We start from the raw sequence: 72089 nt of genomic DNA, 5'->3' as shown, positions 1-72089 counted from the left end.
CCTGAGTACTCCAATCTGCTCTTCACAACTCCTCGGTGTCACTCCCAATACTGCTGATGCTGTCACTGCTGGTAAATTGGGTTGAGGGCTAGCAGGCCTTTTAAAAAGGCTTGGTGAGTTGGATGACGCCTGCAGGCCAGCATTTCCCTATGGCTGATGTATATTGTGTATACTCACAATATACACTGGGTGAGACATTAGTATGGAATACATTTTTATCAGATGCACCTGGTGAGAAAACTGCGACCACTCCTGGACTGGGACAGTTTGGCCACGTAGTTCAGGTGCTGATGACTTCAAGACTGGATGACTGCAATGCACTCTATGTGGGGCTTCCCTTGCATTTGACCTGGAAACTGCAGTTAGTGGAGCCAGATTGCTGACAGGAATGAGACCATGTCAGCATATAACACCTCTGCTCAGAAATCTGCACTGGTTGCCAATTTGTTACCAGGCCAAGTTCAAGGTGTTATTACTAGTATATAAAGCCCTTAACAGCTCGGGACCAGTTTACTTGTGAGACCACTTTACGTCGTATGTGCCCACTCAAGCATTTCACTCTGCGGAACAGGGACTGTTACAAGTGCCACATAATACTCATTCCACACTTGTAAGAAATTGTTCTTTTAGTGTGGCAGCACCTACTCTTTGAATCTCTCTGCCTATTGACATTAGGCAGGAGTCTATATTCCTTTCGGCTCCTGCTTAAAACTTTCCTGTTTAGGTAAGCCTTTCCAGACACATAGGTGTTGATCTGTTTTAATCTTTTTAGTTAGTAGTTGTTTTAATTGTTTTAAATATGTTTTTCATTACTTGTTTTTAACTGTTTTATAGATAATTTCAATGGTTTTTGTAAATTGCTTGGAGGTCTTTACCTTCAAGCAACATATAAATTTTGTTAAATAAAATAAATATTGAAGAATAGAAAAAATGGGGGAAATGGACTATAATTTAGTGCGGGAGCACATACATATACATTTTGTTAAAAAATAAACAAAACAATAAAACTTCAACTTCTGTCTACTCATATGTTATTTATGGCACTTGCTCAGAGACTAGAGAGGAAATATTTCCCACTATAACCTTCTCAGAGCTGATTTTATGCAAGACTTGGCCATGTCTCTAGATGACCCTCTACATCACCAATGGGAAACCTGTTGCCCTGCAAATGTTGTTGGACTATAACACTGATGGTCCCTGATCATTGCCATCCTGGCTGGGGCTGCTGGGAATTAGAGTCCGACAGCATCTGGGGGAGGGCACATGCTCCTCATCCCTGCATTACCTGGCCCTTGATTCTAGTAGACATGAAGCTATTTGAATACTCCATCATGGGCAGAAACTGTAATTCACCACAAAACAAAAATAGACTAATTAAACTGCACTTGCCTGTGCCTGTGAACAAATATTTGCAGAATTGCCTTCCCATGGGCATGACTGAATGGGGCAAACTCTGGGAATACACCTATTTGAGGAGCGGGTAGCAATCCTGAAGTGTCACTGTTTTAGTCAGCATCACGGCCCAAAGAAAAATGCAAGAGACAAATTGGGTTATTGAAGCACCAGATTTCCTAGGCACCCAATAAAGTAAGCTGATGCCTTCCAAATCTTATGGCTCAAGTGAAGCATAATGCTCTAAAATGCTGTGATTTGGGGAGCATGTTGAAAGCATGGCAACATTTTATAGATTTGTTTGATTGGAAAGGGGGATCCTCCATTGTTAAGGCTGATGCTAAGGGAACATTCCTGTGGGGATGAATACTACCTGGGAAGTGGTAGTTGGGACTGTGATGGGGCTGGGATCCCTTGCTGGGATCCTGATCTGATGGCTGCTGCTGCTATTTTTTAAACATAGACACACACACCCATCACAGATAGTGGAAATGCAATCACACATTTCCCACATTTTGGTCCTAACCAGAGCAGGATTCACTCACTCTAAGACTCAAGAGATTGCTATCCATAATCAAAACTCCTCTACATAAGCCAGACTAAAACTGCAAGTCTTAGTAGGCTTGCTTAGAAGTTAATCCCACTGAAAGTTAAGGGGGTTCATCTCCTGATAAATGTGTTTAGCACTGAAGCCGGGGTCAGCTTGTTTCTTACAGTTTCTCAGTTATGCGGAACAGCCGCTGCTGTTCCCTTTTAAGAACTGTGTTGTTTATCCTGTTCATCTCCACACACACACACCCGCCCGGCACTTGCCACCTCCCCAGCTCACCCCCCCCCAGCTCATCCCACCCCGTTGTTCTTTTCTGCAACTCTTGTTCCGCAATTCTGGCGCATCGGGGGCTTGGTTGTCCAAAACAGGCGCGACTTCGGACAGTTTATTCTTTTTCCTCTAATGCTTTCTAGGCTATTCCTTCAGAGAAGAAACAGTCCTCCTCTGTAGACGGAGATGCCCTCTTCCTCCCCGACTTCGCCCGCGTTTAAGTTACTCACCGACCTCGTATTGCGGCGAAGAAAATTGACGCGAAAGTTTTCCTCGCCGTGAGAAATGACTGGGCGCCCAAAACTTTCAGAACCTCCGAGCGGGTTCTGAAGCAGGAGCGCGGACCGAAGAGGGACGCAAGCGTAACGCCAGCTGGAGGGGGGGGCAAGCCGCAGAGAGAGCTACCGCTACTTGTTTGCTGATCCTGTTCAGGCGGGGTCGTACCAAAGAGACAGAGGGTGTGAATGTGTGTGTGTGAGAGAGAGAGAGACAAAGAGCGCCCTGCTACTCTGAGAGCCCTGGCCTCCCCCCCCCCGCGGTATTTGTTATGTCTGGACGCTTCTTCTCAGCCGCCTACGAGGCTCTGTCAGACCGGCTCCGAGTTGCGCGCCCCCCGGTGGAATTTTGTACGGGTGGGGAGTTTTCCTAGAACTGCAAAAGAGTCTCGGGTGGCTCTTAGGCTTGGGATTGTGCCAGCTCTGGGCTTCGATCACAGGTCCGACTTCCTACTCGCACGCCACCGCCACTTCCCACTTTGCTTGAGGTCGAAGAGCCGGTCTTTAACTGCTTACAGTGGCCGTCTCGGGGAGAGAAGGCTGCACATTTGTTATCGGCAGCAGTGGCCTTTGCTCAACTATACACTCCCACGCTCGGGGGATCATTTCTCCGTGCCCGACCACCCCGAGCCTCACAGCCCCTCCTTCCCTTTTTCATCCACCCCCCTCCCGCAACCCACTTTTCTCCTGCATGAGCTCATCACTCACTCTCTCGCTCACACACACGTTTCTTATCAACCGGTGAGTGGTGCGAATCGGTGCCCCTCACTGCACCTGTTGAGTCGTCTAGCATGAGTTGTATTTTACCATTGGGGAAACTGTGCCATAGGGACATCTGCACAGCTTCGTAAGTAACGGAGTAGAAAGCTTACACCTTCCTCTGCGTTATCGCGGATTGATGCAAAGGAAAGACAGACAGGACTTTTAAACATCCATGAAACGTGGTAAGGATACCTGGGCCAAAATGCACCACGTTCACAGAGAAGACGTGGACGTTTCATTTTACATTTCACACATGTAGAAAATTCCAGTGTAATACCAGCCAGTGTGGTGTAGTGGTCAGAGTGTAGTCATTAAGACTTTCATAGTTAGAGTGCTGGATTGATGCCAGGGAGAGCAGGGTTCAAACCCCCCCCTTGGCCATGAAGTTTACAGGGTGAACTGGGAACTATCTCTCTCAGCTCAACCTACTAACCTTGTTATGAGAATAAAACATATATGCACTATCCTAGATTACTTCCAAGGTCCCATCCAATTCTATTATTCTTTGTTGAGGGTTGATCATGCAAATTTTACCCCTCTGCAGATACTATGTAGCATCAATAAATTGAAACACTGTGTTGAGTTTTGGGATGATGGCAGGGAGGGAACAGTCTTAGGTGCAATGGCATGGGCTGTCACTTGCCCCTGAACTCCCCAAGAGGTTAGAACTAGGGCTGTGCACTGGATTTGTACAAATCATAAACCAAATCGGATCGATTTGGGCTGATTTGTATTCTATTCAGATTGGGTTTAAGAAACTACAAATCTCTACAGAGTGGATCGGCTAGTTCTGAATAGATTTGTAGAGAATTTTTTAGAGATCTGTAGCTCATAACAGTTTTTAATGAACCCAGAGAGGATTCTCAGAAATAGAGCCATTACATCACCATATAAGGAGAACACCAGGGTGGAGGGAGAGGGAGGAAGGCTAGAATGCCCACCCAACACTCTCCAATCACAGTGCTTGGAAGAGGTAATGTCTTTAAATGCAGACATCTTTTGTAAGTTCTGTCTCTTAGAAATGTTTGGTGGGGGTTAGGTGGCATTTGTTCAGCTTGTGTATATTTTCTACTCCTTCCCAATCAATCCCATTCCCATCCTTATTTATATATTTTTTTTAAAGTTTGTGTTAATTTTTATTTTATTTTATTCTCATTACTGAGAGTTTGCTTGTGGGTATATTTAGCCACAGCTTTCTGAAATCAGTATTATTATTATTATTATTATTATTATTATTATTATCCACTTGCTACCCACAAACAAGAAGAAGCAGACAGTTTGTGGTTGCATATTATTATTATTATTAACAACAACAACAACAACAATGATAATAATAATAATAATAATTAGCCAGCCAGCTAAACCTTGTGGCCACATTAGGCAGTATTCTGAGTTAAGAATCATAATAATCATTATTATTATTTCCAATTACTAACCACAGTGAATATTATTAATATTAAATAGTATTTTTATTTTTCTCTGCTGTTGGCAATCTTGACAGTCTTTTTTGAAAGTTTTTTTTGTTTGAAAGCACATTTTAAAGGTGGCTAGCATGAAAACTCCTAGAGCTACCCATCTGATATTTGACAGGACCAACCCCTTTTATAGGGGCTACCATGTCCCCAGCATTCATATCCCTATGTGCATATTACCTCCATGGTGCTGCCAGCCCATACCTGCCTAATGCTACCTACTCGAGTCTAGTACCTCAAACCTTTTTCTTTTTTAACCTCAATTTTTTTTCGAGAAGAAAGGAACTGGAGAAACACAGGAGCATCAGAATTAGCATGAATGATCACTCAAAGTCTTGTTTTATTTTATTTTATGGAAAAAACAACATTTAAAGGTAGCTAGCATGAAAACCTCTGGAGCTACCCACCTGAAATTTTGCAGAGTTAATTTCATCTATAGGAACTACCATGTTGCCAAATTTCATGTCCCTGGGTACAAAACCATCATGTCCATTTTAATTTTAAAACATTTTTAACTTTAAAGATGCCTAACATGAAAACCCATGGACCTAAACATCTGCAACTGGGTAGGTTTAATTCCTTATATAGCAGCTACCATGTCTTCCATGTCCCTAGGTCAAAAAACAAGAAAGTTATGGCTGTTTTGGTTTTTGCAGTAAGTCAACAGGGTTTCCTGAAATTTATAATATCTAGGTTGTGATCTGGATCTGGTTGAAATTTCTCTGGGCCAGATTGGACCTGATCTGTATTTACAAATTGGAGCCACTTTTATGGAGTCCACAGCTGTGAGCACACTAGTCACCTCCAGCAAAGCGTTTCCATTGGCCACACCTGGAGGGGCAATGGGTTGATCGGCTGATCAGTTGTGAGATCTGTTTGAAGCTGAATTTAAAAAACAAAACTTGACCTGATCCCATCAGGTTTTACAGAAAAAGGGGCGGGGTTTGACTAGTGCCGCGTGCCCTCATTTTTAGAAAATAGAGGTGGAGACGCACTGGAACTGGCAGAACAGAAAATGTATCTCTACCCTTAGTTGCTGGTGTTCATTCATGTAGCTGATTTTCAGAGGTCAACTCTGTTTGGGCAGTTGCAAAACTGCCCAGCACCTTTAGAGGTCCAACTGGCACTATCAACTGACCACCTGATGCTGAGGAACAGCAGTCACTGGAAGATTTGGTCTCTGTCAGGTAGGTGGAGGCCATGCACAGCAACAACAATATCATCATCCCCTCAGTCTCAGAGGGCATCAGTCTCAGACAGCAGCTGGCACAAAACAGCTGTTGCTCCTATGCCTTTGAAAGTGAGCAAGTGAGCTGCAAGGAACACCTGCTAGTGCCTTCAATCACTCACCTGCCATCTCACTTTGGGAACTACTATGGTAAGGTCTGGGTCTGCTGCACCACAATCGGAGAGTACTAATGAGCAAGAGGAAAGGGCCATAGATCAGAGGTAGGGTATCTGCTTTGTATGCAGAGGGTCCAGGTTCAATTGCTGGCATGTCCAGATAGGAATAGGAAAGAGCCTTGTCTGAGACCATGGAAAGCTGCCACCAGTCAGTGTAGACAGTACTGCGTTAGATGGACCAATGGCCTGAATCTTTATAAGGCAGCTTCCTATTTCCTATTTAAGAGGAGGTGGTATCTGCTCCGGCATCTCTCCACACATCTTCTCTCTAGGCAGCACAGTGGGGAGAAGTAGAGCTAGTGAGACTCTCTTCCAGGAGCAGTCACTGCCTCCTTTCACTTGCTCACCCTATCTCTCTGGGCAGAGATGGTGACTACCTCTTAAAGAAGCAGCCATAGCTTCTGAATGCTCACTTCCTCTCTCTCACTTTGGGTAGCTCTGCTGAGCTCAATCCCTCCTGTCATGACACCTGCAGAGAGTAGGGTTGCCAGGTCTCTGGATTTTGCCTAGAGTCTCTCAATTTTTGGGTTCCTCTCCGGGTGAGTCACCCCAATCCCTGGACTCTTAGCTTTCGTTTTTTTAAAAAATTAAGTTTCTAAGTGATCTGATTCAAGAGATATACACCAAAACATCAGCCATCCTCTGCAACTTCTGTTAAATGAGCTGGCTGCTCTGACTCTGCCCTGTTAGGTTTGTAGCCAGCCAATAAGTGAAATCAGGGTTGTGATTGACAAGGGCTTTGTTGACCACCAGGTAATAGCTAGAACAAAAAATTACAAGAGGATCTTGATAGGTAACTGTTTATTGCAAATAATTTCACTTATGATTACAATAAAAGTGTACATGCAGGGTTTTTTAAATTACTTGCAAAATAACAAGTTACACATTTTATCTTTCAAATTATTTTGAACAGAAATTTAAAAGTGTACATGCAGATTATAATGCCATTACAGTGTGTTTTACTTTTCTAATTATGAGCACTTAAACAAGTTTAATTTTTTCTGGGCTGGGATTTGTTGACCTCCAGGTAATAGCTAGAACCCATTGCAAGCCCAGAAAACTGTTGCCTTTTCCTGCTTGCCTGAAAATCTCATAAATTGAGTAAGTTTATAGCTTTCAGCAGTAGCAAAAGTCCCTTTCTTTCTCTGTGTAGGAGAATTAGAACAAAATATCATACCAGGATCTTGGTAGGCATAAACAGTAAACAATTTCAGTTATGACTATAATAAAAGTGTACGTGCAGGGTTTTTTAATTACTTGCAAAAATAGCATATCATTTTATCTTTCAAATTGTTTTTGAACAGAATTTTTTAAAAAAGTGTACATGCAGCATATGATGCCATTACAGTGTGCTATATTTTTCTAATTGTGAGGAGTCAAACAAGTTTATATTTTCCTGGGCTGTTGAAGAGGGCAGTTTAGTTGTCTAATAATAGCCTGTTTTGAAAACCTTCCCAATGTGAACCTTTCATCCTATACACATTCACATACTGGGAAGTGTGGCTTCAATTGCTGCTGTTCTCAATCATGTTGTGTCTGTGAAAGGTAGACCACACCATGTGTGTTTTCTCTCTGTCAATCATTACTCACTGGAATTGGGTTGGCTGTCATAGCAGCCCACAGAGTAGGCAGGAAAGAGTAGAGAATCTTCTTAACTCTTACTTATTTCTCAAACCTCTCTCTGCACTGAAGGATCAAATCTGTAAAGAAGTTTGGAATAGCCATGGTAAAAGGCAGACAGGGCATTCCAGGCAGAGGGTTGCCAACTCTACTTTGATATGGATATCATTGCAGAGGATCCCTAGTCAAGCCTTACCAAGAGCACAATTCTAACTATACCTACTCAGAAGTAAGTCCTGTTGAATTCTATGGGGCATACCATAGTAAGTGTGTTTAGAATTGCACCCTTCAGAGGCATCCATCTGTACTCCTGAGTGCTCCCATCTAACATCTCCACAACACTAGGCTTTCTTCCTACAATGGCCTTCTGGTGACTGGCCTGGCCTGAGGCCACTGCCAGAAGCAAGCAGGCTAGATTAAATGTTCCTTACCCAGGATCTCTAAGCAGGTAAGAAGAAATGATCTGTCACTTTAGCTGGACCTGGAAACACCCTCATTTAGCTAAGATTTCTATCTTAATTTCCAATCAGAGAATTTTTTTTATTTGAGTGGTCAGGGTCAGTTATAAACGGTGGCCAGGTGGGGCACTGGCCTGAGGGTCCCTGGAGCTACAAGGGCCCCTGAGGGCCGCCCCACTCGCCTTCCGTGATCCGCAGCAGCAGCAGCCATGGATCACAGGGCAGGTGCTTCCGCCTGCCTCCCATTCCCTTGCCCCACCTACTTGTCTCCTGCCTTTTAGCATTGCCCTTAATGAAGATGGTGGCCGAGGTTTCCTTAAGGTGCTGAAGCCCCTGACACCATCTTGGTTGATGGCAGAGATGTGCGCACGTAGCACGCACACGTGTCATCAACCAAGATGGCGGCGGAGGCTTCCTCCCCTTAGGGAAACCGTAGCCGCCATCTTGGTTAATGGCAATGCTAAAAGACAGACAACAGGTAGGTGGGGGGCATGGGGGACCACATGCATACGCGCTTGCGCACACACACACAACAGGGCCTGGGGGAAGCTGATGCTCAAGGGCCCCAGCATGCCTGGGGCCTACCCTATGAGTGGTATGTGCCAAGCAACTGTATCATGCTTAATTACATCACTAGGGCACGCCCCTGAAATCTCAAGGTTTGGGATTCTTCTGACCTGGCAACCCTAAATGGTTTCTTACATTTTTTGGTGTTTTACTTAACATTAGTGAATGATAGTGGTCCTCCTCCTTACTTCTGTGTCCCAAAGCTGTTAGTGAAAGGAGTAATCTGATATAAGGAAACAATGGTTAATACAATTTTAAAAATCCAAATTACAGTGCTCCAGGAAATCTCTGCTGCTCAATTTGTGCAATGGAATGGGTGTCATTATCCTCTGATTAAGAAAGATACTAATTCATGTCTAAACTGTCTTGTCTATCAAGATGAAGACTCAAACTTTTACATTTGTTTAAATTTAAATAACTCAAACATTGAATTTAATTTTGTTATGGCTAAGGATGCATGAATCCTGTCATGACTGTTCTGGAAGGAAACAGCCCTTTAACAAATCAGATGCCTGCTGCATGTCTATTTATTATTCTGGAGTATAAATTGTTTTCTCTATCTTCCATTTTGTAGGTGAGCTAGCTCACTCTTCTCTGTTTCCATTGACAATAGTGGCAGCAGCAATTGCATGCCTAGATGATCAATAATATCACATTGTTTGCTAGGCCTCTAGGCCTAGTGAAGCCCAAATGGAAGCAGCAAAAGAAGATAAAGTAGAGGCAGCAGCAGAGGACACAGCAGTCCTCAGTGCAGGGAGCTTTTGAAATTATATCGGACTCATACTGTTAGTGAATATCCCCATCAGAGACTGAGGAAGGATCTCAAAGGAGTTGCACAGTTCCCCAGCACTCAGACCTGTGTACCTGGGAAAATGTGTTGCTTCTACCAAAAAGCATCACAGACACAATTGTGAGTAATCTTTACAATTTGGCAGTGGCTGTGTGACTCATGTATTGTATGGTGTCCCTGATATCCTTAGTGGTGAATGCTGACTTTATGATTCATTATATGGAGAGTACATATAATGAACCTGTTATGTGATTTATTGAAGAATAGTGCCAAGGCTAAACTGTGTATTATTAATAGCTCATTTTCTCTGATCATGTGGAATGACCTTCTACCTGTATGAACATGCAGAGGTTCTGCATCTTTAACAAGTGAACAACAGGCATAAATTCAACAGACAGTGTTTTCTTGCATAAAGCAGCAGTGTTGGAAAATAGCTACAAAACATATATTTGTTGATGTGCCAAGTTAAATGTACACAGTCTCTGTCGAGAATAAAGGTTTAGCAAGTAATCTTAGTTAATATCAGAAGTATGTATTCATTAAAACACCCACCCACACAATATTGGAAATCATATTATTTGCAGGGAATGGCCTCTGTTTCTTCTCTTTTTCCTCTGTCTCCTAACATAGGGTGGTATTCAATGCTAGTCCTACTCAGAGTAGACCCATATAGGTTAATGGATAAGTTAGTCATGTCCATTAATTTCAGTGTGTCTACTCTGATGAGGGTTAGCACTGAGCACAACCCACCGCAGTAAAAATAGGTGTGTGTCTGGGTGTGTGTGTGTACAACCGTTCATTGGGTTGCTACCTTGGAAATGGTTCTACTCCATTGTTAGGGGAAGGGCTGTGGCTCAGTGATAAAGCCCATGCTTTTTCTGCAAAAGATCCCTGGTTCAATCCCCAGCATCCCCAGATTGGGCTGAGAACGAATCCTGTCTGATATCCAGGAGAGCTGGTAGTCAGTGTAGATGGGCCAATGATCTGACTTGATATAAAGCAGCTTCCTATGTTCCTGTATAGTCTCTCTCCTTCCATTTGCTGTAAGAATTCTGTTCTAGCACATGGTATGTGAGTACACAACTTCAATTCTAATGCTTGTCTGAGGAACTGAGAGTAGCTTTGGTGTAATAGTAATAGTAATAATAATAAATTATTATTATTTTTATATATCACCTTTCATTTCAAGAAAAAATACCAAGGCAGTTCAAAAACAAAAGCCAACAGCACATAACAAGAATATAACCAAATATAAACTACCCATAATTAAAATACAAAGTGATACACACACACACAGAGGGATGTAGTCGTCCAGGGTCGTGGAGGGTTACTTATTTTTTTGGGAGCAGAGTCCTAGCACGGTCCCTATGTACAAGCCAATCAGCATGAAAGGGGAGCATGTTAGCTACTGAGAAAAGTCTTCTAACTTGGCTAATAACATGGATCCTGGTTCTTTCATGCTGATTGGAGCCAATCAGAGTGAAAGGAGATGAGTCAATCATTGAGAAGACTCTTCTCAGTAGCTAACACACCTCCCCTTTCATGCTGATTGGCTCCTAGGGTCAGTGAGAAGTGAGCTTCATGGCAAAGTATCATGGTCTCCAAGATCCTAGTTCCACATTTAACTTCATTTCAGAATTGTTAAAATGGAAAGGTTTCTGGCAACATTTAGCCCCCAGAGAGTGAGGAGATGTGGGGGGGGGAGCCTATGCACACAGCAGATTTATTCTGGTTCTATGATTCTATAATTGCAGAGGAGACAGTGAATCCTGGGGCCATGGCTGTCAGGGGCCATGGTGTGCCTAGCATGAACGGATCCTGCATTTCTGAATTTTCCACTACACTACTGCATACATGCACATTATTGTGTGGGTGTGTTATGTGCCTTCAAGTCGATTACGACTTATGGCAACCCTATGAATCAGTGACCTCCAATAGCATCTGTCGTGAACCACCCTGTTCAGATCTTGTAAGTTCAGGTCTGCGGCTTCCTTTATGGAATCAATCCATCTCTTGTTTGGCCTTCCTCTTCTGTTTTTTCCAGCATTCTTGTCTTTTTTAGGAAATCATGTCTTCTCATGATGTGTCTAAAGTATGATAACCTCAGTTTCATCATTTTAGCTTCTAGTGACAGTTCTGGTTTAATTTGTTCTGACACCCAATTATTTGTCTTTTTTGCAGTTCATGGTATGCGCAAAGCTCTCCTCCAACACCAGATTTCAAATGAGTTGATTTTTCTCTTATCCGCTTTTTTCACCGTCCAACTTTCACATCCATACACAGAGATTGGGAATACCATGGTCTGAATTATCCTGACTTTAGTGTTCAGTGATACATCTTTGCATTTGATGACCTTTTCTAGTTCTCTCATAGCTGCCCTCCCCAAACCTAGTCTTTTGATTTCTTGACTATTGTCTCCGTTTTGATTAATGACTGTGCCAAGATATTGATAATCCTTGAAAAGTTCAATGTGCTCATTATCAACTTTGAAGTTACATAAATCTTCTGTTGTCATTACTTTAGTCTTCTTGATGTTCAGCTGGAGTCCTGCTTTTGTGCTTTCCTCTTTAACTTTTATCAGCATTTGTTTCAAATCATTACTGGTTTCTGCTAGTAGTATGGTATCATCTGCATATCTTAAATTACTGATATTTCTCCCTCCAGTTGTCACACCTTCATCTTGGTCCAATCCCAGTTTCCATATGATATGTTCTGCATATAGATTAAACAAATAGGGTGATAAAATACACCCCTGTCACACCCTTTCCGATGGAGAACCAATCGGTTTCTCCATATTCTGTCCTTACAGTAGCCTCTTGCCCAGAGTATAGGTTGCACATCAGGACAATCAGATGCTGTGGCCCCCCCATTTCTTTTAAAGCATTCCATAGTTTTTCATGATCTACACAGTCAAAGGCTTTGCTGTAAGCTCTAAAACACAGGGTGATTTTCCTTTGTCCATTCCATTATCCAATGTATGTTTGCAATATGATCTCTGGTGCCTTTTTTCCTTTCCAAATCCAGCGTAGACATCTGGCATTTCTCGCTCCATATATATGGTATGAATAAACCTTTATTGCTCAAAGCTATTAGCCACCGCAAGAAATTAAAAATACATGAAATACATAAAATATTACAGGATATACTAAAAATGTCCAAAAATAAATATATACATTCATACATAAGAACCTACATTAGTAGACATATGCATGTAAATTTAAAATCAACGAAAACAATATCAAGCCAACTCTAATTGTTTTACGCGGTTAGCCCTGATCTTCCCGGCTGCCAAAGCAAAGTTGGCGACCCGAAATGTTATATGAACATCCGTACCGGCCAGAAGAATGGATATTTGTTCTGGCACAGGCCTATCTGACATAGGGTGGATTATGGGAAATAAAATTTTAGACCTGGGATCTTTGTAAAGAGGGCATCTCAGAAGGTAGTGGGCCACATCCTCCACCTCTCCCGAATGGCATATACAAACTCGAGAGTGGGGGGGAATGTTAGCATAACGACCTTCAAGGATAGCCGAAGGCATGGTTTGGAGGCATAAGGCAGTAAAAGACCTCCTCAACGATGGAGCAGAAAGGAAGGAAAAATATGGCTCCATGCTAAACGTCGTCTTGTACCAAGGATACCATAAGGAGAAGGACGACTGGGAAGCTGAATAAAGCGTCCATCTTTAAGCATATAAAAAGATCCTGCCCTTCAGCAGTTTTTTTGCCCTTAAAGAAGGGTGCGAAGGTAAAAGGGCAATGGAGATCCCATAAGCGGCCAATTTAGTTTTGATTCGATTTAACCAAGTAGGGAAGGTGATAAGATGATTGGAGTTGTTCAAAAAAACACTTTTTAGGTAAGCAGGAATCATCCATGCCGGCAAGCCGCAAACCAGTAGGATGCCAAAGCGGCATGGGCCAGTGATTCTATGGGGTGCGAGCCGGTCTCTAACCTTAATAGAGAGGCTGGCGTGCCATGGGGAGTAGCCAGAATAAACCTGAGGTAAGCATTCTGAACTTTTTCAAGGGAAGAGATGTTGCCATAACCCCAGATCTCTGCCCCATATAAGAGCTGTGGAATTATCTTCCTGTGAAAGATTTCCAGGGCAGGGGGAACCAAACTACCTCCTTTGCAGGTAAAGAAACGGCATAGCTGGTTTATGGAATGGGCAGCCTTCAGCCTGACGGAGTCAAGATGGGAATTCCAGGACAAATTGGAAGTGAAATTAAGGCCCAGATAACGGTAATTCCGTTGCTGTTGTATAATCTTGTTATTAAGTCTCCAGATGTGTTTGGTTCGTTTTTTTCCAAACACTACCACTTTCGTCTTGGAGTAATTAATGAGGAGACGTTCCTTAGCACAGAATAGGCCCAGGCTGTGTAACAGCCTCCTCATTCCAACTTGAGTGGTTGAGATGAGGGCCAGATCGTCGGCATAAAGTAAAACAGAAAGTTTAACAGATAAAATTGAGGGTGGAAAATGCATTGAGCCTGAAAGTTCCTGTACGATATTATTTATATAAAAGTTAAAAAGAAAGGGGGCTAGTAAACAGCCCTGGCGAACCCCACGATGGGTAGGGATCGCCTCTGAGAGATGACCATTAGCCCCTAGTCTCACCCTAAGGGATGTGTCAGAGTGCAAAATTTGCAGGAGTAGGAGTAACCGTTTGTCTATATTTGTAGCGCCAAGTTTCTCCCAGAGGCTTTCTCTGTCTACCAAATCAAAGGCAGACGAGAAATCTACGAAGGCAACAAATAGTTATTTTCTGTTATGGAATGCATATTTCTGAATGAGGTGAGATAAAACATAACAGTGATCAATCGTAGATTTACTTTTAACGAACCCTGCCTGTTCCAGTGCAATAATGGCATTCTCATTAGCCCACCTGTCCAATTTCGCTAGAAGATACTTAGTATAAAGTTTGGACGCAATGTCCAATAGACTGATCGGCCTGAAATTTTTGGGGTTGGACTTAGTGCCACTTTTGTAAAGAGGGATCACCGTACTGATTCCCCAGCCCTTGGGAACATCACCATAAGAATTAATAAAAGTGAACAGTTTGACATAAACGGGGGCCCACCAATCGGGATTAGACTTGAATAACTCTGCTGGAAGCAGTGGCGTCACTAGGGTTGGTGTCACCTGGTGCGGTAACTCATGGTGTCACCCCCATGGACCTCCTCCCGTATCAGACCATACAGAATCCTTAGTAATGTTTTTTGTACTAATGTTACTCGTAAATTGTAATTCCCATATATCACTGAATGTAATGCCAATAGTAGTGACATAAACAACTAGCAAAATTAAAATTACACCTTTAAATTACAATATCATACGCACAGCTCAAATTCTTGCTCTTATTACTAATGGGAGTTAATTATCTTGCATATACCCATAGTAAATTTTCAGATACTTTCAGACCCTCAGCAATTTTCAAGTGGTCTACGTAGAAGAAAGGTTTGGGAACCCCTGGAATAAGACACCTGCTTATGTCCCTATGCTGCTCTCTCACCTCATTTAGGTGCCTGGGATGCATGCGTGTGGACATACCTCCTTACAATCATGGAAAGTGATTCTTAATAAGTCTCCAGACACAAAGTTACATAGGTATTTATCAGTTGTTTAGTAGAAAATTCAGAGCTGCAGGGTCCCTTCATGATAGTTACAGCTACGTACACCCTTTTTTGCTCCTGGATTAAGAATGAGATCTTTGTTAATGCATTCTCTCACAACAACAAACATCTCTAGGAGCCAATCAGCATGAAAGTGGAGAGCGTTAGCAACTGAGAAGAGTCTTCTCAGTGGCTGACTCACCTCCTTTCACTCTGATTGGCTCCAATCTGCAGAAAAGGCAAGGAAGCATATTAGAAGACTCTTCTCAGTGACTAACACACTCCCTTTTCATGCTGACTGTAGGATGCTTGGAGACATAGGGACCCTGCTCCCAAAAAAGCAGAGGGACTAAGATCCCCTGGGCGACTACCCTCCTGGTGCTTATGGACATGACCATAATATATTTTGTGACATGCAAGTTCGATATTATTTATTAAGTGTGTTTAGGATTACACTGATGGCATCCCCAAATATGTAGTTCCACACAGACTTTGGTTTTCCATAACACAATGTTTGTCCAAGCCGCCACACTTGGGGGGGCACTACTTGCACACGCCTTCCATAAGCACATCAAAGTTGGATACACACCTGAACCAAGACCCAGACAAAAGGGCACTCAAAACAAAAAGGTAATTACAGTGGCTGAGTAGATCTTGTACAGTGGTTATACTGACTGGGCAGCCACTGTCCTTCACATTTTACAAAATACTTTTTCCTATACAAAGATTAAATTTCTGTGTATGAAAAAGTAATATATGAAGTGGTGTCAATAGTGAGAAAAGTAAACAAGTGAATGGTGATCCAAATGTTTTTCATTCTCACGTTATGAAGCTAGCTGCCAGATGATTTATCACCTTCCCTACGCATGCAGTGTAGACTGAAAAAACAGCACCCAAGCCACCATTCAATACGTGCATGTGTTCTTTCCAACATGAATCTACAGGTCTCAAAAAGTAATGTGTGACAAAGTCCTCAAACACCTTATAACATGCCTCAAACATGGTCTCTTGTTCTACCAGCATGCCTTCACACCATCACTTGGCCAAAACATAAGGATAGGTAAATTGCTTTTAGGGAGGTTCACAATTATGTTTTCCTATTTATTTAATCTAAAAATATTTAAAATACATAAAAACAGCCAAGGGAAGATATTGGAGAAATATAAAATAAATACAAATAAAAAAGGGGGGGAGGTGAAGAGGCCTTAAATGTGCTACTCACCATCTCTCAGCCTATCCTCCTCTCAGGATGAAAACAATGGAGAACCATTACCACCCCCAGGAAGAAGGGCACACTTAAAATGTAGAGGAAAAAATCATCTACAACCATAGTGTGAAATCAAATACTTATTGGGACACAGTATGAAGAAATATTTATATAAACATGACTATCAAATATGTTTATGAATTACACAATCTTTAAATATATTTATAGTGCAATCCGATGTTTGTTTACTCAGAAGCAAGCCCCAATGTATTCAATGGGGCTTACTCAAACTGGGAAGTGTGCAGAGAACTACAGCCTCAAGTGATAAGGAACTTGTTCTTTCAACTTGTTCTTTTAAGTTGAGACCTTATCCAAGTCTGAGTCTGTGTTGGAATTGCTTTTTAATATGTTTTTAAGCCTTTTCTTTTTTTTTTTAAAAAATGTTTTTTTAAAGCTTTTAAAAATATTTTCAAAGATGTTTTAATATATTTTAAAGTCTGTTTTTATGATGTTTAAAGTGCTTTTAGTGCTTTTGTTTGCCGCCCTGGGCTTCTACTGGGTGGAAGGGTGGGATATAAATCAAATAATAAATAAATAAACTTCATTCACCCAACCCAAAATTCAGAATCATGCCTCTTTAGGCTGTTTTCCAACCGTTTATTCTTGCTTTATGGTTATTGGATTTTAAATGGCTTTATTTCTTGTTGTGAGCTGCCTTGGTTTCCAACCCTACCTCACAGGGTGGTTGGAAAGACTACACACACACACTGCAGATGTATAAATACATACAGCCCATATAATAGTTTATTGTCAAACCAGTTGGTCATTGCAGAAACATCAGTATTAGTTTTAAAAAAATCAGTATTCGTTTCCTACAGAATAAAAACTGTAATACCTAAGTAAGCCCTGCCTACTTGCTTTAAAATAGGACTGGAGGAGGGGGAAACAGAAAGACAACACAAACACAATTCTTTTTTACATTCACTCCGAAGTCCCATTGATTTTCAGCACATTCATAACCTTGTCTACTCAAAAGTAAATCCTATTGAATTCAATGGGATTTACTCTGGAGATATGGGATTAGCAATGCTTTTACCTCCACAAAAGCAAGTATTGGGAAGGCTGTGAAAACACTGCCCAGGATCTGACTCCTACACGCAAGAGGGGAAAAAACTGAAATGTATATACTTACCCAATTTATGAGATTTTCAGATAAATGGGGGGGGGGGAACCACAATCGAAGGTCTTTGATAGCAACCCTATTCCTACGATATTAGGTAGAAGGAAGTACAACCAATTAACACCATATGTTCGTTCCAAAGAAGGCATAGTACATCGCCATCTACTTGCCCCTGTACAATTAACTCAAAAAGAGGGACAGACTCCTGCCTTAAACAACTTTTTCGGATCCCAAATCGCACTCCTTAATGCAAGATCTGTAAATAAGAAATCGGTGATTATCCAAGACCTCATTGTGGACGAACAAGTAGATGTATTATGTATTACTGAAACCTGGTTAGACGAAGCCGGCGGAGTTAATTTGACTAGTCTTTGCCCGCCTGGCTTCATGGTTATACATCAACCTAGACTTGGCGATCCTGGAGGCGGGGTGGCAATAGTATATAGAGAGACTATCTCCCTAACTAGGATCCCCCTTTCATCTCCTCCTGGATTCGAAGTCCTTAATCTAAAATCTGGCAACCAGGATAATTTGGTAATTTTATTGACCTACCGTTCTCCATGCTGCCCCACGTCCACATTGCAGGATCTATCGAATTCGATCCTGGAATTAATGTTGATGTCCCCCAAACTGTTAGTATTGGGTGACTTCAACATTCATGCTAATTCTTCTTTATATGGCGTGGCTCGAGAGTTTATGACGACTATGTCGACCTTAGGACTTCTTCAACTAATTAAGGAACCTACACATACAGCTGGAAACACTCTTGATCTTGTTTTTTACACAGGATCAGATGAAGAGATCTTAGCAGTCTCTGACTTATCTATTCGTCCATTACCATGGACGGATCATTATTTAATTAAATTTAAAATTCCACCACTATTTACCCCTTCTACAGGAAAGAATCCCATTAAAATGATTCGTCCAAAAAGATTATTAAATCCAACAACTTTTTTATCTACTGCTGAAAAACTCCTAGTTCCTCAACCTAATGAGTCTATTGTTGATCTAGTAGATTTCTGGAACAATACAATGTCCAGAACTATAGATATTATTGCTCCGTTACGCCCTCTCACACACTCTCGATCTAAAGTTGCCCCATGGTTCTCTAAGGAGTTGGCTGATATGAAACGGACCTATAGGGGCTTAGAACGCCGTTGTCTGAAGACACGGAGCCCCTGCGACCATCTTCAGGCAAAAAATTTTCTGAAACACTATATGTCATCTAGAATTACGGCTCAAAGAACCTTTTTCTCGGCCACCATTGCATCTGCTGATGGCCGACCAAAAGAACTCTTCCGGGTGGTTAAGAATTTACTTAACCAAGACCAGCATAAGCCGAATCCTGATCATTCTGCTTCTCGTTGGCAAGAACTAGCCACGTACTTTAGTACTAAAATTGCTCAGATCCGTTTCGACCTTGACACTAAGAATATTATAATTTCCAACCCCCTCCCTGCCACTCATGTCTGCGTTGCCACCTTAGACTCTTTTCAGATCGTACATCCAGCAGATATAAATAACCTTTTGGAAGGGATGAGACCTACCACTTGTCTACTTGACCCTTGCCCTTCCTGGATTATAAAACAGTCCAGAAAGGGACTCGCAATTTGGATCAGTGAGTTGATTAATGCCTCCCTCCAGCAAGGTCACCTTCCAGGAAGCTTAAAAGAAGCAATTGTTATTCCATTATTAAAAAAGCCTTCCTTGAACCCTTCCTGTTTAGACAGTTTTCGTCCTGTTTCTAACTTACCTTTTTTAAGTAAAATCATTGAGAGAGTTGTAGCCGCACAACTCCAGAGTTTTCTGGAGCTGACGGATTACTTTGACTCATCTCAATCTGGTTTTAGGCCAGGTCATGGAACTGAGACTGTATTGGTGGCCTTAGTAGACGATCTTCGGAGAGAGTTAGACAAGGGGAATGTGTCCTTACTAGTTCTCCTCGATCTTTCTGCAGCGTTTGACACGATCGACCATAAAATCCTCCTAGACCACCTCTTCGAGATGGGCTCTCGAGGCACTGTTTTTCAGTGGCTCCGCTCGTTCTTGGAGGGCAGATCACAGAGAGTATTGCTTGGGAATTTTAGTTCTGATCCCTGGCCGTTATCATGTGGAGTTCCACAAGGCTCGGTGCTTTCACCGATGCTATTCAACATTTACATGAAACCGCTAGGAGAGATCATCCGGAGGTTTGGAATTCGATTTCACCAATATGCTGATGATACCCAGCTTTATTTTTCCTTTCCTCCGGATACGAAAGATGCCATCCTCCCATTAAACAATTGTCTAACAGCAGTAAAGACCTGGATGACGCAGAATAAACTTAAACCAAAGCCAGATAAAACAGAGGTGCTGGTGGTTGGACATCGAACTAAGTTGGAAACAGGGAATGTTCCGATATTAGACGGAGTTGTACTCTCTTTAAAGACTCAAGTCCGTAGTCTCGGTGTTCTCCTAGACTCGGCCTTGACTCTAGAGGCTCATGTTCTTGCAATCTCTAGAAGCGCTTTCGCCCGCCTGAAGCTAGTTCGCCAATTGCGTCCTTTTTTGGAGCTTTCTGACTTGACCGTGGTTACCCATGCCTTGGTCACGTCTAAACTAGATTATTGTAACTCACTTTATTTAGGTCTTCCCCTTAGAATACTCCGCCAATTGAAATTGGTTCAGAGAGCAGCTGTTAGGATGCTAACTGGGGTGGACGTCCGAGCTCACACTACTCCGCTTTTAAAACAACTACACTGGCTTCCAATCTCCTATCGAGTTCAGTTTAAAATCCTGGTTTTAACGTTTAAAGCTTTATCGGGCTCAGGTCCTAGTTATCTATCAAATCGTTTGTCATTTTATGAACCGGCACGTCCTTTAAGATCTTCTTTAGACCCTGGTCTTAATATTCCCTCCTTTTCCCAAATTCACCAGATGGGCATTAGGAATAAACTGTTCTCAGTGGGGGCATCAACTCTTTGGAATGCTCTTCCCCAGGAAATTCGTTCTTCCCCTTCTCTGTTTAGTTTCCGTAGCCAAGTTAAGACCTTTTTATTTCGGTTAGCTTTTGAATTGTAATGTGTGATATACTGTATATTTCTTATAATGTTTTATAACTTGTTTGGTATGTTATACTGTACTATGTTGTTTTATTATGCTATTGTTTGCGGCTTAGAATTCCTTGGAACTGAAGCGGGATATAAACTTTTTAAATAAATAAATAAATAATTTTCTGGCCTTGCAATGAGGTTTACTAGACACTGCCCCGGGGCAAACAAACACTTCACTGATTGGCTGCAATCCTGAACGGGCGGGGTTAAAGCTACGAAGTGCTATACAGTAGTTTAAAAAAAGATTTAACGGGGGTGGCTGACGTTTTTATGTATGTCTCAAAAACCAGACCACCTAGAAACTTAATTTTTTTTAAATTAAAGCTGAGAATCACCCCCTCTGATGGTGTCACCTGGTGTGGTCCGCACCCCCTGCGCCTCCCTCGTGACGCCACTGGGGGGCAGCTGATGTTTTTATGTATATCTCGAGAACTGGACCACCTAGAAACTTACTTTTTAAAAAAAATTAAAGCTGAGAGTCACCCCCCTCTGATGGTGTCACCTGGTGCGGTCCACACACCCCTAGTGATGCCCCTGGCTGGAAGCATGTCCTCTCCAGGGGCCTTATTGTCAGGCACCGAATTAATAAAACAACCTATAATTGCTTGTCATCAATTTGGCTGCAGCATTCTGCACTAACTGCAGTTTCTGGGTCAGGTGCAAGCTAAGCTCCACACAGAGTGCATTGCAGTAATCCAGTCTTGAAGTCACCAATGCCTGAACTATTCTGGTCAAATTCTCCTGGTGTCCTGCCCAAAGTTGAGAGATTCAGACTTGACAGTGGTGTTTTCTCTTTTTATTAAAGTAATAGAGAGTTGTAATGCAGAGTGCCTCATTAAACCAACTACCCTTTCTAGGAGCTTAGTTTCTCTCTAGCACTAACTAAGCATGACTTCACAACTATAGACGTTGACTCAGCAACAGGGTTTCCCTTCGAGCCTGCTTAAGGAGGCTAGGAGCGCCTGCACAAACTGAGGCTTTTTCTTAGTCGAGTCTGTTGAATTTCCTGCTTTGAGTGTCTCTGAGAGCGGGGCAAAGGTGGAGCTTTGGCCAGTCTTTTGTCTTCCCCCTCCAACGGGCTGCTAACTGTCAGTTCATGCAGGCGAAGTAGAGGTGTTCCCAGCTGGGAAGTGTGTGACAGGCCTGGCTGAGCTCCTGCATGGGGGTCTGGAGTTGCGGCAGCTGTGGAGTCCAAGATAGGGGTCAGGGTGCCCTCTAAGTCCATTCTGCTGCCAGCCCCCTCCTCAAGTGATTCATCCCAGTCTGCATCCCCATCCTCTGTCTCACCCCCGCCCATACACTCTCATCGGGTGGGGGTTACGACACCTGGTGCAGGAACGGTCATAGTTGTCTTACCAAGCACAGCTGATAAAAGGTACTTCTAGCCACTGAGACTACCTGGGCCACCAGTGACAGAGCTGGATCTAGAAGCATCCCCAGACTGCATACCTGCTCCTTCAGGGGAAGTGCAAGCCCATCCAGGGCAAACAATTCATATGGGTACAACTCACTCACAATGTCTCCATCTTGCCAGGATTCAAGCTCAGCTTATTTTTCTTCATCCCACCACTGTGCCCAAGCACTGGTCAAGGGCTTGCACAACCTCTCCTGATTCAGATGTTTATAGAGAAATACAGCTGAATGTCATCAGCATACTGATGATACACTATCTCTTCACCGCTGCCACCATTTGATACTGTTTCTCCACCTTGGTAACTACCCAGCCCACCCTTCTGGTCTGTGAAAGCCCCAGCCAAGGATCAGGCTTTTGGTTAACCAAGAAAATATTTATTTATAAACACCAGGAAATAACAAGATTACTTATGGTATATTTAACAAGCGTATGGTTTCATATATTGTGTTACTCTTTATGTTTCTAGTCATATATAATCTGCCTCAATACCAGCCTGATACAATTCAACCCACAACCAACTCCAGCCCACAACAACCACAAACTACCGACTCCAAAACTTCACCAACAGAACTGTCATCTTCTCATTTATACCTTCAGCCACTCAGACGCTTAGCCAATCATCATACAGCATTCTGTTGCGTGTGTGCGTGTATAGATCATACAGGGATGGAATCCAAGAGCCGTTTAGAACAGGAATAAGATAGGCCAGGCAAGTTTCATGTAAGAGTCTTTACTAGGCAAAGACATTAGACACAGTTCTTTCTTCACAGACATTTCCCCCACACTCTAAGACACAGCAAGATGTCCCTTATCTACTTCCCAGCCAGCTTCTGACCTTGGCAAAACTGGCACTCTGTTCTTTCAGCTTAACCCTTCTGCTTCAGGTTTCACTCTCTCTGCTAAAAACCCTGTCTGTGAGTCTCACAGCATGCTTCACTGACCAACAGCCCCCACCTGAGACTCACAGATTCACAGATTACAAATTGCTCATTATTACATTTCTACAACATTAACTTTTCATTACAATACACATCAGTACATGGTTTGTTTTCTTACAGTTTCTATTTACATTTTCAGTTCAGTTCTTGTTCCTTTATTTCTTTATTTACACAGATTTCACAGATTCATGTTTGTTCACTTTCATTTGATAATACATTTACATTTCATTCTTCAACACAAAATTGCCACATTAGATCCATTGTTTCTTTATCTATTGGTCCTTCTTTTTCCCATTCTACTGGAATTTCATCTGTCTCATTATTCTTATGTGTAATATTAAATGTGAATCTCTGAGGTGGTTGACCTTTCGTTTTTCTCTCTGACCTTCTGACATTATCTATGTCCATTTCTTCTTCACTCTCTATTTTACTTGTGCCTGCACTGGTACTTGGCATTTCTGTATCTTGCATTGCCATGTCTTCACCTCTCAGCCTTTTTACAGTATGTTTGCCACCATGAATTAAATCAGTCAATGCAGTTTTTAATGGAATTTGGTGTCCAAAAGGAACATCAGCTGCTTCCTGTTTGCTTGCACTATCTAGGATCACTGTTTGACTGTCTCTCCAAGGTTTATCTATCACCTTTATGTTTCTGCTTAACACTACTTGTTGTTTCTCAGGTAACCAAATTCTATAGTATGAATTCTGAAATCCCAAAATGCGTCCTGCTTGAGCTCTTGAGTGTTTTGCAACATGTACCCAGCATTTTGCCCCAAAACGCTCTATGTGTTTCACCCTGGGTTTTCTTCCAGTCAGTTTCTCATAGGGAGACATGCCTATTGTTCTGTGCATAAGGCGGTTCTGAATATAAACAGTGTACAGAATACATTCACCCCAATAAGTGTTATTCATATCAGCATCTGCTAGCATTGCTCTCAATGAATCCTGCAATGACCGGTTCCTCCTCTCTGCCATTCCGTTGGAGGATGGGCTGAAGGGAGCAGTGAGACTTTGTATTATTCCCTTCTTTTCCAAATATGTTTGAAATGAATTACTGGTAAATTCTCCACCTCTATCTGATCTGATATTCTTTATAACAACCCCATATTGTGTCTCTGTTCTCTGTATGAATGTCTTTAATTTCTCTTCTGCATCACTTTTCTTTTTCAATAAGAACACATGTGTAAATCTGGAGAAATCATCCACAATCACTAAATAAAACCTTGCTCCACCTTTTGAGCACTGAAAAGGACCAGCCAAATCCACATGTATGAGCTGATAAGGTCCAGTGGTTGTGCTTTCACAGCTCTTATTTACAGGAGTCACAGTCATTTTTGTTTTATAGCATACCTCACACTCATCCACATGCTCACAATGTGTTAATTTCAAATCTTGACTATGCTTTGGGGTGTTTTGTATCTTTTCGAAATGTGCGTGTGCCAGTTTTCTGTGCCATTCATGGAAACAATTATCATGTTTATCTTTATTAACTGCTATCCAAGCACATGTGTGTTTATCAAGATTGCACTCAACCATAAACATTTGGTTCTGTAATTTCCCTTGCATGCATATTTCACCATCTTTTCTCACAAAACATCTATCCCCTTCAAATGTAACTTTACAAGCTATTTGAGCCAATTTTCTCACTGATAGAATGTTATATTTTAAACCAGAAACTAATAATACATCTGTTAAAATTCCCAAATTACCCAACTTCAGCGTGCCTGTTGCAATCGCATCCTGAGTCGATCCGTCAGCCAGATAAAGCTTCTCCTGCGTCGGCTTTGAAGTGAAAAATAAACTAGAGTCTGTGATTAGGCAATTAGACGCTCCACTGTCGAGAAGCCACTTAGAGTTAATGAGTTTATTGTCCTCCTTAGAAACAAAGTTCACGCTTGTTCTCTGACTTTCAAAGCCCCTGTTATTCCTCTTCTTTAAACAATGTCTCTGTATATGTCCACGTGACCCACAAAAGTAACATATTTTAGTCTCTTGCCTGCTTCTTTGAGATTGTTGTTCAGCCACAGTCACAGTCTCTTTTATCTCTGTTTTCTTATTTTCTTGTCTTCTATTCCACTCTTGTTGAAGTTTCTGTTCTACAAAGTCCAAATTCAGATGTCCGTCAGGTAAAGTTTCCAGACTCGAGACCAGCACATCCCATTTTTGATTAAATGAAGATAACAGGATATAAACCATCTGAATGTCACTATGATGCACTCCTCTTTCTTGCAACTCAGCGTTTAATCTCCGAAATTCAGCCAGATGCTCTGTCATAGTCACTTCATCTGTAAAACGCATCTGATAAAGTTTTCGTGCTAAACACAGCCTGCTCCCCGCAGTTTGCTGTACATGAGCGGCTTTAACTTTTCCCACATCTGATTAGCTGTCGGCTCATTACTCACCAGCAACAGTTGAGAATCAGATAGCCCCAGAGTAATAAAAGCCTTCGCTTTCTCGTCTTTCTTCAACCACGCTGCTGAAGGAACTGCCGGAGGGGGGATTTCCACGACATCATTCAAATCTTCTTTAATCAGAACTGCTCTCATTCTCCATTTCCAGCTGGAGTAGTTTACAGCATTCAGTCTCTCCATCGGCATCCCGGATAACAGATTTACAGCCATGTTGCCCACTCTTACTTGCCTCTCTCTCGCACTTTGTTTCTCTCTGCACCAACGTCACGTCAACAGCCTCGAACCCGCTACCATGTATGATAAGCTGGGCCCATAACCCCTGTTGCGTGTGTGCGTGTATAGATCATACAGGGATGGAATCCAAGAGCCGTTTAGAACAGGAATAAGATAGGCCAGGCAAGTTTCATGTAAGAGTCTTTACTAGGCAAAGACATTAGACACAGTTCTTTCTTCACAGACATTTCCCCCACACTCTAAGACACAGCAAGATGTCTCTTATCTACTTCCCAGCCAGCTTCTGACCTTGGCAAAACTGGCGCTCTGTTCTTTCAGCTTAACCCTTCTGCTTCAGGTTTCACTCTCTCTGCTAAAAACCCTGTCTGTGAGTCTCACAGCATGCTTCACTGACCAACACATTCTCCAGCATTCTAGCCCATGTACTCCCCCTCTCACTCCACCTACTTACCTCATTTACTCTAATAAACCTGCACTTACCATATTTACAGTAATATCTATATACAGGAACATCACAAGGACATCTTGCTCTGAAACTCCTAATGAATGCTACCAGTAATTTCATATATATATTAAATAGCAATGGGAATAAAATAGTACCCTGTGGCACCCCCACAGCACAACTGCCAGGGGGCCAAAAGTCAATCACCCAATGCTACTCTATGGACTCAGTCCTGTAGGTAGTACTGAAACCACTGTGGCACAGTGCCCCCATTCCACGAAGATGGTCCAGGAGGATACCATGGTCAATGGTATCGAAAGCCATAGAGAGATTAAGAAGCAGGAGCAAGGACACATTCTCCCTGTCCTGCTCTCTGTAAAGGTCATCTTTCAGGGCAATCAAGGCTGACTCAGTTCCATGGTCAGGCCTGAACTCAGATTGGAATGGATCTAGGTAACCCATATCATCCAAGAATGCTTGCAGCTTCTCCATCACTACTCTCTCCCCACCTTCCTCATGAAGGGGGTATTTGTGACTAGTTGATAGTTATTCTAAGCAAAGGGGTCCAAGGCCAGTTTCTTTATGAGTGGCCTCACTACTGCCTCTTTCAAGGCAGCAGGGACCATCCCCTCACACAATGAAACAATCACACTCTGGACCCAACCAGTCAAACCTCCTCTGCTAGATTTAATAAGCCAGGAGGGACAGGGGGCAAGAGGGTACATGGTTGGACGTGTAACTGCCAGCATCTTGTCCACATCAGCTGACTGCATAAGCAGAAACTGATCCCACAACACATCACTGACTCCAGCATTGTGTACTTCATCTGAAACTGCAACAACAGCAGAGTCAAGGTCACTCCAAAGTTGAGCAACTTATCCTCAAAGGGTGTAGCCAGTTGGTCGCAGAAGGCCCTCGAACGCTCCAGAGGCCCCTCCCCCACAGCTAGAGTCAGTAACCTCCAAACTGTTTGAAATAACTCTGGCAACTGGCTACTGGAGGATGTAATGCAAACTGCAAATGACCCTTTATTGCAGCCTGCATTGCCACATGGTAGGCACAACTGTGTGCATTAACAAGTGTTTGGTTGGCTTTGGAGTGAGACTTGCGCCACTTGTGCCCTAGTCTTCATCTGGCTTGCTTCATAGTCCGAGGCTCACCAGAATATCAAGGAGCCACTTGGGCTCCACAACACAGGAGAGGACGCTTGGGAGCAATGATGTCAATCTTCCATTTCATCTTGCCATTCCTGATGTGTTGTACCAATGACTATTTGAGACAACCCCATGGTTGTCATGGAGGCCATGAAGTCCTGTGCCAGCCCAATGGTAGCCTCTGCGTGTGGATGTTGAAATCAATATGCCAGACACTACTTCAGCCAGTTCAGCCAGGGTGGTCAACAGACCAGCAGCATCTCCACTGTAATGGCAATTGCTGTAAACCACCCAGAGAGCTGCTGTAAACTGCCCAGAGAGCTTCAGCTTTGGGGCAGTATATAAATGTAATAAATAATAAATAAATAAATATGCTGCATGTACACTTTTTTAAAAATTCTGTTCAAAAACAATTTGAAAGATAAAATGTATAATATGCTATTTTTGCAAGTAATTAAAAAACCCTGCACGTACACTTTTATTATAGTCATAACTGAAATTGTTTACTGTTTATGCCTACCAAGATCCTGCTATGATATTTTGTTCTAATTCTCCTACACACAGAGAGAAAGGGACTTTTGCTACTGCTGAAAGCTATAAGCATACTCAATTTATGAGATTTTCAGGCAAGCCGGAAAAGGCAACAGTTTTCTGGGCTTGCAGTGGGTTCTAGCTATTGCCTGGAGGCCAACAAACCTCTTGTCGATCACAACCCCTGACTAATTGGCTACAAACGAAAGGGCAAGGTTAGAGCAGCCAGCTGAGAGCTCTTTTAACAGAAGTTGCAGGCGGGGGCTGACATTTTGATGTATATCTCTTGAACCAGACCACCTCGAACCTTAATTTTTTTTTAAATGAAAGCTGAGAGTCCAGGGATTGGACTGACTCACCTGGAGACCCAGAGAGGACCCCAAAAATCTGGAGTCTCGGGGCAAAAACTGGAGACCTAGTAATCCTAGCTGGATCAGACCAAAAGCCTATATCTAGTCCAGCATCCTGTTTCCCATGGTGGCGAACCAGATAGTAATAGCCCTCTCCTGCTTTTGTTTTGTTTCGAGATGTAGGTATCCACATTGCCTCTGATCCTGGAGGTAGAACATAGCCATCAGGACTAGCAGCCATTTATATTTTATCCTATATAAATTTTGTCTAGCTGTGTAAGTTGGCCATCACTATGTCTTCCAGAAGTTAATCCCCCTCTAGGATGCACACCTTAACGTGGTGAGGGGGTTTGAGAGTGTCGAAGAAGCTGAGAGCAATGCCATCAGGAGTCTAGACCAAGAGGATAGACTCCTAGCAGGGTCACCCAAGACGGAATGGTCAAAGCTGAGACACCAGACTAAGATGCATCCAGACTCAGGGGAAGGCGATGATAAACCACCTCTGAATACCTCTTACCATGAAAACCCTATGAACAAAGTATCCAAAATGCAACATGAGATAGTGCTGGAAGATGAGACCCCCAGATCAGAAGGCATTTACCGAGCTACTAGGGAAGAACAAAGGGCAGGTATGAGTAGTGCTGTGACTAGTGATGCAGCTGGGTCAAAGCCGAAAGGAAGCCCAGAGGCTGATGCACACAGATGTGAAAGGAGAGTCTGGAGTTGTACGACGTACACAGTAGGAACATGGAATGTGAGAAGCATGAACCAGGGAAAGTTAGAAATTGTCAAGAAAGAAATGGAACACATCAACATTACAATACTTGGCATGAGTGAATTAAAATGGACAGGAATGGGACATTTTTAATCAGGCAACTACAAAATATTTTATGCAGGAAATGAGAAATTAAGAAGAAACAGGGTTGCTTTAATAGTGAGAAGTAATGTAGCAAAAGCAATTAGGAGCTATAATGCAAGGTCTGAGTGAGTGATATCAATGAGATTTAATGGGAAAACATAACCATCATCCAAGTCTATGCGCCAACTGCAAATGCAGAAGAAGGGGAATTGGAAAGATTTCATGCAGAAGTACAGGAAGAAATTGATCACACACCAACAGAAGATGTTCTGATAATCATGGGGGACTGGAATGCAAAAGCAGGGAACAGAGAAGAACTAGGAATTGTGGGGAAATGGGGCTTAGGAGATAGAAATGAAGCAGGAGAAGAGTTACTAAATTCTGTGAAGCCAATAATTAGTTTCTTGCAAACACATTTTTTGAGCAACCGAAAAGATAACTGTACATGTGGACATCATCAAATGATCAATACAGGAATTAAATTGATTATATAATTGGTAGCAGAAGATGGAGAAGTTCCATACTTTCTGCGAAAACAAGACCAGGAGCAGATCATGAAGTTGTAATATTGAAAATCAGAGTAAAGCTTAAAGAACAACAAAGCAATCATAATGCCAATATACAATTTAAATAACATCCCAGAAGAATATAAAGATCAATTAAGGAACAGATTTGAGGCTTTAAACATAGTTGACAGAGAACCAGAAGAACTAATATGGAAAAGAAAACAATGGCCCACAGACTGGAAGCGTTCAATATACATCCCAATTCCAAAGAAAGGGGATCCCAGGGAATGCAGTAATTATTGAACTATTGCTTTGATATCCCATGAAAGTAAAGTAACGCTCAAGATTCTACAACAAAAGCTCTTACCATATATGCAGTGCCAGATGTCAAAGCTGGATTTAGAAAGGGAAGAGGTACCAGAGATCATATCGCAAACATATATTGGATAATGGAACGGAGCAAGGAATTTCAGAAGAAAATCACCCTGTGCTTTATAGATTACAGCAAAGCCTTTGACTGTGTAGATCATGAAAATCTATGGAATGCTTTAAAAGAAATGGGGGTGCCACAGCATCCGATTGTCCTGATGCGCAACGTAAACTCTGGACAAGAGGCTACTGTAAGGACAGAATATGCAAGCTATCTAAATGTGGGCTGGATGGAACAACTATCAGGTGGACCCACAGTTGGCTCCAGAATCATACTCAAAAAGTGGTTAACAATGGTTCCTTCTCAAATTGGGTGGAAGTAACAAGTGGGGTACCACAGGGCTTGGTCCTGGGCCCAGGGCTCTTCAACATTTTTATGAACGACTTGGATGAGGAAGTACAGAGCATGCTTATCAAATTTGCAGATGATACAAAATTGGGGGGGCACAGCTAATACCATGGAAGACAGAAACAAAATTCAAATGGACATTGATAGGCTGGAGCATTGAGCTGAAAACAACAAAATGAAAAGGAAAAAGAAACCAAATGCAGTTATAAGATGCGGGATATGTGGCTCAGCAATACGACATGCGAGAAGGATCTTGGAATTGTTGATCACAAGCTGAATATGAGCCCACAGTGCGATGTGGCTGCAAAAAAGGCAAATGTTATTTTAGGCTTCATTAACAAGTATAGTTTCCAAATCACATGAAGTATTAGTTCCCCTCTATTCAGCACTGGTTAGGCCTCATCTTGAGTATTGCGTCCAGTTCTGGTCTCCGCACTTCAAGAAGGATGCAGACAAACTGGAACGGGTTCAGAGGAGGGCAACAAGGATGATCAGGGGACTCCTATCAGGAAAGACTGAAAGAAGTGGATATGTTTAGCCTGGAGAAGAGAAGACTGAGGCGGAGATAGGATAGCACTCTTCAAATACATGAAAGGTTGCCACATGGAGGAGAGCCGGGATGTCTTCTCGATCGTCCCAGAGTGCAGGACACAGAATAATGGGTTCAAGTTGCAGGAAGCAAGATTTCAACTGAACATCAGGAAAAACTTCCTAACTGTTAGAGCCATATGACAATGGAACCAATTACCTAGAGATGTAGTGGGTTCTCCAACACTGGAGGCATTCAAGAGGCATCTGGACAGCCATCTGTTGGGAATGCTTTGATTTGGATTGCTGAATTGAGCAGGGGGTTGGACTTGATGGCCAACTCTACTGTTCTCTGATTCTATATTTTTAATTGACCATGTCCACGTTTCCTTAAGTGAAGTGGTTTAAGCCTAGCAGGCTGAAAACATGCATCTTCGGCAGAGCAAGTTTGTTTTTTCCAACAGCTAGTGTCATTGCTTAAGCAACAAAATATTGTAATCAGTCTGATTTTACATCAAAGTGCAGTTTTAGATTCAACTGTTGAAATGGAAATGGACTTGCTGATGATACTAAATTGTTCAGGGTTGTTAAAACAAAAAGAGATTGCGAAGAGCTCCAAACAGACCTCTCCAAACTTAGTGAATGGGCGGAAAAATGGCAAATGCAATTCAATATAAACAAGTGTAAAATTATGCATATTGGAGCAAAAAATCTGAATTTCACATATACGCTCATGGGGTCTGAACTGGCGGTGACCGACCAGGAGAGAGACCTCGGGGTTGTAGTGGACAGCACAATGAAAATGTCGACCCAGAGTGCAGCAGCTGTGAAAAAGGCAAATTCCATGCTAGGGATAATTATGAAAGGTACTGAAAATAAAACAGCCGATATCATAATGCCGTTGTATAAATCTATGGTGCGGCCACATTTGGAATACTGTGTACAGTTCTGGTCGCCTCATCTCAAAAAGGATATTATAGAGTTGGAAAAGGTTCAGAAGAGGGCAACCAGAATGATCAAGGAGATGGAGCGACTCCCTTATGAGGAAAGGTTGCAGCATTTGGGGCTTTTTAGTTTAGAGAAAAGGCGGGTCAGAGGAGACATGATAGAAGTGTATAAAATTATGCATGGCATTGAGAAAGTGGATAGAGAAAAGTTCTTCTCCCTCTCTCGTAATACTAGAACTCATGGACATTCAAAGAAGCTGAATGTTGGAAGATTCAGGACAGAAAAAAGGAAGTACTTGTTTACTCAGCGCATAGTCAAACTATGGAATTTGCTCCTACAAGATGCAGTAATGGCCACCAGCTTGGATGGCTTTAAAAGAAGATTAGACAAATTCATGGAGGACAGGGCTATCAATGGCTACTACCTGTGATGTCTGTGCTCTGCCACCCTCGTCAGAGGCAGCATGCTTCTGAAGACCAGTTGCCGGAAGCCTCGGGAGGGGAGAGTGTTCTTGCACTCGGGTCTTGCTTGTGGGCTTCCCCCAGGCACCTGGTTGGCCACTGTGAGAACAGGATGCTGGACTAGATGGGCCACTGGCCTGATCCAGCAGGCTCTTCTTATGTTCTTATGTTCTTATGACTGCCTTCAAGTTGATTCCAACTTATGGTGACCCTATGAATAGGGTTTTCATGGTAAACGGTATTCAGTTGTGGTTTACCATTGTCTTCCTCTGAGGCTGAGAGGCAGTGACTGGCCCAAGATCACCCAGTAAGCTTCATGGCTGTGGGGGGATTTGAACCCTGGTCTCCCAGGTCTTAGTTGAACACCTTAACCACTATATCACACTGGCTCTCAATTCATAGAATCATAGAATCATAGAGTTGGAAGGAGCCTTGTAGGCCATTGAGTCCAACCCCCTGCTCACAGCAGGAAATCCACAGCTAGAGCATCTCCCGCAGATAGCTGTCCAGTCTCTGCTTGAAGACATCCAGTGAAGGGGATCCCACCACCTCCCTAGGCAGTCGGTTCCATTGCCGAACCGCCCTTACTGTCAAGAAGTTCCTTCTAATGTCCAATCTGAATCTACGCTCCTGCAATTTAAAACCATTAGACCTAGTCCTACCCTCTGGGGCAGCAGAGAACAAATCTGTACCCTCCTCTATGTGACAGCCCTTCAGGTACTTAAAGAGTGCAATCATGTCACCCCTCAGCCTTCTCTTCACCAGACCGAACATGCCAAGTTCCTTCAACCTTTCCTCATAAGTCTTGTTCTCCATACTGGCTATCATCCTCATCGCCCTCTTCTGGACCTGCTCTAACTTGTCTATATCTTTCTTAAAATGAGGCGCCCAGAACTGAACGCAAGGGCAAACACAGTATTCACATGCACACGCATACACACAAGTCGCCTTTCACCTCCATAGTTCTTTATCTCCATTCTGCTGTTGCCTCCTTCTCCTCCTTTATCCATGTTCTTGCCCTCCGGATCCTTTTCCCCTCCACTCCATTCTTCACCACCACCATCCTTTTTTTAAACAATTGTTTTCTCCACTCCATCCCGTGTCACTCTCCACCTCCTCCCTCATCACCTCCTACCCACCCACAGAGCATGAGGGAAGAGCGACACTGCACAGAAGCCCAGTTTGAGGCACATGATTTTCATCCACAAGTCAGAGGAGCAGAAGACTTGCCCTGCTTCCCCCCCCCCAGTAATGCCCCAAAGTAATGCTGGAAACATTACAATTGCTCCACAAAAGTAATAAAATTACTCCTATTTCTATTACAATCAAAATGTAAAGGAATAGCCCACTCATTCCTCAAAAAAGCAATGAATTACTTCCAAGCTCTGGAGCAGACAATCTGTGTTTAAATTGCCCAACAACTCAAACACAGCTCTTTTCCCCTTACCACATAATAAGAGGAGGCCTCCTGGTCCTGAGCTGTGTGGAATTTAAAATGAGATAAATGAATATCTATTACTCCTCAGTGAAAGCCCAAATTTGCCAATTCATTATCATTCTGCCCTTTTTCTATAGGCTGCTCAATAATGGCTTAAGTATATACCATACATTTAACCCCCCCCCAATTCTGGGAACTGTAGTTTGTTAAGAGTGTTGAGAATTGTAGCTCTGTGACGGATAAACTACAGTTCCCAGGATTCTTTGTGGGGTGTGTGCTTTAAATGTATGGTGTGAATGCAGTGTAAATGTAAAGTGTTTTTTAAAAAATATTTTTAAACCAAAAAAATTAAAGCTTCCCCTTATCTCCTGCACCTGAAAATAATTCAGCAGTAAATTCAGTATGAACCGATATGTCTCAGGGGATTTGTCTGAGCTGAGCAACATGGAAAATCTGTTTCCTTCCAAAATGAAACTGCTTTCATGATTAGTAGCTACCATACATTTTGCAGCCAGCAGGGCATCCAGAACAAATAGCATGAAGATAGAAGTATGTGCACAATAACAAATTAAACCAGAGGGAGATGTCCAGAATTGCCTGTCCAAGATGCAGGAAAGATGATGACAAAGCTATTGTTTGTGAAAGGTTATACAACAATTGTCTGAAGACTTAATTTCTGAGTTACTGGAATACTTGGCAACAGAAGCAATATGGAACTTAATTGTTTGATACAAAGCAAAATAAAAAATAATAAAGCGATAAAATTCTTCTCTGTAATTTTAGAGATAAAGAAACACTTTATCTAAAAAAAAGGATACAAGGGAGCCAAAGTCTGTCTGTCTCTCTGTGTCTAAATTTCAGAATTAAACGTAGCTTTTTGAACCTAGCTGGGCAAGACTTTCTATTTTCCATGGAACTGTAAGAGGTCTCAGGAAGCACAAACCTTTGTTTACTCAGAAGTAAGTCCCACTGTGTTCAGTGGGGCTTACCCAGGTAAGCGTTCATAAGATTGCAACCAAAAAATTCTACAGCAGGTTCCATATGGATCCAGATTGTATATCCCCCATCAACTTCATTGGTGAGACTGAGGTTTGTTAGACCACAGACACAGAGCTTGTTGCCTTTATAGAGTCAGAGCATTGGTCCATCTAGCTCAATACTGTCTATATTGGCCAGCAATGGATCTTCAGGGTGTTAGACAAGCGACTCTCCTAGGCTTGTCTGGAGATGCCAGGGTTTTAACTTGGAACCTTCTGTCGCTGTATATTTCCTATCATGCCAAGAAACCTTGAACTCATCTTGCAAGTGTTGGAATGTTTCTGCATGATGTAAATCGAACCTTTCCTGCCCCTAATAGATGACTCAGTAATGAGCGCATGGACAGCCTAATCCATGCCATATAGCTGTTACAGCCATGCTCTGATTATATATAAGCGGGTCACATGGCTAGAAAGACCAGTGGTCTGACTTGGTATAAAGCAATCCCTTAGACTTATGTAATAGTGAACTCATTCTCAGAATGTTGTCCCTAAGGAAACCAAACTGGCACCATTGACCCATGAGGGGAACACCAGGATGTGCAGAAGTACAAAAAAACTTTTGAAGAAAATGTTGAGATAATATTTTCCCCTAACACAAATGTTAAGGTATGGCAAAGCTTTTATGTGTTTTGAGAAAGAAAAAAGATAGAAACCCTTTGTCACCTTGTTTGGAATAAAAAGCCACCTCGCCCCACCTATGGTAGGAGTTTAACCCCCCCCCAATATTATTACAATCTTCAGGAGGTTGTTATGCCCTTCCCCAATCCACCAAAATGCTTCTCCCTCCCACCCCTCAAATGCAGTGTTTCCAGACTGGAGTGTTTTGAGACAGGACAAGTCTTTCTGTTGCCACTCTGGTGAATCCTTTTTGTTTTTTGCATTTTTTTTTAAAGTGCCCTCCCACCCTGCAATTGGATTGCACATGAAGACTGCACTCCTCTATACACTTATCTGGAAGTAAATCCCATTGAGCTCAGATTTACTTCTGAGCACAATGTATAGGATTGCATAAACATATACGATTAGTTGAGGATCTCAAACCAAATGTTACCTATAGACCATTCAGATACCCTTCTTCCAAGCCCTCTGCTCACTATTAAAAACAACCACCGACTCCTTTACTGACATTCTTTAATTTCCCACAGGCTGCCCTCCTCAGATTCTGGAGGCTATTAAACTGCAGAACTTCAGAATTGACTGGCAAAGCTGTGTAGAGGGAACTCTAGTTTTGCCTCACAGCAGGCCACTTCAGCTTTAAACTCCTCGCCAAATGTCAAAGACATTCCCAGTGGATATCCTGTAACTGACAACACAAGAAAAGCTCTGCTGCATCAGACCAAAAGCCTATGTAGTTCAACTTCCTATTTCCTGTAATGATGACCAGAAGCCCATGAGAAGCCCACTGGCAGGACATGAGCACAACAGCCCTCTCCTGCTGCTGCTCCCTAGAAACAGCGATTCAGAGACATGCTGCCTCTTCTGGAGCTGGTATACAGCCATCAGACTATTGACAGCCTTAATCTCGCATGGATTTGTCTAATCACCTTTTAAAGTCACCTACATTTAAAGTCACCTCATCTTTTGTCCTGGCCGGTAAAAGTAATGGTGTTGTGAGTGCGGTGGTGGCTCTGCCACACCATCATGCCTTGCTGCTGTCTGGCCACGGTTTGAATTGTCCTTCCTGACAACTTGACTAGATGTTTATTTTTTTTACTAGCAAAATACTGACATGTGTTTTCCCTTCTGCTTACTCTGGATGCTGTTAGTAAATGTGTTGCTGCCTTTTATACAAAATGATGTGATTCATACTGAGTGCTGGCTGGCTTAACATGAAATCCCAGCTGGTACTTAGGGGAAAAAAAGCTTATAATGGATTACATTTCCTGAAGTGACAAAACCCTATTGTTAAAGGGGAAAATTGTTACAAAAGGGAAAAAAACTGATGAGGGAAGCCCACCACTGCATGGTTATAATCTCCTCCATCTTTGATGCTTTTCAAGGTACTTGCAGCCTAGTTATCCAAGTGAACAGTTGGAGTTGCAGTTTGATCATTAATTGTCAATGAACATAAGAAGAGCCTGCTGGATCAGCCAATGACCCATGTAGTCCAGCATCCTGTTTTCACAGTGGTCAACCAGAAGCACATGGGAAGCCTGCAGCAGGACCTAAGCAAAAGAGAACTCTCCCCTCCTGCAATTTCCAGCAAATGGTACTTGGAAGCATACTGTCTCCGACCATGGAGTCAAAGCATAGCCATCATGGCTAGTAACCACTGAAGCCTGCAAGGCAAGCAGGGCCTGAGTGCAAGAGCACTCTCTCCTCTTGTGGTTTCCAGCAACTGGTATTCGAAAGCATACCACCTCTGACTGTGGAGGCAGAGCATAGCCTCATGGCTAGAAGCCATTGTTAGCCTTATCCTCCCTGAATCTGTCCAATCGTCTTTTAAAGCCATCCAAGTTGGTGTCCATCACTACCTCTTGTGGGAGCGCAAGTCCATAGATTAACTATGTGAAGAAGTACTTTCTTTTGTCTGTCCTCAATCTTCCAATGTTCAGCTTCACTGGATGTCCATGAGTTCTAGTGTTGTGCAACAGGGCAAAAAAAAATCATCTATTTTCTCTATGCCATACATAATTTTATACACTTCTATCATGTCACCTCTGACTCGCCTTTTCTCTAAACTAAAAAGCCACAAATGCTGCATCCTTTCCTCATAGGGAATTCGCTCCATCCCCTTGATAATTCTGGTTGCCCTTTTCTGAACATTTTCCAACTATATAATAACCTTTTTGAAATGAAGCAACCAGAACTGTACACAATATGCCAAATGTGATTGCGCTATAGAGGTTTGTATAACGGCACTATGATATCATCAGTTTTATTTTCAGTACCTTTCCTAACAATCCCTAGCATGAAATTTGCTTTTTTCACAGCTGCCGCACACTGGGTTGCCATCTTCATCAAGCTATCTACTATGACCCCTTCTCTCTGCTTTTTGTTACTTAACCAGTTCCTGATCAACAAGAGGACATCTCCTCCCACTCTATGACTGCTAAGCTTACTCAGGAGTCTTTGGTGAGGTTTTAATTTAATAGCAGTATGGTCACTGCTGCCAATCAGTTTGACAACATTTATATCTCGCACCTGGTCCTGCACCACTTGAGATTAAGTCCGGGGTCACCGCCTCTCTGTTCAATTTCATGGCCAACTGTTTTAGGGCACAGTCATTTGAATTTTGATTCATTTATTGTTTACATATAATGATCTATTTGTTTTTACTGGTAACATTGACATTTAGAAACAATATATATATTTATAGGTTTGTTAATAGAAGGTGGCATCCAGACTTATATATCATACTGAGGGTAGACCCAATAAAATCAGTGGGACCTAAGTTAGTCATGGCCATTGGTCCTCTCTAAGCATGGTTAAGTCTAGAACCAACCCATTATGTCAGAAGGGTTATCTTTAAGCAGGATAGATACAGTTTAGGAAATCACACACTTCAGTATTTGCATAAGAACTTAAGAAGAGCCTGATGGATCAGGCCAGTGGCCCATCTAGTCCAGCATCCTGTTCTCACAGTGGTCCACCAAATGCCCATGGGAATCCCACAAGCAGGACCTGAGTGCAAGAGCACTCTTCCCTCCTGCAGCTAGCAGCAACTGGTTTTCAGAAGCATACTGCATCTGACTATGGTGGCAGAGCACAGCCATCATGGCTAGTAACCATTGATAGTCTTATCCTCCATGAATTTATCTAATCTTCTTTTAAAGCCACCCAAATTGGTGGCCATCACTGCCTCTTGTGGGAACAAATTCCATAGTTTAACTATGCACCACACCATAGATTTATACGACGACATTATAATGTCAGCAGTTTTATTTTCAGTACTTTTCCTAATGATCTCTAGCATGGAATTTACCTTTTTCACAGCTGCCACACACTGGATTGACATCTTCATCAAGCTGTCCACTACGGCCCCAAAGCCTCATTCCTGGTAAGTCACTGCCAGTTCAGACCCCATGAATGTATATGTCAAATTTAAGAATGTTTGCTCCAATGTGCATAACATTACACGTATTTATATAGAATTTCATTTGTCATTTTACCACACATTTACCTCCCTTTTGGAGCTCTTTGCAATTTCTTTTTGTTTTAACAACCCTGAACAAATTAATATCATCAACAAACTTGGACACCTCACTTTTCACCTCTAATTCTAGATCATTTATGAACAAGTTTAAAAGCACAGGACCAATACTTTTCCTTGGGTGAATCCACTTTTTACAGCCCTCCATTGGAAGAACTGTCAATTTATTCCTACTCTCTGCTTCCTGCTATTTAAGTAATTCCTGATCCACAAAAGGACCTCTCCCTTTATTCCATGACTGGTAAGCTTACTCAGTAGTCTTGTTGAAAGGTACCTTGTCAAAAGCTTTTTGGAAGTCTAAGTACACTATGTCCACTGGATCACCTCTCTCTATATGCTTGTTGACACTCTCAAAGAATTCTAATAGGTTAGTAAGGCAGGACTTTTCCTTGCAGAAGCCATGCTGGCTCTGCTTCAGCAGAACTTGTTCTTCTATATGCTTGGTTAATTTGTCTTTAATAATACTTTATACCAGTTTTCCCAGGATAGACATTAAGCTAACCATCCTGTAATTTCCAGGATCCCCCCTGGATCCCTTTTTAAAGATTGGGATTACACTGGCCGCTTTCCAGTCCTCAGGTATGGAGGCGGATTTGAGGAACAAGTTACATATTTTTGTTAGAAGACCAGCAATTTACATTTGAGTTCTCTGAGAAGTCTTGAGTGGATGCCATCTGGACCCAGGCATCTGTCAGTTTTTATTTTGTCTATTAAACCTAGAGGTTTATCTCTTGTCACTGCTATGTGCCTAAGTTCCTCAGATACCCTTCCTGCAAATGTTAGTTCAGGTTCAGGGTCTGCCCTATATTGTCTATTGTGAAGACAGATGCAAAACATTCAGTTAAGCAATTATATAGTTACAAATCTGGTGGATATGAATATGAATGTAACATATGGAAACAATATCACAGACCCTAAATAAACTATCACCAATCTTTTACTATTCAAAGTAGATTAATCTTTTCCAGATTTTTCTGATCCCTCTATACATTGCAGTTAACTAAACCAAATGGGAGCGGCTCTAATGAAATACCTTATTTTCTGTGGAACTCCGTGTGGGCACAAGCAGAGCCATTCTATTTCCCTTGTACTTAATCTGAGTAAAGCTGGTTAGGATACAAGTAAGGCTGCCACTACTGAAATTAATAAGACATTTCTAAGCAAATATGTACAGAATCACAATGTATGTGAACTCATTGAGACTTTGACTTTAAACCACAGAGCTCAAAATGCTATAGAAATGAAATATAATAAGCAATTACAAAATAAGATCTTTTTAATTTTGGATGTTTGGATATAGAGTTTTTGGGTGTTTGTGATATGTATACAACAAAATCATTGCATGCCCAGCCTCCAGACCAGATTGGGGGGCGGGGTTCAGGGAGAGTGCACGGGGAGGAAAGAGGAATGGAAGTTGTTCTGCACATGCAATGATTTAGCTGGATACAACCCCATAACTCTTTGGTTTTGGAGGGCTTTTGTACATTTGCTTGCTCCCAAGATGGTGAGAAATTAATAGTCAAATCAAAGCAGGTCAGGGTTGTAGTTCTGGTAAGGAAGGTAGCTATCCCGCCCCCCACACACCGGTTTTCTGATCTAAATTGTACCAGTGCAGGGGACATCACAGGGGAAAGCATGCAAGTACCATAATGGGGAGAGGCATGTCTGTGAGATATATACGCCAACAGCAGGAATACTAAAATCACAAAGATAGAGATGGTGATGGTTTTTTATTTGGCTGTGAGCCTAGGCTGTTTTTCATACTTTACTAGGGGTTTTCTTTTGTTTGTGCAGCCTGTGACTGGATCCTAAATATATTTGCTTTACAGTTCTAAGTGACCAATGTTTTTCAAGCAGTTTAGCAAGCTGTGTCAGCATCCTCAACACATCTGTTCAGGTGTGACACCCTAGGGCCATCTGGCACTTTTTTTATATCAAGCTGCCTGCTGATCTGTTAGTATGACTTTCTCAGCTGCAGTGCTTACCAACTATACTTCCTCGAATGTCTAAAGGTGAAAATGTAGCCCAGAACTGAATACTGGTTTAAGGGTCAGGTGGAGGTATTATTAGCAAAACTGATATGATGTGATATTGGAGTTAAATTGACTTTTTGTAAAAGAAGGGTTGTAGCCAATGATTGTCAGGCCCAGGATGAGACTCAGGAATCAGACTGGTGGTTGAAAGCAATTCAGTTTTTATTAAGGTAATATCCAAGCAGAGACTGCGCCTTCTCATGAAGCAACACAGAGTTACAGGTCCTGCGACGTAGAAAGAGAGTTGACAGAGCAAGGGGCTGCTTTCCCACCTGTCTCTTAAGAAGGGGGCAAACGGGCGCGAAGTCTTTCACTCCTTAATGGACCCTCAGTCACCTCCCTCCTTCCCCCCTCCTTTCTTGTCTTTTCAACTGTCTTCAAGTACGCGGCGACGGGGGAAGCACAGGCCCCTCCTCTTCTGAAGTCTCCGACTCCGGTATGGGGGAAAGAGGGGGGTCAGGTTTTAAACTGCCTTGCGGTTTCTCTTTGATTGTATCTGGCTTAGGAGGCCCTCCCTCTTCCCTCACTAGAGGAGGCGGCGTGGGAACTTCGAGGGAAGGTTCCAAGACTGTGAAACCTTCAAGGTCTCCGTTGCTAGGCAACGCTATCTCTGGAATGTCCTCTCCTTCTCCAGTCTATCTATCTGCTGGCCCATAGCCCTTCCAGTGAATCAAATACTGCAATTTGTTATGCCTCATTCTGGAGTCCAGGATTTCTTCCACTTCAAACTCAGTCTGCTCATTCATCATGAGCGGAGCCCCTGGAGGCTCCTCTGGCCGCAAATCACTGGGAGGGGCTGCTTTCGTTAACAAGGATCGATGAAACACAGGGTGTATTTTAAACGTGTCTGGTAACTTCAGTCGATAAGCCACGGGATTAATTTGAGCCTCTATTTCAAAAGGCCCCACCCTCTTGTCTTGTAATTTCCTACATTTGCCCGGCATCTGAAGGAAACGAGTGGACAGCCATACCTGGTCTCCTGGTTTAAGGGGGGGGTCTCTCTCCTATGCAGATCAGCAACTCGCTTGTACTCAGTCTTGGCTTCATTTAGCTGCTGTTTCAACGTCTGTTGCACAGCCTGTAATTCCTTCAGAAAGTCTCCTGTGGCTGGCACAAGCACCCCCTCTGAGCTGCTTGGGAAGGCTTTAGGATGAAATCCATAATTAGCGAAGAACGGGGTTTGCTTAGCGCTGGAGTGCAAGGAGTTGTTATAGGCAAACTCTGCAAAATGCAAATATGACACTCAGTCAGTCTGTTGGTAGGACACATAACAACGTAAATATCTTTCCAAAACAGCGTTCAGGCGTTCCGTCTGACCGTCTGTCTGGGGATGATGAGCTGAAGAGAGTTTTAGCTCCGTCTGCAGCTGTTTCCACATTGCTCTCCAAAATTTAGCTGTGAACTGAGTTCCTCGATCTGAGACTACACTGTCTGGCAACCCATGCAACCAGTAGATTTCCTTGATGAATAACTTGGCTGTTTCTTTTGCCTCTGAACAAGGAAGAAAATGCACCATTTTGATGAGTAAATCTACTACTACTAGGATGGCTGTCATTCCTTGTGACTTTGGTAGATCAGTTATAAAATCCATGGAAAGGTCCTTCCAAGGTTCGTTTGGGACAGGTAGCGGTTGTAACAGCCCTGCTGTTTTTCCTGTTTGTGTTTTCGCCCGCATACAGACAGAACAGGATTTTACATAGTCCTCAATATCCCGACGCATTTTAGGCCACCAAAAGTCCTTGGCCACGTTCTGAATGGTTTTGTAAATCCCAAAGTGCCCTGCGGTGATGGAGTCATGGCACTGACATAGGACCCTGAGTCTTAATTCCCCTTCTGGCACATACCTGGCTGTTTTAAACCATAACAGTCCATCTCGCCAGTGGAAACTTACTTCTGGGTCTTGATCTTGTCCCGCTTCCTGAATATATCGTTGCATGCCTGCATCTTCTTGTTGGGCCCTTTTGAGTTCTTCTTCCCATGAAGGCTGACATGATCCCAATGTTAATTTCTCTGGCGGGATCACGTACTGAGGCTGGTCATCGGATTCGCTTCCTTTGAATTGTGGCTGTCTGGATAAGGCATCTGCTCTCTGGTTTTCGGCTTGGGCATGATAAGTAATCTTGCAGTTGAACCTAGTGAAGAACTGGGACCATCTTATCTGTCTCTGGTTCAGCTTTCTGGCTGTTTGTAGGCTTTCCAGGTTCTTGTGGTCGGAGCGCACTTCAATCTGATGAGAGGCCCCCTCCAAATATTGTCTCCAGTTCGCAAAAGAATCCTTGATGGCTAGTAGTTCCTTCTCCCATACTGTATAGTTCTTCTCTGCGGGCTTTAACTTTCTAGAGAAGTACGCGCAGGGGTGCAGCTCCTTTCCTTCTTGGTCTAATTGCAGAAGGACCCCCCCGATGGCAAAATCCAAAGCATCTGCTTCCACGACGAAGGGGTGGGTTGGATCGACAAAGCGCAGAATGGGCTCAGTAGCGAATCTTTTCAGCTCCTCAAAGGCGTTTGTAGCGTTCTCGGTCCATTGAAATTTCTTCTTTCCCCTTAAACAGTCAGTCAGAGGAGCTGTCAATTTGGAAAACCCTGGGATGAACTTTCTGTAATAATTGGCAAACCCCAGAAAATGTTGTACATCCTTTTTGGTGACGGGTTGACCCCAGTCCAATATACAACTCACTTTCCCTGGGTCCATCTCCACTCCCCCCGCTGAGATTCGGTACCCAAGGAAGTCCAAAGACTCGAGGTCAAATCTACATTTCTCTAGCTTAGCATACAGATGATTCTCTCTCAGTCTCCTCAACACAGTTTTCACATGCTGATTATGGTCTTGATTTTTTGAGAACACCAGGATATCATCTAAATAACAAATTACATACGTGTCCAACAGGTCTCTGAACACGTCGTTCATGAACTTTTGAAACACGCCTGGACTCCCCAAAAGCCCGAACGGCATGACCAAGTATTCAAACTGTCCGTAAGAAGTCAGAAATCCTGTTTTCCATTCATGTCCCTCCTTCATTCTGATCTGTCGGGATGCGGAATTGGGGTCCCGTGGATTTAGAGTCAGAAGATGAGGGGGAGGGGAGCCCCCTGTCAGACTTGAGCGAAGGAGAAGGAGAGGAATGTCCAGAGATAGGGTTGCCCAGCAACAGAGATCCTGGGAGCGCCAGAGTCTCAGAGCCAACCTTGAAAGTTCACACGCCTCCCCCTCCGCCAGGACCTCCCCTTATGCCCATACTGGAGTCGGAATCTTCAGAAGGGGAGGGGCCGGCGCTTCCCCCCTCACCGCGTACTCGACGACGAATGAAGAGACAAGAAAGGGGGAGGGGGAGACAGGTGGCCCCGGAGGGTGGATTGAGGCGGAGTGAAAGGCTTCGCGCCCGTTTGGGTCCTACTTAAGAGTTGGGCGGGAAAGTGCACTTCGCTCTGTCAACTATCTTTCCATGTCGCAGGATCTGTAAGTCAGTGGCGCCTTATGAGAAGGCGCAGCGTTTGTGTGGATGTCACTCTAATAAAAACTGAATTGCTTTCACCCACTGGTCTGGTCCCTCAGTCTCATCCTGGACCCGACAGATTGACAGAGCCACCTAAATCGCTCTCAACGCTCTCTCCACGGGACGAGGACAAGATGTCAAAGGGAGCGGAGGGAGGAACAAATCCCACTTCTGAGACGGAAGAAGTGAGACTCTTGAGGACTAATGTGGCTGATTTACAGATGGATGTTCAATCCTTGCTGGCAGCAGTCAAGGCGCTGAAAACGGATAATCAGGCCTCGAAAGCCACGATCGATCGGATGCGAACCGCCCCTCCAGCCACTGCGGTAAAGGTTCCCATTGGATTACCCCCAAAGTATGCGGGACAAAGTGATCGGTTGGCAACCTTCGTGGCTCAGTGTGAACTATACTTGGATGTCAGGAATGCAGAATTTCCGGGTGATGGGGCTAAAGTGGCATTCGTGATCAGCCTCCTGGAGGGAGAAGCTGCAAAGTGGGTGACTCCGTATCTGGTGAGAAAGGATGCTGTCCTAGGAAGGTACAGAGGATTCATACAAGAAATGACAGAGATGTTTCAAGACCCGCAAAGAGCGGAAACTGTAGCATGGCAGCTAGGCGCCCTGAAACAAGAAAAAGGAACTGTTTCCGAGTATACTAATGCGTTTAAAATTTTATCCCAAGAGACTGGCTATAATGAGGCAGCCCTTATGTTCATGTACCGGAGCGGACTGAACGCGGAGATCCTGGATGAACTGGCCAGGACCGCCCCCCCCACCGACCTGCCAGAACTTATTCGGCTGTGCCTGCAGATCGATCACCGACTGGAGGGGAGATGTCTGGAGAAGAGACAGGAGGCCCCTAGATACTCCGCCTTGGTGCCTCGCAGCAAGAATCCCTCCAATTCGGGAATGACGGGTAGCGCGACCGAAGGGCAGGGGGGGCAGACCAAGGCTCTCGGAAGAAGAGAAAGAGAGACGACGACGAGAACGCTTATTTTTCTATTGTTCCAAACCGGGTCATATGTCCCGAGATTGTGGGCTAAAGAAGGGGATGACGGAGCCATCGGAAAACTAGAACACCCAGTCCACGTGAAGGCCGGTGGACTGGGGGCAGCGTTGTACAAAGCCCCCCTGATGACCCAGCCTCCCTCCAAAGGAGTGCTGGTTCTACCTGTGCAGATTACAACTGCCAAAGGAGTGATGTTCAACTCTACTGCCTTAATCGACAGTGGAGCCTCCACCAACTTCATCGACGCAAAGCTGGCCAAGCGTTGTGGCATCTCTAGCTGGACACTGGACACCCCCCTTTCCGTGGAGACCATTGACGGGAGACCCCTGAAGTCAGGGGGGGTAACGCAAGCCACGGAGGAATTGAAGCTCCAAATTCCCGGGCATGAAGAGCTCATCTCACTGTACTTGTCAGATCTTTCAAGCTTTGAGGTGATTCTGGGGATGCCCTGGCTCGCCATGCACGAGCCTAAAATAAGTTGGAAGGAGGCGGTGGTGTGGTTCACATCTCAGTACTGTCAGGAGAACTGCCAACCAGAAGGAATCAAGAACACCTTAGCGGGAGCCATACAAGAGGGCACGCCAGTGATGCTCCCTCCGAAGTATGAGGAATTCAAAGATATGTTTGACGAAAAGGAAACGGAAACCTTACCCCCCCACCGTCCTTACGACTGTACGATCGATCTTGTGCCAGGGGCCAGCATACCGGCGGGAAGGATTTACTCGCTCACAGAGACTGAAAGGGTGGCTCTGAAAGAGTTTTTGGAAAAGAACCTGAAGCGAGGATTCATTCGCCCGTCACAGTCTCCGGCCGGGGCGCCTTTGTTGTTCGTGAAGAAGAAGGGGGGGAGCTCAGGCCGTGTAATGATTACTGCGCACTGAATCAGATCACCACCCCTAACAGCTATCCACTGCCTTTAATCTCAGAGTTGCTAGATCGGCTACGTTCAGCCAAGATTTTCACGAAGTTGGACTTGCAGGGAGCCTACAATCTAATCAGAATGAAGGAGGGACATGAATGGAAAACGGGGATCCTCACGTGTTCCGGTCAATTTGAATACCTTGTCATGCCTTTTGGGCTTTCTGGAAGTCCAGGAATTTTTCAAAAATTCATGAACGATGTATTTAGAGACTTACTGGACACGTATGTAATCTGTTACTTAGATGATATCCTGGTGTTTTCGGAGAATCAAGAGGATCACGACCGACACGTAAGAACCATGTTAAAGAGACTGAGAGAAAACCACCTGTATGCTAAGTTGGAGAAATGTGGGTTTGACCTCGAGTCTTTGGACTTCCTGGGGTATCGACTCTCAGCGGGAGGAGTGGAGATGGACCCAGGGAAAGTGAGTTGCATAAAGGACTGGGGGCAACCCGTCACGAAAAAGGATGTGCAACGGTTTCTAGGGTTTGCTAACTTCTACAGGAAATTCATCCCGGGGTTTTCCAAACTAATGGCTCCCCTGACCGACTGTTTAAGGGGAAAGAAAAAGTTCCAATGGACGGAGCACGCTACGAAGGCTTTTGAGGAGTTAAAAGAGAAATTTGCTACCGAACCCATTTTGCGCTTCGCTGATCCAAACCGTCCCTTCATAGTGGAAGCTGATGCCTCGGACTTTACCATCGGGGGGGTCTTGCTACAAGGAGATCCCGAGGGAAAGGAGTTGTACCCCTGCGCATACTTCTCTAGGAAGTTAAAGCCTGCAGAGAAGAACTACACGGTCTGGGAGAAGGAGTTACTGGCCATTAAGGACTCTTTTGAGAACTGGAGGCAGTATTTGGAGGGAGCCTCCCATCAAATTGAAGTGCATTCTGACCACAAGAACCTGGAAAGTCTGCAAACGGCCAGGAAGCTGAACCAGAGGCAGATCAGATGGTCCCAGTTCTTCGCCCGGTTCAACTTCAGGATTACGTATCACGCCCAAGCCAAGAATCAGAGAGCCGACGCCTTGTCCAGGCAGCCGCAATTTAAGGAGAGTGAGCCCCAGGACCAGCCACAGTACGTGATCCCGCCGGAGAAATTAACACTAGGATCATGCCAACCTTCATGGGAGGAAGAGCTCAAAAGAGCGCAACGGGAAGGGACGGACATGCAGCAGTACATTCACGAGGCGGGGCAGGATCCAGGCTCAGAGGTGAATTTCTACTGGTGAGATGGGTTGTTGTGGTTTAAAACGGCCAGGGTTGTGCCAGAGGGAGACTTAAGACTCAAAATTCTACGCCAGTGCCATGACTCTGTCACTGCAGGACACTTCGGGATTTACAAAACCATTCAGAATATAGCTAAAGACTTTTGGTGGCCGAAGATGCGCCGGGACGTTGAGGACTATGTGAAATCCTGTTCGGTTTGTATGTGAGCTAAACATCAAATGGGAAAACTGGCAGGGCTGTTACAACCGTTAAAGGTCCCCAGTGAGCCTTGGAAGGACCTTTCCATGGACTTTATAACTGATCTACCAAAGTCACAAGGGATGACTGCCGTTCTAGTCGTGGTAGATCTACTTACCAAGATGGCACATTTTCTCCCTTGCCCGGGGCCCTTAGAAGCGAAAGAAACGGCCAAATTATTCATCAAGGAGGTTTACCGGTTGCATGGATTGCCCAACAGTGTGGTCTCGGACCAAGGGACTCAGTTTACGGCTAAGTTTTGGAGGGCGCTCTGGAAGCAGCTGCAGACGGAGTTAAAACTCTCGTCTGCCCATCACCCCCAGACAGACGGTCAGACGGAATGCTTGAATGCCGTTTTGGAGAAATATTTATGCTGTTACATTTCTTATCAACAAACTGACTGGACTTCGTATTTACATTTTGCAGAGTTTGCCTACAACAATGCCTTACACTCCAGCACTCAGCAAACCCCGTTCTTCGCAAATTATGGATTTCATCCTAAAGCCTTTCCTAGCAGTTCGGAGGGAGTGTTGGTGCCCGCCGCTGAAGAATTTCTACAGGAGTTACAAGCCATCCAACAGACCCTGAAACAACAATTGGACGAAGCCAAGACGGAGTACAAGCAAGCTGCCGATTTACACCGGAGAGAAGGCCCCCTCCTTCAAGCAGGAGACCAGGTATGGTTGTCCACTTGTTTCCCCCCCATGCCAGGCAAATGCAGAAAACTGCAAGATAAGAGGGTGGGGCCTTTTGAAATAGAGACTCAAATTAATCTGCTGGCGTACCGGCTGAAGTTACCCGATTCATTCAAAGTACACCCTGTGTTTCATCGATCTCTGCTCACCAAAGCAGCCCCCACCAGTGAGTTGCGGCCAGTGGAACCTCCAGGGGCTCCAATCAGGGTAAATGAGCAGACGGAGTACGAACTAGAGGACATCTTGGACTCCCGAATAAGACGCAAGAAATTGCAGTATTTGATCCATTGGAAAGGGTACGGGTCTGCAGATAGGAGTTGGGAAAATGAAGTTGATGTGCACGCTCCAGAGTTAGTGAAACGGTTTCATGAGTTATTTCCCCACCGTCCCAAGCCAGGTAGAGGGGGGGTCTCAGCCTGGAAGAGGGGATGATGTCGGGACGTGGAATTGGGGTCCCGTGGATTTAGAGTCAGAAGACGAGGGGGAGGGGAGCCCCCTGTCAGACTTGAGCGAAGGAGAAGGAGAGGAATGTCCAGAGATAGGGTTGCCCAGCAACGGAGATCCTGGGAGCGCCAGAGTCTCAGAGCCAACCTTGAAAGTTCACACGCCTCCCCCTCCGCCAGGACCTCCCCTTACACCCATACTGGAGTCGGAATCTTCAGAAGGGGAGGGGCCGGCGCTTCCCCCCTCACCGCGTACTCGATGACGAATGAAGAGACAAGAAAGGGGGAGGGGGAGACAGGTGGCCCCGGAGGGTGGATTGAGGCGGAGTGAAAGGCTTCGCGCCCGTTTGGGTCCTACTTAAGAGTTGGGCGGGAAAGTGCACTTCGCTCTGTCAACTATCTTTCCATGTCGCAGGATCTGTAAGTCAGTGGCGCCTTATGAGAAGGCGCAGCGTTTGTGTGGATGTCACTCTAATAAAAACTGAATTGCTTTCACCCACTGGTCTGGTCCCTCAGTCTCATCCTGGACCCGACATGATCAGATTGTACGGTCCTCTTAAATCCAGCTTCGTGAAGATTTTTGCTGAGCGCGGTCGGTCTAGCAGCTCTGAAATCAGGGGCAATGAGTAACTGTTAGGGATGGTGATCTGATTCAATGCACGGTAGTCGTTACAAGGCCTGAGCTCCCCCCTTCTTCTTCACAAACAACAGGGGCGCTCCAGCGGGGGACTGTGAGGGACGTATGAATCCTCGCTTCAGGTTCTTTTCCAGAAATTTCTTCAGGGCCTCCCTCTCAGTCTCTGTGAGAGAGTAAATTCTTCCCGATGGGATGCTGGCTCCTGGCACGAGATCAATCGCACAGTCGTAAGGGCGGTGGGGGGGTAAAGTCTCTGCCTCTTTTTCATCAAATACATCTTTGAATTCCTCGTACTTCAAAGGGAGGATCACTTGCTCGATCTCTTGCACTGCCCCCGCTAAGGTGTTCTTGATTCCTTCTGGTTGACAGTTCTCCTGACAATACTGAGAGGTGAACCACACCACCGCCTCCTTCCAACTTATTTTGGGTTCGTGCTTGGCTAGCCAGGGCATTCCCAGAATCACCTCAAAGTTCGAGAGATCTGACACGTACAGCAAAATGAACTCTTCATGCCCAGGAATTTGAAGTTTCAATTCCTCCGTGGCTTGTGTCACCCCTCCTGACTTCAGGGGTCTCCCATCGATGGTCTCCACAGATAGGGGAGTGTCCAGTTTCCACCTAGAAATTCCATAACGCTTGGCTAACTTTGCATCAATAAAATTTGTGGAGGCCCCACTGTCAATTAATGCAGTAGAATTAAACACCGCTCCTTGGGAAGTTGTAATCTGAATAGGTAGGACCAACACTCCCTTGGAGGGAGGTTGGATCATTGGAGGGCCTTTATACAACCCTGCCCCCAGTCCACCGGCCTGCACGTGAACTGGATGTTTTAGTTTCCCGACGGCTCCGCTTTCCCCCCTTTCAGTCCACAGTCTCTGGCCACATGGCCCGGTTTCGAACAATAAAAGCATAGACGTTCTCTACGTCGTCTCTCTTTTTCTTCTTCTGACAGTCTTGGCCTAGCCCCTCCCTGTCCCTCTGTTGCATTACCTGCCGTTCCTGAAGTGGAAAGGGCCTTGCTGCGGGATGCTGAGGCTGAATATCTCGGGACCTCCTGTTTCTTTTCCAGGCGCCTTCCTTCCAGCCCGTGATCAATCTGCAGGCACAGCCGGATTAGCCCTGGCAGGTCAGTGAGGGGGGTGGTCCTGGCCAGCTCATCCAGGATCTCAGCATTTAGTCCACTCCGGTACATAAACATCAATGCTGCATCATTATAACCAGTTTCCTGGGACAAAATTTTAAAAGCATTAGTGTACTCGGAAACAGTCCCTTTTGCTTGTTTCAGAGCGCCTAGTTGCCGCGCTACTGTTTCAGCTCTTTGCGGGTCTTGAAACATCTCGGTCATTTCTTGTATAAATCCTCTGTATCTTCCTAGGAGGGCATCCTTTCTCACCAGATACAGAGTCACCCATTTTGCAGCTTCTCCCTCCAGGAGGCTGATCACGAAGGCAACTTTAGCCCCATCACCCGGAAATTCTGCATTCCTGACATCCAAGTATAACTCACATTGAGCCACAAAAGTTGCCAACTGATCACTCTGTCCCGCATACTTTGGGGGTAATCCAATGGGAACCTTTACCGCAGCGGCTGGAGGGGCTGTTCGCATCCGATCGATCGTGGCTTTCGAGGCCTGATTATCCGTTTTCAGCGCCTTGACTGCTGCCAGCAAGGTTTGAACATCCGTCTGCAAATCAGCCACATTAGTCCTCAAAAGTCTCACTTCTTCCGTCTCAGAAGTGGGATTCGTTCCCCCCGCCGCTCCCTTTTCCATCTTGTCACGGCAAGTGGAGAGAGAGTTGAGGGTGATTTAGGTGGCTCTGTCAAGCTGTCAGGCCCAGGATGGGACTCAGGAATCAGACTGGTGGTTGAAAGCAATTCAGTTTTTATTAAGGTAATATCCAAGCAGAGACTGCGCCTTCTCATGAAGCAACACAGAGTTACAGGTCCTGCGACATAGAAAGAGAGTTGACAGAGCAAGGGGCTGCTTTCCCGCCTGTCTCTTAAGAAGGGGGCAAACGGGCGCGAAGTCTTTCACTCCTCCTTAACGGACCCTCAGTCACCACCCTCCTTACCCCCTCCTTTCTTGTCTTTTCAACTGTCTTCGAGTACGCGGCGACGGGGGAAGCACGGGCCCCTCCTCTTCTGAAGTCTCCGACTCCGGTATGGGGGAAAGAGGGGGGTCAGGTTTTAAACTGCCTTGCGGTTTCTCTTTGATTGTATCTGGCTTAGGAGGCCCTCCCTCTTCTCTCACTAGAGGAGGCGGCATGGGAACTTCGAGGGAAGGCTCCAAGACTGTGAAACCTTCAAGGTCTCCGTTGCTAGGCAACGCTATCTCTGGAATGTCCTCTCCTTCTCCAGTCCACTCTAATGAACTGGCCCCCTCCCTTTCCTCCTCTGTTTCTGAATCCTCAGACCCCCAAACTGGCACCCTGACAATGATGGGGGTCAGTGGTGCCAAATGGACAAGGTTAAAAGGGGGAAGTGCAGGGCTTAAGACTATCTGTACCTACAATTTATTTATTTTACTTACCCCAATGTTTGGGTTTTAAAAGGATGCAGTATGAAATCTTGATTCAATATAGTCTGTTTGCCTGATAATGCAGACATTGTGCTTTGGTTACCGAGTGCTTGATAAAGGGATCCTAATGCTGAGTGTGGCGTAGTGGTTAAGGTGTTGGACTATGACCTGGGAGACCAGAGTTCAAATCCCCACATAGCCATGAAGCTCACTGGGTGACCTTGGGCCAGTCACTGCCTCTTAGCCTCATGAAAACCCTATTCATAGGGTCACCATAAGTCGGACTCGACTTGAAGGCAGTACATACATATATACAATGCTGAATTGGAAGAGTCCTCAGCAAATAATGCCTGTCATATCACTGCATACCCTTTATTCTGTACACTGCAGGCCAGTGTGGTGCATTGGACAAAAACTTGAGTTTGCATACAGAGCATTCAGGTTCAAATGCCTAGTCAGTCAGTCATTAATTTCCTACTATTTACAAAGCTTATTAAGGTTATATGGTCACCCATCAATAAATATGGGCAGGTCACAAGCGAGGCAATATTTTAAAAATAAAATGTTCAGTAAATAAAATAAAAAATAAGCAATAAAAGACAGCAAAACTCTTTAACAGAGAGAGCATATAAACAGTTTACAGCTTGGATTGAAACCACAGTTCAATTTTAGTCTAAAACACAACACAAAAGCCTGGAAGAATAAAATAAATCTTAACCTGGTGCCAAAAAGACCCCAGAGACCTTGCTAGCCATCTCCCTCTCTTCTTTTGGCAGGGAGACCTGGAGCAGGGCCTCCAAAGGGGTTCTTAAGGTTCTTGTGAGAGGAACTGGTCTCTCACTATGCTATTAAACATGTAGAAGGGCTCAAAAACACCAGTCCCTGGGGACTAGTAAACTTTGTAAAAAAGAAAGGCAGCAAGCTGAGGGGTCCCTTTGGCAGGGCCTGCTCCAGGTTTCTGGGGACCCTTGGGCAAAGGCTGTCAGTGGGCCCCATGTCTCCTTGCTTTCCTCCTCAAACCACTCTCCTCCTCCCTCTTGCTCCCCCTTTAAAGTAAAATAAATTTCGGCTGACATGGCAACCCCATATTGTCAAAGACAAACAATACAACGTTTTGAAATTTTGAAATGAGTGCCATTTCTTCACCATTGAATGGATATACCACTCCTACACTCTCGGTCTGACAGGAAAAGATTAGCTGCATCCTTGCCAATTTTCACTTTGTCCAGTGCTGATTGCCCTTTCCTCCAGCATCCTCTTCCTACATGAACTTCCCTTCATTGTCAATTGCTGGTCAAACATGATCACCTGATCAGACAGCATAAAACATTATTCAATTACAATAACCTGATCAGACAGCATAAAACATTATATCATACCCTTTTGCTGAGTCACTCATCCTTTGAACATCTCAAAAGGCTATCACCAGTGGAAGCTATCATGATGAAAATCCTTGCTGTATGGGTAGTACTAGATCAGGGATGATGAAAATTGTAGTCAGGGCCGGCGCCAGGCATGCCAGGGCCCTTGGACACCAGCCTACCCTGAGCCCTGGCACCCACACGCATGCCCCACCTACCTACCTTTCCCTTGAAGTGAATGCTGCCTGCACTGTGCATGCATGCCTGCCATCAACCAAGATGGTGGCTGAGGCTTCCCTAAAGGGCTGATGCCTCTGCCACCATCTTGGTTGATGGGACACATGCATGCTATGTGCGCACATACCTGGTGCCAGCATTTACTTCAAGGAAGAGTTAGGTGGGGCATGCAGGTGGGCCTGTGAAGTAGTGGGGGGTGGTGCCTGGGAGCTCCCTCTCTGTGATCTGCAGCAGGGTCAGGAGCCGATGCTGCGGCAGATTGCGGAAGGGAGTCCTACCCATGCACCCTAAGCAGGGGCCCTTCAGGGTGCCAGCCCTGATTGTAGTCCAGCAACATCTTAACACAAGTTCTCCACCCCTGAACTAGATAGACCAATATCAATGGTTGAGTCATCTCTCCAAGCTGCTTAGGGTTATGTTACTCAGGAGGGATGGCAGACTGAAGACTCATCTACATGGTGCTTTACTGTGTGTTTGGTGCTACTCACATCTTCTTTAAATTTGCATGGTTCACATGTCATTACCAGCAAATAGAAGCTATCACGCAGTTCCTCTCCCACATAAACTTGTACTAACCCAATCCACTGATAATATGAAAAGGGGAGAAAAAAAGTCTTCACTCTGTTTCTCTAGTGCTTGCAGATGCTTTGCTCCAGTGCTTTTAGGTGGGTGTGTCATTCATTCACCTTTCCATGCCCACTATCTCCTCCTCCCTTCTTTCATTTCCTGTAGGCTGACAAGTAACTTCTGGTTGCTCTCCTCCATTCTGCTTGCCTTTTTATGTTGCTGCAAACTATGCCTTTGCCTTTATTTTCTTTTTCCCTTAACTTGTGCACAAAAGCACAACACTGTTCAAACAAGGATTTGTATTTCAGCTGTATCCTATAAACCATCAGCACAGAAAACAGATATTTGCACTTTTGGGTTTTTTTAAAGGAACCGATTGCAGCTTGTAGAACAGACTGAGCATGCTCGGTCACCTTAGCAACCAGAGGGAATGGAAATGTATAATTAGAGGGTGAGGCCACAAGGAAACAGTGAGACTAATCCTTTCCAGAGGAATGCCTGCTTGTGTGAATGGGAAAAAGCGATTGGCAGTTACCTTTGATCAGGGACTGGGCACAGTGCAAATCTATTATGAAGGTAAATGAAGTGCATTTCCTACAAAGAAATACTCCCATGTAGATGAGCCCTGAATCTGCCTGGCATGATACTGGGGATTTGATTTGCAGCCACCCTACACCTGAGTAAATAAACAAACTGCAAGTTTGCTTTATCTGTGAAATATTAAATCTTAGCTTGTACACAAAATGTGTTTTCCTCCTTGGCTGGTTCATAGCAAGAGGTGAATTCTGTGTCTATCAAGCTGCAAAGCTTTACTCAAACTAATGGCTCATGAGAGTTCCTGTTAATTCCTGCTATCTTTTTGTGGAGTTGCTTTGGAAATATAGTATACCTGTTGTCAAGCCATGACCACCTTCTCTATACCTGAAGTCACATATGACATCAGGTATGGGGCAGGTAAAAACCTGGCTTAGCCAAAAGGAGGTTTGCAGGCTGATTGTTGGATCTTTCTAAGTCACCTTCACAGTACTGCCCAAGACAGCGTTTTGAAAGGGGCTTCTCAAATCCTGATAATCAGCTAAGTGTTGGGTCTGGTGGAGTGCTTTGCAAAGCGATCTGCAAGACATGAGCTGGGCAAAAAAGTCACCCAATGTCATTGTGGTTTCAGGTGATTGACAGGTAGGTGGCCTCACCCTCCCATGAAACTTGGCCCATGAGGGGTGGTGGGGAGATAATGATCTAGCCCACCTGCCACATTCAGTTTCCCATCCCTTCACCATAGCCTTTATGAAAGTTTCATCAGTTTAATTCCTATTGTTCTTGTTATTTACTGCTCATAAGAACATAAGAACATAAGAAGAGCCTGCTGGATCACGCCAGTGGCCCATCTAGTCCAGCATCCTGTTCTCACAGTGGCCAACCAGGTGCCTGGGGGAAGCCCGCAAGCAGGACCCGAGTGCAAGAACACTCTCCCCTCCTGAGGCTTCCGGCAACTGGTTTTCAGAAGCATGCTGCCTCTGACTAGGGTGGCAGAGCACAGCCATCATGGCTAGTAGCCATTGATAGCCCTGTCCTCCATGAATTTGTCTAATCTTCTTTTAAAGCCGTCCAAGCTGGTGGCCATTACTGCATCTTGTGGGAGCAAATTCCATAGTTTAACTATGCGCTGAGTAAAGAAGTACTTCCTTTTGTCTGTCCTGAATCTTCCAACATTCAGCTTCTTTGAATGTCCACGAGTTCTAGTATTATGAGAGAGGGAGAAGAACTTTTCTCTATCCACTTTCTCAATGCCATGCATAATTTTATACACTTCTATCATGTCTCCTCTGACCCACCTTTTCTCTAAACTAAAAAGCCCCAAATGCTGCAACCTTTCCTCGTAAGGGAGTCGCTCCATCCCCTTGATCATTCTGGTTGCCCTCTTCTGAACCTTTTCCAACTCTATAATATCCTTTTTGAGATGAGGCGACCAGAACTGTACACAGTATTCCAAATGCGGCCGCACCATAGATTTATACAACGGCATTATGATATCGGCTGTTTTATTTTCAATACCTTTCCTAATTATCGCTAGCATGGAATTTGCCTTTTTCACAGCTGCCGCACAGTGGGTCGACATTTTCATCGTGCTGTCCACTACAACCCCGAGGTCTCTCTCCTGGTCAGTCACCGCCAGTTCATTTTTTTTTTTTTTTCAATAATTTTTATTCAGATTTTCATAAAACATACAAGACGAAATCATGAAACATTCAAAGACAAAAAACAAAATCAAAAATAGTTAAACAAAAAAAAAAAAAAAAAAAAGAAAAAAAAACAAAAAGAAAAAATAAAGAGTAAAATATTGACTTCCCATTTGTCAAAGATCAAATCAGTTATAAGTCTATAATATATAACAATCCTGTCTCTTAAGTCATATTATAAAATCACTTTCCTCCAGTAGTTATCTTACTTAATCATCAAATCTCATAAACATTACTTTATTCTTTCCACAAAAAGTCAAAGAGAGGTTTCAATTCTTTAAGAAATATATCTATCAATTTTTTTTTCCAGATAAGCATATCGATTAATCCATCTCATTACTAATTATGATAATCTTATTGTCAAAACCATAGTCAAAATAAACATTTCAATTAATCCATCACATCAGAATCTGTTAGGTTCAGTAATTTCAGTAGCCATTGTTCTATTATCCCTATTAGTTCCATTTTCCATCTTCCATCTTCAGTAGTCTTGTTAAGTCCAGTAATTTCAGTATCCAATCTTCCATTATCAGTATTCCATAATAATCTTGCTGTCAAAGCCATAGTCATATAGTAAGAGTCTGATGGGAATTACCTCTATCCCAAATATTTTCTTGCCATCCATTCTGAATAGGTTGCTGAAATACTGCTGTAAAATCATATCTCTGTTCTTTTTTTCAAAATACACTGGGTCATCTCTTGAAAGTTTTTCCATTGTCACATGGCTGCAGTTAATTCCATAGATTTTCTCTATATTGGGCTCCATCACATCAATCCAGTCCAGAAGATTATCCATGCCATTGATAACTTTATCTCTAGAATCTTCATTAATTTCTTCAGAGATAACATTGAGTTCCAAACAATAGATTTTATTTCTAAAGTCCATAGACTCCAAATCTTGTTCCTGTTCCACGTTTGTTCCAATCTCCGGGATCTCCTCTCTCACAGGGACCCCTGTTCCAGTCTCCAGGGTCTCCTCTCTCACAGGGACCCCTGTTCCAGTCTCCAGGGTCTCCTCTCTCACAAGGACCCCTATGTCTTTAATCTCCTGTGTCTCCAAACAATAGATTTTGTTTCTAAAGTCCATAGACTCCAAATCTTTTTCCTGTTCCACGTTTGTTCCAATCTCCGGGGTCTCCTCTCTCACAGGGACCCCTATATCTTTAATCTCCTGCTTCATTTTACTCAATTCAATTTTCAGCTCCTTACAACCCTGTCGCAGGTTTTGTTTCGTTATCTCAATCTCATCCATTATTTTCTGAAACATAGTTATTTCCAGATTCTCAGCCACTTTCTTAATTGCCATTTTAAAAGAAAAATATAGGAAAACCACTTCTTATTTCAGCAACAATTGGGTTAATACTCCAAACCTGGTGACATCACAGTATAAACAGAGCAGACAGCCTTATCTCTCCATGCTTAAGTAAACAAAATGCAGTTCCCAGGATCGAAACAATTAATGGCGGTCGTCAGGAAACAGATTCGTCAAAATAAAATAGACCAAAAAGAGAGTAGTCTCAGACAATATAATATTCTTCAAAATAAAAATCTGGAATAGAAATTCCTCTTCTGTGTATATCTTTAGAATGCAAATCCAGGACAGCTTTTTGCAACAAAAACAGAGATAAGCTATTAATTAGTGAGTAGCAGAGAGAAGTTATGGCTCCCCAGTGAGATGTCAAAAACCGATCAATCTGGCAAATCTCTTTTAAACAGCAACAATTTAAGTCAAGTAAAAGAAAAATATAGAAAGAAGGGTGCTTGCCTGTTAGTGCGTTCTCTCTTAGAAGATAAGATGAACGTTCGCTTTATCAGATAGAGCTTGTTGTTGAAAATCCGTCCCACCTTCGTCGGCTGGACCTCGTCCCATAAATTAATGAGATCTGGTCGTCCCAACAAAAATAGGCTTTAAGGTTAATCTCTTCGTTTCTCCCTACCCGGGAGAAGTTTAATCAGTCAAAAAAAAAAAAATCTGACTGATATATCTGAATAAGCTTCTTTTGAGGCAGGAGCCCGTCTCAAAAGCAGGCACAGGCTAAGTCACCCTTCCCGGAAGTCCAGTCACCGCCAGTTCAGACCCCATGAGCGTATATGTGAAATTAAGATTTTTTTGCTCCAATATGCATAATTTTACACTTGTTTATATTGAATTGCATTTGCCATTTTTCTGCCCATTCACTCAGTTTGGAGAGGTCTTTTTGGAGCTCTTCGCAATCCCTTTTTGTTTTAACAACCCTGAACAATTTTGTGTCATCAGCAAACTTGGCCACTTCACTGCTCACTCCTAATTCTAGGTCATTAATGAACAAGTTGAAAAGTACAGGTCCCAATACTGATCCTTGAGGGACTCCACTTTCTACAGCCCTCCATTGGGAGAACTGTCCGTTTATTCCTACTCTCCGCTTTCTGCTTCTTAACCAATTTCTTATCCACAAGAGGACCTCTCCTCTTATTCCATGACTGCTAAGCTTCCTCAGAAGCCTTTGGTGAGGTACCTTGTCAAATGCTTTTTGAAAGTCTAAGTACACTATGTCCACTGGATCACCTCTATCTATATGCTTGTTGACACTCTCAAAGAATTCTAATAGGTTACTGAGACAGGACTTTCCCTTGCAGAAGCCATGCTGGCTCTGCTTCAGCACGGCTTGTTCAATATTTATTGCTCAATATTTATTAACCTCTATAGCCCAGCCTTCTTCCATCATGGAACTCAAGATGGCATACATGGGGATCCCAGGTAGTCCCCTATCCAGGCACTGACTAGACCCAGATCTCCTTAGCTTCATCAAAGTGGATGCATCATGTGTCCTTGGCTTGAAAAGCAATGAAAGTGAGGAAATCCGTAACTAATGACAAGTGCTCTGCTGAAACCATGGCTTGGGCACAAAATCCGAGGCCTTGGGCATGACAAGTGAGATTTGGCTTTCCCTCCTTTGATTAGCAGGCTCCCATGCCATATCACAGTCATGAGAACGATAAGATATTGAGTAAGGCTGCAGTACTAATCCCACCTGAAAGTAAGTCGTATTTAATTTAATAGGACTTCTAGTAGATGTGGTGAGGATTGTACTGTTAGTCACTTAAATTCTTACATCAGCTCTTTAGTCCCTTTGGTGTTCCCTAGACCATCCTGTCTTGATATGGACAAAAACAATAACAATAACTTTAAAATAAAATCTGAAGTCAGTCAGCCATTGGAATTTTTCTTTTAGATTTCTTTTACATATATATATATAATTTTAATTTTATGAACAAATTATACATCAGTTACAGCCTCCAAACATGAGTACTGCTTAACATAAAAAGAAAATTGCATAACCAGAACAAACATAACTTTCTCTAGGGAGCTGAAGTGGTGAGGCAGAAGTAAATGTAAGGAAGGAGTTAAGACAGGTGGGCGAATTAGTTATGAGAATCTTGATAATTAATTATGGGAATCTAACATGAATTATTTATTTTGAATAAAAGCTAGTCATCACTGTATAAAAAATATTATTCTAACAAAAACTAACCCTAGTATTCTGAGGATGCAGTTGCTGCTGCCTTTTGCATTGTTCCACTCTCTCATGGCTCAAATGAAGGCACAGGTGAGCCAGAGGTGATATGACAGGATAGCAGCAGCTCTGGAGCATTGCCTGACACATATAGCAGGTGCATAAAAGGCAGGACACTGGAACACTGGGGAGAGGTCTCAGAGATATAGAATTAACATGGTCAGAGAGACAAACAAATGGCTATGTTAAGGTTTTATAGACCATGGACAGGCTACAGAGAAAGAAAAATGAAACAGAGAAACTAGGAGAGAAAGAGTTGGTTTATAAGGAGATATAAAGCTACAGGGAAGGCGGCCAAGTAAATAGGCCTGGGCTAGTTAGCTAATTATGCCGCCCGACAAGATCAGCCACTCAGGGCCTTCTCTCAGTCCCACCAACTAAAACAGCTAGGTTGGTGGGGACTAGAGAGAGGGCATTTTCAGTGGCGGCCCCCACTCTGGAACTCCCTCCCGTACGATCTTCAGCATGCCCCTTCCCTGAATGTATTCCGCAAAGCCTTGAAGACCTGGCTTTTCAGACAGGCCTTTGGGACTTCCGGGGAGGGTTAATTTTCAGGACTAATTGCCTATTACTCTGAACTGTTATCATTCCTATTTATAGTTTCCTTGTTGTATTGTATTTTATGTGTATTTTATTGTGCTGCATTTACTGCAACTGATTTGTACGTCGCCTAGAGTGGCCATTGGCCAGATAGGCAACACATAAATTAAATTATTATTATTATTATTATTATTATTATTAGCCAGGAGAGAGAAAGGGAGAAGTGCAAGAGTGGGGGTAGGAAGCCACTGCACAGCATAAAACATAAAGGGCTGTAGACAGGAAGGGCTATGCTATGAAAAATAGGCTAGGGTACAGGTCATGTGATGAGAAGGGTACCTAACCCCAACTGATGAAAGTCCCACCTGATAGGAAGAGACAGCGGGGCACTCTGAGGAACCTGGGAGCCTTAAAAAGCCCAATTCTGACATCTCTCTGTCCTGCCAAAATTAGCCCCTTAATTTATCTCCAGCTTGGATCAAAATCTGGGGAAGAATTCCCAGCATTCCTCCTACCCACCCCATTCAGCTGTTGCTGTCATCAAAACACTTTCCAGCTTCTCCACCATGCTCTCCACCAACTCACTGGTCTCCAAAATATACTCCACTCTTCCCTTAATTTCCCTTGCTGGTGGTGGTGGTAGGAAGAAGCAGATACAATGAGGGATCAGGAAAGGAGGCAGGCATGCCCCTTTCATCCCTCCTCCTTCATATTGGTAACTCCTCATTAGGATACAAAGTCTGGGGACCATTGGAGACTACCGCAATTAGCCTCCAACTGACTTGGTAAATTATCTGGTAGTTTCCCATTTTTGTTAGGAAAATCTGGATAATTGCCTGGTTAATCTCAGAGGAGCTTCAGAGAGTTTTGATAAGCATGACTATTCTTAATAGCAAAAAAAGGCAAAGCAATTTAAGAACATACTTAAAATCCATGAGTATGGAAAACAATGCTTTGAAAATCAGACAAAACAAGTTGGTTCTAAAAGTGACTTATCTCGATGCATATGCTCCATGTAAGCCAGGGCTGGGGAACATGTTTCAGCCAGTGGACCAGATCCAAGTGTGGCCAACCTCTCACAGGTCACATTTGACAGATGGGTGGGCCTGTCCATCTATCAGTCACCCAACAAGATTCACCAGGTGAATCTTATTCTGATCTAGCAGTGTATGTTGCATTTGGCATCAAATTTAAACAACACCATATGAATGCTTGCAAAGGAATGATCGGGACCTCTGGATCATTCCTCTGCTAGCATGGCTCGCATTAGGCACAGTTTAAAAGTGGAGCTGAATGCAAGCCACACTGGTTTTGGCAGGTATTGGATCCATTCAATCAACTATAAGTAACAGCTTTCTTCTCTATAAGTAAGTGGATAAAAAGACAGATAGCCTAGGAAGATGGCTATTAGGGTAACTAATTACACTAGCTCCAGACACTCTTGGATGAGACCGATTATCTGGATCCCTTTCAGTTGGATTTCAGACCTGGTTTTGGCACGGAAACAGCTTTGATCGCCCTGTCTGATGACCTTTGTTGGGAGAGAGACAGGGGGAGTGTGACTCTGTTGATTCTCCTTGATCCCTCAGCGGCTTTCGATACCATCGACCATGGTATCCTTCTGGGAAAACTCTGGCTGAGTTGGGAGTGGGAGGTACTGTATTGTGGTGGTTCCGCTCCTACTTGGCAGGTCACCTCCAGAAGGTGGTGCCTGGGGAACATTAGCACCCTGGACTCTCCAGTATGGGGTTCTGCAGGGGTCAGTTCTGTCCCCCATGCTGTTCAACATCTACATGAAACCATTGGGTGCGGTCATCCGGAGCTTTGGAGTGTGTTGCCATCAGTATGCTGATGACACGCAGCTCTATTTCTCCTTTTCATCTTCTTCAGGTGAGGCTTCTCAATATGCTGAACCGGTGCCTGGCTGCGACAATGGACTGGATGAGGGCTAATAAACTGAGGCTCAATCCAGACAAGACTAAGATGCTGCTAGTGGGTGGTTCTTCTGACCAGATAGTGGATGTCCAACCTGTCCTGGATGGGGTTGCACTCCTGAAGGAGCAGGCTCGTATCTTGCAGGTTCTCCTAGAACCATCTCTGTCACTTGAGGTTCAGGTAGCCTTGGTGGCATGGAGTGCCTTCTACCAGCTTCGGTTGGTGGCCCAACTACGTCCCTATCTGGACAGGGATAACCTGGCTTCAGTCCATGCTCTGGTAACCTCCAAATTAGATTAGTGCAATGCTCTCTACGTGGGGCTGCCTTTGAAGATGGTTCGGAAACTGCAGCTTGTGCAAATGCAGCGGCCAGATTGGTAACAGGGACCAGAAGGTCCGAACATATAAAACCGATTCTGTCCCGCTTGCATTGGCTGCCTGTATGTTTCCGAGCTCGATTCAAGGTGCTGGTTTTGACCTATAAAGCCTTACACGGCTTGGGACCACAATACCTGATGGAACGCCTCTCCCGATACAAACCCACCTGTACACTACATTCAACATCAAAGGCCCTCCTCTGGGTGCCTACTCCAAGGGAAGCTCGGAGGGCGGCAACAAGGGAGAGGGCCTTCTCAGTGGTGGCTCCCAAATTATAGAATGATCCTTCTGACGAGGTGCGCCTGGTGCCAACACTGTTATCTTTTTGGCACCAGGTCAAGTCTTTCCTCTTCTCCCAGGCATTTTAGCATGTGTTTTATAATGGTGAATATATAATGAAAGAGAGAGAACAACTAATAAAGGAAGGATATAGTTCACAATGGTTTGCCTATTTACAATTGTTAGAAAGATTTAAAATGGACAAGAAAATGTATGGGTTTGAAATAAATAAATCTGATTTTGAAAATAGGTTTGTGTACAAATGATGAATGCATAATTGCAAAAATGTATAAATTTTTACTAAAAATGGACATGGAAGAAGAACAAGTAAAAGAGTGTATGGTTAAGTGGGCAAAAAAAATTGGTTATAATATACAAATGGATCAATGGGAAAATATGTGGAAAAAAGGTTTGAAATTTACATTATGCTATAATCTTAAAGAAAATTTTTTTAAAATGATGTATCGTTGGTATATGACTCCAGAAAAGTTGTCAAAAATGTATAGTAATGTTTCTAATGTATGTTGGAAATGTAAACAACAAGAAGGATATTTTTATCATATGTGGTGGTTGTGTAAACAGGCAAAATTATTTTGGGCACAGATAGGTAGGATGATGCAAAAAATCTTAAAGATAAATATTCAGTCAAAACCAGAATTTTTTTTATTGGGTTTTATGGATAAACAAAAGGAAAAGAAATATGGAAGAATAATATTATATATGATCACGGCAGCAAGATTACTATATGCACAAAAGTGGAAAATGGAATCGATACCAACAATGGAAGAATGGCTATTGAAATTAATGGACTTAGTTGAGATGGACAAATTGACATGTCTTATTAGAGAAAAAACGACAGATACATTTCTTAAGGAATGGAAGCCTCTTTTGGACTTTTTGTTGAAAGAAAAAAATGAAATGATGATAATGGGATTTGACGATTAATTAAGATAGACCTTGGAAAAAAGTGAATTTCGTATGTTTTAGGAGACAGGTTTGATATATATTATATACTTATAGCTGATCTGTAACAAATCGGAAGTCAAGTTTTTCTTTTTCTTTTATTTTTTTTCTGTTGTATTGTTTTTGTTGTATTTGTATTTGTTTTTATAAAAATTTGAATAATAAAAAAATATTATAAAAAAAAGCATGTGTTTTAAATTGTTTTAAATTTTAAAATTGTGTTTTAAATTGTTTTTAAAATATGTGTTTTAAATTGTATATTTGTTTTAATGTGTTTGGTTGCTGTAAACCGCCCAGAGAGCTTCGGCTATGGGGTACACAAGTGCAATAAATAAATAAATAAATAAATAAATTTGTTTCCAGGTACCCATGGGAATAACCTGACCCCCAGAATGTTTAAAGTCTGAAGGATACTGAAGTTGGTTACTAGTTACCTGTTCCTTATTTGCACAAAAGTTTGAAATACAGCTGTCAGAAAAGTTTTAAAAGAACTAAGTTTTATATGACCCCCCCAAAATTCTCTCTACCCCATATTATATATCTCCATGACTTGGGAACTGCCCCCTTTGAGAGCTACAGTAATTTGTTCCCATAGAAATTGTCATTGAATCTGCAACACTCATAAATGTGTGATGACCCTAGATATCAATTACAAATATGGAACTGGGAGTGTGTACCCAGCAATAAGCTTTGAGCCATCCCAAATGCTACATCCACACTTCCAGTGGTTGCCAAGCCTAGCCTCCAAGAGGTCTTCTGTATCTTTAAAAGTTGTGCAGGGGGAAGGGAGAATTTCACCTTGTGGTTTTTCCCATTACAGGGTTGCAAGAAAACCTGCACTTGGCTGAATTTTCTCTTCTCTTAAAGATACAGAATCATCTCAGGCCCTGAGCCTGGCAACCCTATCTCCAGCTATGTAACCCAGTACTCCAGGCTCACTCTCTCTCTCTAGCCTTTCTCAAATGTCAGTTTTTTTGCAAAGAAGTAAGGAAGCTCAGGCCAGGGTGCACATACTGTAAACTCCTGACAGAACCAACCGTGGTCTGAAAGAATTTCTGGGGCAGCCCTCCTTCACCTTTACTGGGGCTGCTTAAGACCTGTGTGACCTAAAGGAAGATAGAAGCAATGAAGTCCTCAGGTGCAGTAGAGGATGTTGTCCTGTTGCCATGCTGAAGACCAAGTCAATTGCCAGTCCAGTTGTCAGCTTCTGTATGTGGAATGGGGAGGACATCTTGTCCTTCACTTCAAGTAGCAACATGTGTTGGGCCATACCTGCTAATTATTTGCATCAGGGTTGGGGAAACTTTGGCCCTCCAGGTGCTGTTGGAGTCTAACTCCCATCATCTCCAGTCAGCTTGGTGAATGATCAGAAATTATGGGAGTGGTAGTCCAGCAACATCTGGAGAGCCATGGGTTCACCACCCCGATTAATGCCTTCCATTCCATACATACATAGTTGTGAAACAGATATGTAGTGATTTCAGTACTTTTATATCTTGTCTTTTTTCCACTGTGGATGTGGAAACTATGTATATAAAGTTTCTAGGCACTTTCCCCTTCAGGTATTGACCAGATCCATGCCTTCTTAACTTCAAAAGGTGGCTGCATCATGTCCCCTGAGACCATGCCCTGGCATCTCATGTGATATGAGAGACTTGTTGATTGATAATCAAGGTACAAACTGGGAATCTGGAAGAGCCAATGAAAATGATGGCACTACCCTTGGATGTTTCACATTTATAAACTACTGAACATACTCTAGAATCCAGGATTGCTTCATAATGATGTTGTTACTGGTACCTAACTCCCCCAACACACACCACAGGAACTAGCAAGAAACATCAATAAATATCAAAAGGAGAATTCTTATTGCAGGGTGGGGAGAGGAGAAAGCCAATACCTACTGATTGACTTTTAAAATAATTGAAAATGGAAATGGACTGCCTTCAAGTCGATCCCAACTTATGGCTACCCTATGAATAGGGTTTTCATGGTAAGCGGTATTCAGAGAGAGTTTACCATTGCCTCCCTCTGAGGCTAGTTCTCCCCAGCTGGCTAGGGCCTGCTCAGCTTGCCACAGCTGCACAAGCCAGCCCAGTCCTTGTCCGCAACTGCCAGCTGGGGGGCAACTGGGCTCCTTGGGACTATGCAGCTTGCCCACGGCTGCACAGGTGGCAGGGCACGTAACCCCTGAGCCACTCACTGTGGGGGTGATCTTTAGCTGGCTCTTTACACCCAGGAGACATGAGCGGGGATTTGAACTCACAGACTCTGGACTCCCAGCCAGGCTCTCCTCCCCACTGTGCTGTACCAGCTGTATTTGAAATAATTAATAATATCATTTTCAGACAAAAAGCAGCTGAAAAACTACCATTATAAACCCTAATATATTTGTGTGTAGGTATGCATTTTTCTCTTTAAATGTTAATTTACTAATGTAACATGATATAACCTCTCCGTTGACTGCACTGACACCTCTGATCAATTATGTACCTTCTCCTCCTCCTCCTTTTTCTTTTTAATAAACTCTCTATTAAAATTCTGTCATCAGAAATTATTAACACTAGTTCTTGTGCCTTCCTGTGTATGTGCCCTGATTGATGAAAATGCCATTTTGTTCTGAATAAGAAGGTTTGCAAGAAGTGAAACAAAATAAGTCGTTGGCTATTAAGATGACTGGATGCACCTTTAGATGTTGTGGAGATGTGCGTTTTCATGGTGAAGGCCCTAGTTATTAAGTCAATTTCGTTTTAGATTAAACTATATCATACTGTCTTCAGATAAAACTATGAAGCCATGAAGAAAAATGAACGAAGTCCCTAGTTCATTCCATTTTCATTAATTCACTGGTATCTGGTTCTGGAAGTCAGTTAAGGCTCCAATCTTAATCACATTTACCAGGGAGCAAGTCCCACTGAGCAATAGGATTTCTTCAGGAAATTTTTTTGCTTGTGCTCATAATGCACATCTCAACTATCAACAAAAGGAAGGATGGAGATCCCTAGCAAATGTATGTATGTATTTATTAAAATACATACATCCCACCTTTCTGTCTATCAACAGTCATCCAAGACAGTATACAACAGAATAAAATTAATACAATAAACGTAAGATTTTTTAAAACAAATAACAGCATTCAACATCACTACAAGACTGCAGTGACAGTGACATATTTGAAGACTCCCTCACCAAACCCCTTCCCTGCACACAGAAAACTAGTATGCTAGGAAGAAGATGAAACTAAAACTCTTCTACTATACTTGCAACTTTTTGTAATATTTCATTAATATTTCAGAAGTATTCAGAGGTTAAAAAGAGACTGGTAGGCAGGCATTCATTCTCTCATTTCTTGATAGGCCGGGTAGCCATCAAGATGCCAACAAACATGCCTAAGACTGGCCACAGAAGGAGCATGGTCCATGCCTTCCTCTTTTCTTTCAGATATGGTAGCTCATTCCTGGACAGAGTATGATGAAAGAAAGAACAAGGCTGTTCTACCTTTAACAGCTGTGTAGAAGGGGGAATCTCATTCATATTTTGTACTCTTATCCAGTCTACAAGGCATAATACATCTTTATGCAATCCACAGGACCATCCTCTTGGCTTTCCATCATAGGCTTTGCCTTGCCTCCCCACAGTGAACATACTAATATTGTCTCCATGTGCTCCAACTGTCTTTGTTTCCCTGCAAAGCCATTGTTGCTAATTTTGCCTTTTGGGGAGATGGGAAGCCTCAACATTTGTTTTGAATGTGGATATGCTCAACCTACTATTCCTGATGTTTCAGTCCCATGCACCTATGGCCAAACGAGACGTGATATGGGAATTCTATGAGTGGAAAAATTATGGGTTCATGTCTTGAGTTCAAAGTGTTCATAATTAGACCAGGGAACATGTAGCCCTCCAGTTGTTGTTGTCTCCAGTTCCCATTATCCCTGTTCATTGGCCATACTGTCTGGGCTGATGGGAGTCCAAGAACATCTGGAAGGCACCAGGTTCCCCATCCCTGCATTAGATCAAAATTCTTCTTGGAAATATGAAGGTACTTTCCTTGTTTAGCTACAGCTTGTCTGATTACTCAGGCCCGGCGCCAACGGGCAGTCAGGTCAGGCACTGGCTGAGAGCCCATGATCTGCAGCAGTGTCAGGTCACAGGGCCTAGTGATATGACGCTGCTGAGGATTGCAGGAAACATCCCCCATGCAGACGGCACAGACTTAAATAAGCCTACCTACCTCCTGTCTCTGTGTCTCTGTGTTAGCACACTAGTGTGCTGTGCATGCATGCATACCAGCACCCAAGATGGTAGTGGGGCATCCCTAGGGGATTGAAGCCCCCTACCATCTTGGGTGATGATAGGCATGAATGCATAGCGTGCTATTGCTCTGACATGGTGACCCAGGAGGTAGGTGGGGCAGGATGGCCTATTTAAGCCTGCACTGCCTGCAACAGGTGGGGGTGTTGGGGAGCATGACAATGTGGGCTCGGGGCAGTCTGATGCCCAAAAGCCCAGTCATGCCTGGTGTCAGCCCTGTTATTACTTCCAGGCCTTTTGTAGTAGATATCTTACAATAATGAGACCAATTATTCAGTTATGCAGATAGAACCAAACAGAAATGTAATATAAGCTTAGATGTCTTTCCTCCAAGCAAAAACATACAGCAAAGACAGTTTCTGTGTTGGAAGGTCTGATTCTCAGGATCTTCTCTCTTTCATTCCGTTTTTATCTTTCCATTTTGATTTATTCACCACTGATTTTCATTGCTTCTCTGTGGTCATTTAGAGCAAGGGTTCCCAAACTGCGGTCTGGAGACCACCAGTGATCTGAGAACTTCATTTAGGTAGTCCTGTGGCCTGTCTGTGGTTTTGTGGCTGAAGATGGTTGATGGCATATCCCTTACATTAAATATTCATATTGATTTTAATTGTATTTTTATTGCTTCTTTATTTCTTATAGTGTATTTTATTGTATTACAATTTGAATTCCACAGAATAATATGCAGTACTATTCCAATAAATATTATTTATTGTATAGATAATATGCAATACACTACAATAGAAGAAATAAAAGAAGCAATAAAAATACAATTAAAAACCGTACAGCATCTAGCATAGAGCACTGCAATTGCTTCAATAGGTGGAAAAGTCAACAAGTGGTCTGCCAGCAATTTTCAAGTGGTCTGTGGAAACAAATGGTTTGGGAACCACTGTTTTAGAGCTTGAAATAGCCTCTCATATGTTTTTCTACTATAGATTCTCTCAAGAGAATACATAGTTTATCCCTTGATGAGATTGGTTTATCCTTAGACCCTTTTGAGTATCTTCCTTGACAGCATCAGATAAATCCATTACCAAACAGGTGGCAATGTGTCTAAATCTTGTAAATATCCCTTAGGTCTGCTGTGTTTGTTAGCTCACTTTTATTTTTCTGAGGCTGTGATTTTGTCGACCCAGTGTGCAGCAGCTGTGAAAAAGGCAAATTCCATGCTAGGGATAATTAGGAAAGGTATTGAAAAAAAAAACAGCCGATATCGTAATGCCGTTGTATAAATCTATGGTGCAGCCGCATTTGGAATACTGTGTATAGTTCTGGTTGCATCACCTCAAGAAGGATTTTGTATAGTTGGAAAAGGTTCAGAGGAGGGCAACCAGAATGATCAGGGGGATGGAGCGACTCCCTTATGAGGAAAGGTTGCAGCATTTGGGGCTTTTTAGTTTAGAGAAAAGGCGGGTCAGAGGAAACATGATAGAAGTGTATAAAATTATGCATCGCATTGAGAAAGTGGATAAAGAAAAGTTCTTCTCCCTCTCTCATAATACTAGAACTCATGGACATTCAAAGAAGCTCAATGTTGGAAGATTCAGGACAGACAAAAGGAAGTACTTCTTTACTCAGCGCATAGTTAAACTATGGAATTTGCTCCCACAAGACGCAGTAATGGCCACCAGCTTGGATGGGTTTAAAAGAAGATTAGACAAATTCATGGAGGACAGGGCTATCAATGGCTACTAGCCATGATGGCTGTGCTCTGGCACCCTTGTCAGAGGCAGCATGCTTCTGAAAACCAGTTGCCGGAAGCCTCATGACGGGAGAGTGTTCTTGAACTTGGGTCCTGCTTGCGGGCTTCCCCCAGGCACCTGGTAGGCCTCTGTGAGAACAGGATGCTGGACTAGATGGGCCATTGGCCTGATCCAGCAGGCTCTTCTTATGTTCTTATGTTCTTACTCTTTATATTTTGTACTTTCTTTAATGGTTGATTGACCATAATAAGTATACGATTGATTGATCAATGCTCCTCATGCTTTTCCTTACATATTTGAAGTACATGCGCAACAATCTTCACAGGAATCATGAGGGAAGAGATATAACAAGACAAAGGCGCTGCTTCAAATAACAGGCTGGGGTATCTCCTAGTCAGTAGATTTGTGACATTTAAAGTTACCTCTGTTGGGAGCTCTGTCTCAAAATTCAACCTTTGGACTTGGGTTCTCCAGTATCTCTAATCAGTAACCAGATACTCTATTCCTTTAGAACTAAAAGGGGAATTATTGGGCGACTTGAATAATATTTTTTAAATCCTTCACATTTGCTGGAAAATAATCTCCTAACTGTTAAGGTCTGCTAAATTCTGCATTGCTGTGAAAAATCTGCCAGATTGTCAAAACCTGGAAGGTCTTCATTTCTTTTTATTATTATAATTTTAAAACTTTATTATAATTTAAAATCAAATGCAACAATAACAACAATGAAGAATTTGGACCATACACATGATAATTTTCTGATTCACAAATAATAATCATATACATTTCAAATCCAGAATTCAAAATAAATATTCAAAATAATATTAATCACAAATTGAGTAAAGTAATTAATCTAAAACTAAAACATATAGTTATTCTTACATAATTTATTGATTATTCCAAATAAAATTAAATTTCCTTGGGAGAAAATGGGACATCATGTCCATATAGGTTACAACAGGCCACTAAAGTGCAGCACGGTCCTCAGATGCTGCCTCTTCCCTGGTTACTTTCATGGATCAGTTTTTCCAGTGTAGCTATATGTAAAGCTTTTTTACACCACACATCCATTGTATAATTTTTGGCATCTTTCCAACCCTGTGAGATATAACGAAAGATTTAAACAAAATATCAGTATTATCTTCACAAAACATAGATAACAAACACAGCTTAGGATCCCGTACTAATCTTTTCCCAATAGTGGTCCCTATCTCAGCCAACACCTTATCTCAAATTACAGATACCCATCTGCACTCCCAGAATATATGCCAAAACGTACCCTTGTCTGGGCACCCCCGCCAACAATGGGGGGACCCAGACTCAGGGCGTTTGCCAGCGGGCAACCAGGTTAGACACTGGCTGAGGGCCATATAATGAAGAGTAGTATTTAGCAAATTCACTGGTGATTCCCCCAGGGTCCACCACCTGAGTACCATCCTGGAGGTGAAGCAAAAACATCAATTATTTGGCTTGTTTTCTTTTTACCTCATTTGCCAACAATAATTAGTTTTTATTATCAAATTCATAAAACCTTTGCTGTAAATATCCTAAGGATTTAGATGTCTTATCCATTTCCAAAGCTTTGAGCATTTTTTGCTTCATCTTCAGGGCCCTATAAACCCTGGGGGAGCCACTCTGCCTATATCTACCCTCCAACTCCTCCACTTCAGTCTTCAATTGATTCTTCATTGGGATAGCCATTGGATTAAATTTAATCAATTCTCTCATGGCTGTCCCCCTGAGAATAGCCTTTATTATGTCTCATATCACATGCCTTGAGGGTCCACTGTCTGCTTTAACAAGAAGATATCATTGCATAGCTCCTCACAAAGCTTCAGTTGAACAATCTCAGGAGAGGAAAGTAAGATTCAAAGTCCAAACAAGAGAGAAGATCCTACTGCCCAGGACTCTGAGACTGATTGAAATCACAGCATGCTCAGAGATCTTACATGGACCCGCAGCTACTT

The sequence above is a fragment of the Rhineura floridana genome, chromosome 3 (assembly GCF_030035675.1).
Source record: "Rhineura floridana isolate rRhiFlo1 chromosome 3, rRhiFlo1.hap2, whole genome shotgun sequence".
NCBI lineage: Eukaryota > Metazoa > Chordata > Lepidosauria > Squamata > Rhineuridae > Rhineura > Rhineura floridana.
Note: the sequence above shows the minus strand (reverse complement) of the source record.